The sequence below is a fragment of the Bos mutus genome, chromosome 15 (genome assembly GCF_027580195.1).
Source record: "Bos mutus isolate GX-2022 chromosome 15, NWIPB_WYAK_1.1, whole genome shotgun sequence".
Lineage (NCBI taxonomy): Eukaryota > Metazoa > Chordata > Mammalia > Artiodactyla > Bovidae > Bos > Bos mutus.
The window spans coordinates 50,917,246-50,984,255 of NC_091631.1; the positions used below are offsets into that span (position 1 = coordinate 50,917,246).

The 67,010-nt window shown below is 43.2% G+C and overlaps 2 protein-coding genes across 4 annotated transcripts; both read left to right on the forward strand.

The window, feature by feature from the left end:
• Positions 1 to 248: 248 nt before the first annotated feature.
• Positions 249 to 27,521, forward strand: MPZL3 (myelin protein zero like 3). The gene is made up of 6 exons (XM_005897156.3): positions 249 to 476; positions 13,779 to 13,945; positions 17,430 to 17,640; positions 19,914 to 20,079; positions 21,872 to 21,932; positions 24,692 to 27,521. Exons 1-6 carry the CDS (start codon positions 404 to 406, stop codon positions 24,716 to 24,718), a joined length of 705 nt encoding a protein of 234 aa, XP_005897218.2. The 5' UTR covers positions 249 to 403; the 3' UTR covers positions 24,719 to 27,521.
• A 148-nt stretch (positions 27,522 to 27,669) lies between these two features.
• JAML (junction adhesion molecule like) lies at positions 27,670 to 59,859 on the forward strand. Of its 3 annotated transcripts, XM_070384145.1 has the most exons (11): positions 27,670 to 28,632; positions 30,998 to 31,102; positions 33,149 to 33,211; positions 36,372 to 36,526; positions 38,186 to 38,411; positions 43,828 to 43,940; positions 45,739 to 45,976; positions 49,192 to 49,330; positions 52,270 to 52,330; positions 55,650 to 55,736; positions 59,349 to 59,859. In XM_070384145.1, the coding sequence occupies exons 3-11, from the start codon at positions 33,169 to 33,171 to the stop codon at positions 59,439 to 59,441; spliced, it is 1,155 nt and encodes a 384-aa protein (XP_070240246.1). In that variant the 5' UTR covers positions 27,670 to 28,632; positions 30,998 to 31,102; positions 33,149 to 33,168; the 3' UTR covers positions 59,442 to 59,859. The 3 variants fall into 3 exon arrangements, with proteins under 3 accessions (XP_070240246.1, XP_070240245.1, XP_070240247.1); XM_070384144.1 differs by lacking the exon at positions 30,998 to 31,102; XM_070384146.1 differs by lacking the exons at positions 27,670 to 28,632; positions 30,998 to 31,102 and adding an exon at positions 31,736 to 31,758.
• The last annotated feature ends 7,151 nt before the right edge of the window (positions 59,860 to 67,010 follow it).

A 67,010-nucleotide genomic window follows, 5' to 3' on the forward strand; every position in this document is an offset into this window, starting at 1 on the left:
CTCACTCTCCAGGGTTCCTGTGAACTCTTAAATGCATAGAAATCTATTCCGAAAGCATTCAATAAAATAATCTGTAAGGAGTTAAAGGATTTCTGGCTTAGAGTCAGAGGATCAAGACGATAAAGTCCTGCAGAATTCCATTACAAAAGTCAATTCTCCAAAGCCTGTCCGACTTCATTTCGAGTAAAAGAGAATAATGAACTCCTACTTGAGAGTTAAGCGTCTCTGACTGGAAGTGAGCAAGTCCAGGTGTGGCTCTGGAAAGATGCCACGTTGCTATGGCAACTTAAATCGCCATTTTAGGTCTTCTCGCGGCCTCCCGCCCAAGCGTCACTTCCGGTGTTACCTGTGTGGTTATCGGGAGCCGTAAACAAGGTGTGCAAACTTCTGGAGACCTGTCGGGATGCAGCAGAGCGGGGTTCCTGGAAGCCGTGGCTGCGCTCTGTGCCCACTGCTGGGTGTCTTGTTCTTCCAGGGTGAGTGAGCCGGCGGCGGGCTCGACTTACACTTCCGGCCGGGGGCTCAGGGAAGATGGTCGCTTTTCCGGTTCCGGTGGGGGGTCTGAGGAAAGCCCCCACTGAGCTTCTGGGAAGGAAGGAAGTAAGCGGGAGGCCGTGGCGGGGGATGTTCTCGGAATTACCACCCACTGAGCAGGGGGTCGGTTGCTTGTCAGTGTTTTCCCGAGCCCCTGAGAGCTCGACCACCTTGCGTGACTCTTGTATTGGGGCGAGGGCGCGACTTGATAGAAACACGGAGGGCACTGATTTTGGGGGCACCTGGCATTATCTTGTGATGAGTTATCAACGGTTGACTCGGCTGTGGTTTTGTGGGCCTTATCTTCTGCTTAGGAGAGAACAGTTCTAGTCTTCAGCAGTTTGTCCCAGTAATTTTGGGAAAGTAAATTCATGATTGTTGGCAATTTTATTTTTTGTAAGAGATTGTCAGGGCCAAGGAAGTAAAACATTTGTTAGCCGCAGAAAGGATGTGCTTTGATCTCGTGATAGTGATGCATTTGTTGAGGAAAAGCAACTGCTTTAGTATTTTAATAAGTTTCTTTTTTTTTAATGGAAGGTAGGGAATGTCAATTCTGTTAAAATTTTAATTAAACATCCGTTAATATTCACTCTATGACATAATATTAAAATTTGGATAAGTTTTGCTTTCATTCAGTTTTCAAGTTGCATAAATTTCAGTCAACCTAATTACCTTCATCTAGGGTGCAATTATTTCCTGGATTTTTGTGTATGTATGTGTTTGTCTTCCCCAGGAAATCATATGTTAGTAGAGCTAGCATTAGAGTGAATTGTTAACTTTGTAAAAAATTTCCCTGTGGGAATTTCTGAAGAGGACCTTTGACATAAAGGCTTCAGGTGTTGTAAGTCTCAGCAGGTAGGGCTAGGGAGTTTTTATTTATTTGATGATGACTAGTATTTATGCCGCCAGGACACTCCCTGATCCTTCCCAGCTTTTCAGCTAAATTATTTTGCAATATACTATTTAGGCTGAATTGCTGTCACTCTAAATAATCCTGGTTTCCTGTCTCCCTCTTTCTCTCTCACACAAATGTTCAAATATTACCCTATTGAAAAAAAAATTCTAGAAATAGTGGGTGATCTCACAAACTTGAAGTCATTTCACATTAAAAAACATCCATCAATTCAGCAGGCCAAAAAAATCCAAGTGTTCAAAGTTGAGTTTATGATCTGTATATACTTGTTGATTTATCTTTTGCCTTGAAAAGCAAAAGAAAAACCAAAACAGATATATTGAGATATAGTTCATGTGCCAAATGATTTACCTATTTAAAGTGTACCATTCAGGGAATTTGGGGATGGTCCAGTGGTTAGGATTTCTTGCTTCCACTGCAGGTGGCAGGGGTTTGGTCTCTGGTGGTGGTTCAGTGCTAAAGAATCTACCTGCAGTGCAGGAGACACAAGGCTCAAGTTCTATCCCTGGGTTGGGAAGATCCCTTGGAGGAGGAAATGGCACCCCACTCCAGTATTCTTGTCTGGAAAATCCCATGGACAGAGGAGCCTGGTGGGCTAAAGCCCATAGGATCACAAAGGGTCGAACACGACTGAGCACGAGCACAATAGGGAACTAAGATTCTGCATGCTGTGCAGTGCAGCCAAAAAAGAAAAATAAAGTGTATTGTTTACAGTTGTGCAATTATTACGACAGTTTTATAACATTTGCATCATCTCAAAGAGAAACTGCATAGTCATTAATAGTCATGCCTTATTCTTCCCACTCCTCTGGTCCTGGCAAACACCAATTTATTTTCTACTGCTGTGGTTGCCTATTCTGGATATTTCATAGAATTGGACTTGTACAATATGTGTTCTTTTGTAACTAGGTTTTTTTTTTTTCACTTAGTGTGTTTTCAAGGTTCATCTATTTTTGGGAGGTCTTACTTTTGAGTCTATTAGGTAAGAGACTTTGGTTTCATTCCAAGTTACCTGCCTTGCCTTTTCATATTTTTGTTGTTGATGTTTAGTTGCTTAGTCGTGTTCGACTGTTTGCAACCCCATGGACTGTTAATAGCCTACCAGGCTCCTCTGTCTATGGGATTCTCCAGGCAAGAATACTGGAGTGGGTTGCCATTTCCTTCTCCAGTGCATCTTCCCGACCCAGAGACTGAACAGAAGTCTCCTGCTTGGCAGGCGGATTCTTTACTGTCTGAGCCACCAAGGAAGCCCAAATATGTAGAACCAGTGGATTAAGACTCCTAGAGCTTACACTTTTCTCTTTTCCATCTAAGTGTACAATTTTATGAATCAAAGTTTGACAGATTTGTATTTTGGAAAATTGGGTGTATAAAATTGGGAGTTTTATAATTTCCCCCCATTTCTTCCATGTATAAAATTACGTATGCTTAAATATGATTTTCTTGTTTTCTTCCCAGATTAAAAAAGTTTTTTAATTTATATATTACTTCTGTTGGCTATTTTTACCTGGCAAAATGCTTTTCCCTCTGCATGTGTCCTAAGTCACTTCAGTCATGTCCGACTCTGGAATCCTATGGACTGTAGCATGCCAGGCTCCTCTCCATGGGATTTTCCAGGCAAGAATACTGGAGTGGATTGCCACGCCTTCCTCCTGGGGATCTTCCCGACCCAGAGATTGAATCAGCATCTCATGTCTCCTGCACTGGCAGGCAATTTCTTTACCACTAGTACCACCTGGAAAACCCTTTTCTTTCTGGGGAAAAGATAAATATCCATTAGCACATTAGGCCTAGGGTGAAAGTTCCTGAATGAATGTAACTTTGGATGGATGTTTTTTTCCTCATTTTTTTTTGAGTGGAAGAGATGAATTATTTTATATCCAGTGATTTTAGAATACTTTTAATTTCAGTAAAACATGTAGAGGAAAGTGCCCTTGTCATAAGTGTACAGCTTAGTGAATTTTGAGAAACTGAGCATGCCTGGTTAGCTAACCAGAGCCAAAATCAGGATGCAGGTTGTTACTGACTTTCCAGAAACTTTCCTCATGCCTCCTTTCAGGCTTTCTCCCTTCTCCTCCAGGGGAACCAATGTTAGTGTAGGTTTGTTTAGTTCACCATGGATAAGATGGTTACTTTTCTGTAACTATACATTGAAGACCTGCTTATCTAGTGTTTAAAGTTCAGTAAGGCCTGGCGTGCTGCAGTTCATGGGGTCACAAAGAGTTGGACACGACTGAGTGACTGAACTGAACTGAAAGTGACTTTACATATTGATCGCTTTGTGGCAAAATTATGTTCATGGAAATGGAGTTTCTATAAAGAAGAAAGTTTCTAGTAGGTAGTTTTATTGAAGGTGTGCTTACTATAATTCAGTAATCAAAATTTGCTCAGAACTTGTCATTTTTATGCTTACTTTATAGCAATTTTCATTTTGTAAAGGGAAACTCTTGGTTTTTTCCATTGAATAAATATTACTGAGCATCCATAATATGCTAGGTTCCATTTGGATGAGTTTAGGATCTATTGAATCAGACAGACAAGTCAACAGATTATTTTAGAATCTAATACTAAGCAAAATGCACTAGAAACCATGACATCACAGAGGAGGTGCCCTTAATCTGCTAAGATGATACAGGGAAGACTTACTGGAGGTGTCTCAAAAATTAAATCTTAAAAGACAGATAAGAGTTAGGTCTTGAAGAATAGAAAATGGAGCTTCCCTGGTGGCTCAAATGGTAAAGAATCTGTCTGCAATGCAGGAGACCCAGGTTTGCTCCCTGGGTTGGGAAGATCCCCTGGAGAAGGGACTGGCTACCCCATGGACAGAGGAGCCTGGTGGGCTACAGTCCACGGGATCACAAAGAGTTGGACAGGATTGAGCTACTAACACAACAACAGTAGAGAAAGAGAGTAAGGAAAAATTCCAGACATAGAAACATAAACAAGGGATGGCGGTATTAAGTAATTTTCCAAACAAATTTGATTAGATTAACCTAAATCCCATGTTGACCCCAGGTATATCTCTGTGGTCAGGAGGATGGTGTGCTGGATCTAGTTCCTACTGGCTTTCAAGAGTTGATCATGCATGTGTCTTCCTAACTCGCATTCACAGACTTTGCCATTTGTAGCTTGAAAATGGCCATGGTGGGAGTATCTGTACCACAGAAATTGTGAAACCCTACACACTTGGGTTTTCTATTTTTAGTTTTTCACCAGCACACCTCTGGATGTAATGATTGGTTTAGGCCAGTCTGAGGCACCATCCAGAGCTGGGAGTGAAAGTTAAAGTGAAAAGTGAAAGTTAAGTAGCTCAGTCGTGTCCCACTCTTTGGGACCCTGTGGACTGTAGCCCACCAGGCTCCTCCATCCATGGGATTCTCCAGGCAAGAATACTAGAGTGGGTTGCCATTTCCTTCTCCACGGGATCTTCCCAACCGAGGGATTGAACCCAGGTTTCCCACATTGTAGGCAGACGTTTAACCTCTGAGCCACCAGGGAAGCTGGGAGTAAGTAGGGTCTATTTATTCTTAATTTGCTGTTCTCTCACCAAATCCATTCACTTTTCTTCTCTGTTTTTCCTACTCCCCGGAAAGCTAACCTATAAACTACATCATCCAGGCTCCCGTCCTCTGGCTTCCAATTAGATTTGGTCAATGGGAGGCATTGGCAGGAGATTGGAAGGCAGGAGGAGAAAGACATTTTTCTTCCATACTCCCTCCCTGTCATGGTGCCATGGTTGATAGTGGCTGTGGATACAGCTTCTGTCAAATGGGCCACACATCCACCTCTTACCAGGCTGCAGTAACACCATTTCCTCTCTTTGCCCCTCAGGACTGGAGTGGTAAAGACTTTGTGCCTTCGTTGGGGATCTGACCCTGAGAAAGACGGATAAGAGTTAGACCTGACCCTGACCCTGAGAAAAGTCCCTCTGAAAAGTGGCCCATACACTTTTTAAAGTCTTAGCTGACTCTGCCTTCTGTTTCCTGCCTGGACATTGACAGAGGCCTGCAAGCTTTTGGGCTATGTGGGAAAGGTGGATATCCTGAGAAAATCTGGGTATCGTGAAGAAAGGAGATGAGGAAAGGAATGGGTATTGAGCTGGTAACAAACAAGAGTTCACTACCTTCAGGTTAGAGTCCTGTGGTGGTGATAGTCAAGTGAGTATATCCTGTAATAGTTGGACACTCAGAGGCAGGTCATGGCAGGCGACATACTTTGGGGAATCATTTGTGGTTGTGAAATCTGTAAAACTGGATAAGGTTGTCTAAAGAGAACATGTTGAAAGCAGGACCATGGGCTCAGGGTGAACTCTGAGCAACACCAATGTTTAAGAGATGGGGTAGGAAAAAAGGAGCCTTAGAAAGAAATTTGATAGAAACTCTCAGAGAAGTGGAGTGTGTACGTGTGTATGTATATGTAACACAGTGTGGAGATTTGGTTGGAGGGAGACTAATGAGATTCTGATTTTATAGCTTTAATCCATATTTCTTCTTTGGTATAAACCAGGATTGGCAAACTTTTGTAAAGGGCCAGATAGTATTTTAGGCTTTGTAGGCTATATAATCTCTGTTGCAACTATTCAATTTTGTTGGAGTAGCACAAAGGGATCCCTACACAATACATAAATAAATGGAGCTGGTTGTGTTTGAATAAAAATTTATCTATAAAAAGATGTTATGATACACACTACTATATATAAAATAGATAACTAATAAGGACCTACTGGGTATCACGGGGAAATCTAATAAATATTCTGTAATGACCTATGTGGGAAAAGAATCTAAAAAAATAAATACCTGCAAGGAGATCCAACCAGTCCATTCTAAGGAGATCAGCCCTGGGTGTTCTTTGGAAGGAATGATGCTAAAGCTGAAACTCCAGTACTTTGGCCACCTCATGCGAAGAGTTGACTCATTGGAGAAGACTCTGATGCTGGGAGGGATTGGGGGCAGGAGGAGAAGGGGACGACAGAGGATGAGATGGCTGGATGGCATCACTGACTCGATGGACGTGAGTCTGAGTGAACTCTGGGAGATGGCGATGGACAGGGAGGCCTGGCGTGCTGCGATTCATGGGGTCGCAAAGAGTTGGACACGACTGAGCAACTGATCTGATCTGATCTGATCTGATACGTATAACTGATTTGCTTTGCTGTACAGCAGAAACTAGCACAACATTGTAAATCAACAATAAAAGTTTTTAAAAAAGAATGTAGAGAATAGTATAGAATATAACCATTTTGCAATCCTAATAAATAAAGCAAATTGATGATTAAAAAAAGCTTGATGTGGGCTAGATTTGGCCCATGGTCCATAGTTTGCTGACCCCTGCCCTAAATCAACTGCCTCCCCACCCCCAGCCCCTGATATTATCCCTTGGATATCTCAAAGTCACCTTAAACTTATCCAAAATCAAACTCATTTTCTATCCTGCCGAGCCTGATACTTTTCTAGTCTTCCCTGTGTCAGTGAATGGTATCACCAAGACATAAACTTGGGAGTTACCCTTGACATTTCTCTTCCCCAAACATTTCACATATGACCTGTCACCAGCTCTTGCTGGTTTTACGTTGTAAGTACTGTTGTCTTCTGAGTTCTCTCCACGTCCACTGCCACCAAGTTAGTTCAAGCTTTCCTTATTTCCCCCTTTGACTATTTAAGTAGCTTCTTAGGTTATTTCTTTATATATACTCTTGGCTCACTCTTAAGTGTCTTCCCTAGAGTGATGTTTTAAAAATGCAAACTTCATCATGCCCCTTCTCACTCCGTCCCATACTTAAGTATTTTCCACTTTGAAAGCACGACTTCCCATTACTCGGAGAATAAGGACCCAAATCTCTAACGTCCTGCCTAATCTGGTTTCAGTTTACCTCCTAGTCACGTCTCATTCTTCTCTCTTGTGCTTTTGTGTTGTTCCCATTCTGCTTTTCTTTCTGTTCCCTGACTGACTGTCCTCTTTCTGGCACAGGACCTTTGCATATGCAGAATTCTCTGCCTGGAATGCTCCCAGTCTCCTCACGTTGTTACCCTTCCTTCAGAACTCAACCCAAAATTAATTTTCCTTTTCAGGGAAACTTTCATTAACCACTCCCTACTCCCCTGTCAAACTGATAATAGTTCTCATAGCACTCTCTTTGTCTTTTCCATGTAGTGCTTATCAGAGTTTGTAATTATACATTTGTCTTTATGATTATTTGATTAGTATATTGAACTTCTGCTACATTAAAAAAATATTTGTTTATTTGGCTATACTTGGTCTTAGTTGTGGCATGTGAGATGTTTTGTTGCAGCTCGTGGGATCTAGTTTCCTGCTGCTGCTGCTGCTAAGTCGCTTAAGCATGTCCGACTCTGTGCGACCCCATAGACGGCAGCCCACCAGGCTCCCCCGTCCCTGAGATTCTCCAGGCAAGAACACTGGAGTGGGTTGCCATTTCCTTCTCCAATGCGTGAAAGTGAAAGTGAACTTGCTCAGTCGTGTCTGACTCTTAGCGACCCCATGGACTGCAGCCTACCAGGCTCCTCTGTCCATGGGATTTTCCAGGCAGAAGTACTGGAGTGGGGCAATCAGGGATCAAACCCCAGAGTGTGGAGTTGTAGCCATTGGACCACCAGGGAAGTCCCCTTCTGCTGCATTTTAAACTCCAAAACAGGGAGTATATGTATTTTGCTCACATTTAATCTCAAACTCAGAGGGTGGCACAAAACAGATGCTCAATAAATCTATGTTTGAAGAATGAGTGAATGAATGAGAGTATCATCCTGGAAACTTTGAGACAGAGAAGGTCATGGAGCAAATGGTCACTCTTGCAGAGGGAGCCAGTAAAGTCAGGAGAGAAAAGTCAGTTTTGATCCCTTGGATTTTTCAGGTTTAAGACAATACTACCTTTTATTAAAAGTGGTAGTGGAGTCCAGGTTGTGCTGTAGGGGTCCAGGAGTGGATAGGCAGGAAAGAAAGGGAGATGTTAGATGTAGAGAACTCTTGCACAAACTTGGCTTAGGAAAGAGAGGGCAGTGGTTGGTAATGAATAGTATGACAGGGTTAAGGAAACTGTAATACTGTAACAATAGTTATATATTTGTTTATATAGATGAGAGAGACTCCTATGTTTTTAGAGGCTGAGGGAAGAGACCGCCCTTCTTGAAAGGGGTAAGCTGAAGATACTGAGAGGGTTTTTGTTTTTGTTTGTTTTTTTTTCTGGAGCAGGGCTTGGAAGGGAGGAATTCAGGCAGAGAAGAAGGGCTTGACCTTGCATAGAAAAAGGGACACCACACCCTTTCAGATTGGAGGTAGGCATGGGTACAGACACAGGAAGGTGTGTGACTAAGCAGTTTGTACTGCTTCAAGTTTCTTGAAGAAGAGAGATGTTTTCTTTTGAGAATGAGGTGTTTATAGGTTGTACAGGGGATAAAAGAGAATGGCAAAGTTTGAGGAGTCAGAGGAGCTGACCAAGGCTGGTGAAAGAGTCGTCATAACTTGGGACTTCCCTGGTGGTCCAGTGCTTAAGACTCTGGGCAGGGAGTGTGTGTTTGATCCCTGGTCAGGGAACTAAGATCCCACATGCTGTGCAGTGTGGCAAAAAAAAAAAAAAAAAAAAAAATCTAGATAATTAAAAAAAAAAGTCATCTTGCCTCATTAAAGGCTTAGCTGTGATGGAATTCATGAGTTTCTTATGGTAACTATTTGTGCAACGGTGTGATTTTTCTCCTTCAGTAGATACCAGCTATAGTCTAGACGTGGTCATTTAGGCTGTTTTTCCTGAATCAGTGCAAAGGAAAGATAGGTGTCTAGGAGGCTTAAAAATGTTGAAAATACTATAAAAATGGGAAAGGAGGAGAGTGAGGGACTAATAAGCACACTTTGTTGCTATATGAGAACTTTGGTGACCTGTCCACCTCTTTCTCTCAGTCTCTCTTTGCTTCTCTTCCTCTGAATTTTGCCCTTAAGTTACTTCTATTTAATGGAGGAAATTATCTTTACAAATTGAGTACAGACAGTGGTATGTATGCTTGAGTAGCACTATATGCTAAATATTATGTGAAAATTGAAAAAAAAAATAAACTGCATCAGAGAACTTGGGAGGGCATTGTAAGGGAGCTGATATTTGAGCTGAGTTTTGAAGGGTGTGGGGGATGTGGTGTTGTGGGAACAACCCAGGCAGGTTTGGTAGGGATGGGGAGAGCATTCTAGACAAAGACATAGTCAACGAAAGTCACAGTGGCATGAAGGATATAGTAAATTTGGGAAATGGTAGGACATTTTGGGCATAGTGAAGGGAATGGGATGGGTAGTGGGTACAGTAGCAGAAGGAGGCCAGATTGGCACTATTTAGATTTTATGTTATAGCCCAATAGAAAATTCCTGAAGGTTTTTGAATCTTCGTGGTGTTCATTTTAATGATAATAGCATTTATTGGAAGTTTCAATTTCGGGTTCTATGCTAAACATTTTATGTGTTACCTTCTTTAATCTTATTAGATCCTCCCAGTGACTCAGTGAAGTAGGTCTTTTTTATTATTCCCACTTAGAGTGAGAAAGTTGAGTCTGGAACAGGTTAGGTAACTATAATCAAGATTTCATAGGCAGAAAGTAGCTGGGCTAGAACTCAAGTTCAAGTCTGTCTAATTCTAAATCCCAACTTTAAAATCTCTCTGGTATTCTTATGTTTTAAGATAAAGATAGTGGGCTGGTCAAAAAGTTTGTTTGGGTTTTTCCATAAGTTCTTATGTAAAACCCGAGTGACCTTTTTGGCCAATCCAAATATATAAAGGATATGAGGAGAATGTAGATTATCCGTTTATTATTTATTTCTGCTTTCCAGTTTTTAGAGCTGCATCTTTAGTACAGAGACCCTGTATCTTGGATCAGGAGTGAGGGCTTAGGAGCGACTAGGTTTTGAAGGATCAAGTCTTTCCAGACAAAGTAGCAGCATTTGCAAAGGCATGGGAAGAATGACAAGTTTAGCATGGCAAAGTCAGGATGTTTTAGATGAGCCAAAAATAGTCCTCATTTTGGGGATGGGCTTAGTCTTGGTCTTGTGAGCTTAGTCTTGGTCTCCTCCTTTTAAGAGGAATGTGAACAGACTGGATTGTCCAGAGAGGAGAGAGAAACGTGATTAAAAGCAGCAGAGGTAAAGGCGGTGGAATGGATGACTCATAAGTATGTCTGTGATAAGAAAGGTTGAGAGCCCAAGTTCAGTTCAGTTCAGTTGCTAAGTTGTGTCTGACTCTTTGCAACCCATGGACTGCAGCATGCTAAGCTTCCCTGTCCTTCACCATCTCCTGGAGTTTGCTCAAATTCATGTCCATTGAATTGATGATGCCATCCAACCATCTCATTCTGTCACCCCCTTCTCCTCCTGTCCTCAGTCTTTCCCAGCACCGGGGGCTCATGCAATGAGTCAGCTCCTCATATCAGGTGGCCAAAGTATTGGAGCTTCAGCATCAGTCCATCCAATGAATATTCAGGGTTGATTTCCTTTAGGATTTACTGGTTTGATCTCCTTACTGTCCAAGGGACTCTCAAGGGCCTTCTACAGAACCACAGTTCAAAAGCATCAACTCTTTGGTGCTGAGTCTTTTTTTTTTTCCTCTAGGCCTTCTTTTTGGTCCAACTCTCACATCCCTACGTGACTACTAGGTAAACCATAGCATTGACTATATGGATCTTTGTTGCAAAGGGATGTCTCTGCTTTTTAGTATGGTGTCTAGGTTTATTATAGTTTTTCTTCCAAGGAACAGGTATCTTTTAATTTCATGGCTGAAGTCACTGTCCTTAGTGATTTTGGAAGCCAAGAAAATAAAGTCTGTCACTGTTTCCATTTTTCCCCCATCTGTTTGCCATTAAGTGATGGGACCAGATGCCATGGTCTTAGTTTTTTGAATATTTAGTATTAAGTCATCCTTTTCACTCTTCTCTTTCACCCTCATCAAGAGGCTCTTTAGTTCCTCTTCACTTTCTGGCATTAGGGTGGTATCCTCTGCATTTCTGAGGTGGTTAAGGATAGAACTAAAGAGTTGGCAGTAAGGATGAAGCTAGCTAATGCGCATTGATCACTTACTCTGGGTTAGGTAGGGTTCTTAGTGTGGCACCTGTTTTAATTCAAACATTTCTCACAGTTACCTACTAAGGTAAGTGTTATTATTCTCATTCCTACCAGAACGAGAAGCTGAAGAAATCAAGTATGAAGACCACAGAGTCAGCAATTGATAGGGCTGGGATTTGTATACTGTCTCAACCAGAGGGACTGCTGGTTTTCAGGATGGTGTGTGGGTTTGTTCTCTTTTGAAACCTTGCAGCTCTCTCTGCCTTTGGCCTGCCGTACGAATCATAGCTCATTGTGGTGGAGAAGGAAGCAGGAAAAACGAACTGCTAGTGGCTTACTTTCCTAAAAACTGGCTCCCTAGTGGGAGAGAAATTTCTACTACTGTTCTCTGAAAGTAGAGGGAATTGTCCAAAGAAAGTGCCAACTCTTTTAGGGGAGACAGGGTTTCAGAGTTGGATCTATGGCGGTGGTTTTGGACAGAGGAAGTCTCTAGAGAGTTTTAAAATCATATCTTTTTTTTTTTTTTTAATTTACATTTTAAATTTACATTTACATTTAAATTTACATTTATTTACATTTTAAAATGCATTAAATTGCCTAGAGGCTGCCATGCAGAGTGAGGTAAGTCAGAAAGAGAAAAAAATATCGTATATTAACATATATTTGGAATCTAGAAAAATGGTACTGATGAACAAATTTGCAGGGCAGAAATAGTGACGCAGAGAATGGACTTGCGGACACGGCGGGGGAAGGAGAGGATGGGACAAATTGACATGAGTGACACTGACATATATACGCTACCATGCGTAAAGTAGATAGCTAGTGGGAAGCAGCTGTACAGCAAGGAATACTAAGCTCTGTAATGACCTAGAGAGATGAGATGGGGGATGGGGTGGGAGGAGGCGCAAGGGGGAGGGGATACATGTATACTCACAGCTGAATCACGTTGTTGTGCAGCAGAAATGAACACAACATTGTAAAGCAATTATCCTCCAATAAAAAAAATAAAAAGAACCTTACCAAGCCAAAAAAAAAAATGCATTAAATTGCAAATTTAGTAAACTTTTTCCTGCCCCTGATTTACTTTTAATGGATATGTGATTCATTCAGATTCAGATCAGTCGCTCAGTTGTGTCCAACTCTTTTGACCCCATGAATCACAGCACTCCAGGCCTCCCTGTCCATCACCATCTCCCAGAGTTCACTCAAACTCACGTCCATCGAGTCAGTGATGCCATCCAGCCATCTCATCCTCTGTCGTCCCCTTCTCCTCCTGTCCCCAATCCCTCCCAGCATCAGAGTCTTTTCCAATGAGTCAACTCTTCGTATGAGGTGGCCAAAGAACTGGAGTTTCAGCTTTAGCATCATTCCTTCCAAAGAATACCCAGGGCTGATCTCCTTAGAATGGACTGGTTGGTTCTCCTTGCAGTCCAAGGGACTCTCAAGAGTCTTCTCCAACACCACAGTTCAAAAGCATCAATTCTTCGGCGCTCAGCTTTCTTCACAGTCCAACTCTCACATCCATACATGACCACTGGAAAAACCATAGCCTTGACTAGACGGACCTTTTTTGGCAAAGTAATGTCTCTGCTTTTGAATATGCTATCTAGGTTGGTCATAACTTTTCTTCCAAGGAGTAAGTGTCTTTTAATTTCATGGCTGTAGTCACCATCTGCAGTGATTTTGGAGCCCAGAAAAATAAAGTCTGACACTGTTTCCACTGTTTCCCCATCTATTTCATTAACCGGCTTTAAGAAAGGGAAAAACAAAACAAAACCAGATAGAACCTTGAGGTAGATTTATAAAATTCTTTGAAAAAAATTCCAATTCTTATTTCTGCTGGTGGTTGGGACAGTGATAGCTTTAGGTTAACAGCTGAACTGTATTTGGGGTAAATCCCTCAGATACAATAGTTGTCATACTCCTGCAGTGTAAGTGTGTCAAGGGAGTGGGTGGCATTGCCTTTTAGCCTTCTGTGGGCTGACATGCTTCATTATCATTAATTTAACCACAAGTCTATTGGAAAAATGCTGGTATGACCAGGTTTAAAATTTTTACCCAGACTTTCATTCTATGACTTCATTTCGTAAAATGATGAACCACCACCCCACTGTTAATTAATGTAGATATCTACTCCCTATCCTTTTGGGCCTGCCTGAGAAGATGTTTATTCCCATGGCTTTTTGATGAGAGACCTAAAAATGATACCTACTGCTTCTGTGTTGTTCACTTACATCTATGTATTCCATCCAATGCACACATTTTTAAAGTTTGGGCTTGCTTTGATTAGGTGTTTATGTCATCTTTTCCCTGGAGATTAAAGCGGATGCCCACGTCCGGGGTTATGTTGGAGAAAATATCAAGTTGAGATGCACCTTCAAGTCATCCTCTTCTATCACAGACAAACTCACCATAGACTGGACATACCGGCCTCCGAGCAGCAGTCGCACAGAATCAGTAAGTGTACACTTTAATTTTTACAGCATTCATTTATTTGGCTGTGTTGACTCACATGGGCTCTTTAGTTGTGGCATGTGGTCTTAGTTGCCTCACAGCACGTGGGGTCTTAGTTTCCCAACCAGGGATAGAACCCACGTCCCCTGCGTTGCAAGGTGGATTAACTACTAGACCACCAGGGAAATCCCAGTAAGTGTATACTTTAAGGCTCTTTCCTTGAGCTTTCTGTGGTCAGCAACTCTGGAACCCTTTTATTCTAAGTCACAGGCATACTTTAGGCCTTCTCATCTTCAAATAGAAGATGAGCTTCTATTAAATAGAAGGAGATGAGCTTCTACTCTGTATGACAGCCATTTTTGGTCATGGAGGGCTTTTTCTTCTACATAAGAATCTTGTAAATATGCTATAGGAAAAAACCAGTCAGAAACTCAGAGGAAATGTGGTTTAATTTTGTTTCCCCTTTGTTGTTTCATTTTGCTTGGCTTCATAGCTTGAGTTTCAGATTTGTTGTACAAAAAGGGTACCTCCAGGCTGTTGGATAGAAAAATTCTACAGGTCCCAGTCTTAGACATCCTTTCACTTAATACTGCTCATTTCCTGTCATGTGAGGTCATCTCTGTGGGTGTATCTGTTTGCATATCGGTACTGTGTAGATTTATCTTGGCATCTTCTCCAGTGTATAAACATCTGCATTGATTCACATAGCTCCCTTTGAAGGAAGTGGTGGCACCTTATGTTGATGACAGATGCTGTTGGTGACATTTGGTCTTGAAATATTAGAAGCAATATATTTTAATCACACATATAAAACATGTTTATGGCTCAAATCCATTGTGGATGTCTAATTGAAGATTGCAATGCTATTAAAAAATACTTTCTCCGTATGCTTTCAGCAACATCCTAGGTCAGGATACATTTTATTAAGAATGTGAATGTCATAGCGGTATGTAAGATTGTGTTTTTGAAAGTATCCTTCATTTGTTATCCTATTTCCTTCACTGGAAGTACTTTCTCTTTGATTTTAATGTGTAAGCTTTGGATTTTGTTTTAGGAGCCATTATTGAATGCCATGTAGCATCTCCCAGTAGCTACAGTAGGTGTCCCGGTAGGGTGTTCTAGTGACGGTGGCTCCAGTGAGGGAAGCAAGGCTGTATTTGCAGTCCCTTTTTCTTTAGACTTAAAATAGGTCACTTTATTTTGAGTGGGCAGGAAACTATGGCTGGCTTTATATGACTCTTCTTCCTTGGCCAAAAGTAGGACAGAATAAACAATGGGGATTTTCTAGGGGTAGAAACCTGAAATGCAAACAGCAGTTCTCATATGATGCTGCTTTTTGTGAGGCTAGTCAGGAAATCAGCAAACACACCCAAGCTGGAATTATTGGACCCTTAAAGTTTGCATTATGCTATGTTGCAGTTATGTGCTCAGTCAGGATTCTATCAAACTAATCAGATAACAGGATTTGAATATCACTAGTTTAACTGGAAATTTACAGGTTAGATTAATCTTGAAGATTCACAGTAGGCTTTGTTTTGTCAGTCAGTTCAGTTCAGTCACTCAGTCGTGTCCAACTCTTTGCGACCCCATGGACTGCAGCACACCAGGCCTCCCTGTCCATTACCAACTCCCAGAGTTTACTCAAACTCATGTCCACTGAGTCGGTGATGCCATCCAACCATCTCATCCTCTGTCGTCCCCTTCTCCTCTTGCCTTCAATCTTTCCCAGCATCAGTGTCTTTTCAAATGAGTCAGCTCTTCTCATCAGGTGGCCAAAGTATTGGAGTTTCAGCTTCAGCATCAGTCCTTCCAATGAACACTCAGGACTAATCTCCTTTAGGATGGACTGGTTGGATCTCCTTGCAGTCCAAGGGACTCTCAAGAGTCTTCTCCAACACCACAGTTCAAAAGCATCAATTCTTCAGCACTCAGCTTTCTTTATAGTCCAACTCTCACATCTATACATGACTACTGGAAAAACCATAGCCTTGACTATGACCTTTGTTGGCAAAGTAATGTCTCTGCTTTTTAATATGCTGTCTAAGTTGGTCATAATTTTTCTTCCAAGGAGTAAGTGTCTTTTAATTTCATGGCTGCAATCACCATCTGCAGTGATTTTGGAACCCCCCAAATAGTCTGCCACTGTTTTCACTGTTTCTCCATCTATTTGCCATGAAGTGATGGGACCGGATGCCATGATCTTTGTTTTCTGAACAAAAATTGTTTTGTCAATAAGGAGTTTTAAACCCTTTTATGCTGATGCTGATAATCTGTGATAGGTATTCTTTACCTCCCTCTTTGGAACACTCAAAGAGTGTTCCAGCTGTGTAAATCAATTAGTAAACAGATATTGTTTACTAATATCTGTATTTCCCACTAGCTGGTAAATTCCTGCCCTAATCCCACTATATCATTTTGCTAAACACAGTGACTAAGGGCATGTAGTAGGTGTGCAACAAGTATTCATTGAATGAATGCCTGAACCAGGAAGTGATTTAGTGTCCTCTCTGGGAAATTGCTTTTCAAAATTGGGCAATGCAGTTTGTAAAAGCCTGGGCTCCTAAGTGGGGAGGATACCAAGTAAGAAAAGAACGAGGAAAGGCTAGAGTCTTGCAAAAGAGAGAAAGATGATATTGTATTGTAGCGCCTGCCCAACCTACCATCAGGTGTAATGAGGTGTTTTTTGGCGATTAGGTTTGTGATCACCAATCTGAAGCAGTGTTGTTTTAATTCAGTGTATATTCATTGAGTACAAATCACACATCTGACTTGGGGTTTTATTAATTTCCAAGATAGATGACTTGAGAGAGGCTTATGTTATAGTCTCTTGGTGATTTTGAGGATAAATGAAAAATCTCTCTGTTCCCACTTATTCGTTGTGTGCCTTTGAGTAACTCACTTAATTTTCTGTTTTTGGCCTTGTTTCCCCGTCTGCCCCGTGGATAGTTCAGTGTTGTTGTGAAGGTCAGATGAGTGAATGTGTAGAGATTGATGGCACCCTATGAAGTACCATATGATAGTAGGTGCTGCTTTAGGATAGGATTTATCGACTTTGGCACTATTGGCACTTTGATCCAGATAATTCTTTGTTGTGTGGGGCTAGCCTATTCACTGTAGGATTTTCAGCAATATCCCCTGGCCTTTACCCTCCAGATACCAGTAGTACAACAAACAATATCTCCAGATGGTGCCAAATGTCTTGAGGGTAAAATTGCCCCTAATTGAGACCTACTACTTTAGTACTTTGGGGAGAAGAGATTTGAGAATCAGAATCTTTGGATTCTTTCATTAGGACTATTTTGGGGACAAGTTTCATAAACCTGTCTTTTTAACCTATAGTACAGAAGTGAACAAAGTGTAAGAAAAAATTGTCCAACTGGGAAAACCCATTATACATTTGTATTTTATTTTGGACCTACTTAGATTTACGTTTCATTGCATTGTCCATATTAACTCTTTTTTTTTTCTCATGGTGTTGCTTTCCTAGATTTTTCATTATCAGTCTTTCCAGTACCCAACCACAGCGGGCACTTTTCGGGATCGGATATCCTGGGTTGGAGATGTGTACAAAGGGGATGCATCCATAAGCATAAGCAATCCTACCATGAAGGACAATGGGACATTCAGCTGTGCTGTGAAAAACCCCCCGGACGTGCACCATAATATTCCGGCGACAGAGCTGACAGTCACAGAACGGGGTAAGCTAACTGCTACCAACTTTGTGCTGCAGTGAGTGCTCTGGGACTTCTGTGGTGGTTTGTGGAGAGATCAGTGATAAGCAGAACTTACCTTATCTTTATCAGAACATTCTGCCATCTTGAATTGTCTTTGAAGATGAGTTCTTTATTTTGCAAACTAAAGCTTTTTTTTTCCCCAAATATTGTCAGTTTCACCATGATTCTTCTTTAAATTTTCATTTCAGGTGACCAGAGTCTTGTGGAATGTAATGAAACCCCTGAGTAAATGGAGGGTTGCTATCTGTGTGAAACATGTCATTCTGGTTTCCCTAATATGTTCATACCCTCAGTTATGAGACTGTGTTTTTGCCTGAGTCTTGAAAGGGTACCTCCTTTAAATATGGAGGCTGCACATTTCTTTTCTGTTGCAAAGAGCAGCTGTTTGCATTCGGTGTGAAACATGAGTGGGATAAGGACTGACCTTTTTTCTTCCACCATTCCCTGGTGACTGTTGAGTGGTCATTCTAGTCCTTATTTGGATTTGAACCAAAGATTTAGAGATAGAGACCTGCATTATGGTTCATTATAGCTACTTTGTCATTTCTCAAATCTTTCTGTATGTCTCTGTCTCTTTCCCCCTTCCCTTTCTCTTTATTTTTTTAGGACAACTCATAGATTTAAAAGATATGGGCACATTCATACTGCTGGTGGGAGTAGATACTGGTATAGTTTTTCTGGCAGACTGTTTGATAGTATAAATCAGATACCTTAAAATTATATATCCTTTGATCCAGCAATTCCATTTTAAACTGTTTTAAAAAATAGGGCTAAGTATGAACGTTTATATACAAGGATGATCATTGCTACATAACTGATAGATTCAAAAATTGGAAACAACTTGAATATCCAGCGTTAGCTGATTAATTCAATAAATTATTCAATATGCAGAATACTATGCAGCCCTTTGGAGAAGGCAATGGCACCCCACTCCAGTACTCTTGCCTGGAAAATCCCATGGATGGAGGAGCCTGGTGGGCTGCAGTCCATGGGGTTGCTAGGAGTCGGACATGACTGAGCGACTTCACTTTCACTTTTCACTTTCATGCATTGGAGAAGGAAATGGCAACCCACTCCAGTGTTCTTGCCTGGAGAATCCCAGAGACGGGGGAGCCTGGTGGGCTGCCATCTATGGGGTTGCACAGAGTCGGACACGACTGAAGTGAAGGGCATGCAGCCCTTAAAAAAAAGTCACAGTTGGACTGATGAAGCTATTTGCAGGGCAGGAAAAGAGATGCAGACTTGGAGAATGGACTTTGTGGACACAGTGGGAGCAGGAGAGGGTGGAGTGAACTGGAAGAGTGGCGTTGACACACGCGTACACCATGGGCAAAATAGACAGCTAGTGGGAAAGTGCTGTGGGGCACAGGGAGCCCAGTTCGGCACTGATGGCCTGGAGGAGGGAGGGGGGCTCAGAGGGGAGGGAGATACGGACACACAGCTGATTCACACTGTTGCACAGCAGAAACTAGCACACCATTGTAAAGAAATCATGTGTGTGTTAGTCAGTCATATCTGACTCTTTGTGACCCCATGGACTGTAGCCCGCCAGTCTCCTCTGTCCATGGGATTCTCCAGGCAGGAATACTTGAGAAGGTTGCCATTTCCTTCTCCAGGGGATCTTCCCAACCCAGGGATTGAACCCGAGTCTCCTGGACTGCAGGTGGACTCTTTACTGTCTGAATCACCAAGGAAGCCACCAATTATACTCCAATGAAAAAAATAAATAAAATGGAAAAAAATCACACATGGATGGAATATTTATGGAAAATATTTATATAGTAAATAAAAAAGAGGTTAGAAAAAGTATGTAAAGTATGGTCTACACTTCTGAACATATAGTCTCCTCCCTGTATTCCCACTCATACCCACATACTCCTGGGGATTACCCTGGTGGTCCAGTGGTTAAGACTTCATCTTCCAACACTGGGGGTGTGTTTTCCATCCCTGTCAGGGGAGCTAAGATCCCACCTGCCTCGTGGCCAAAACCCCAAAACATAAAACAGAGACACATACTCCTAGAAAGAAGAGTGAACAGATAGATACTGACATGTTGATCCTAGGTATCCAGATTATAGGTAAATTTTAATCCTTTGTATTTTTGTGTGTTTTCTAGTGTTTCTACCATGAATTCATTCCTTTTGTAATCAGAAGGAAACTGGAGCAAAAGTAAGACTATCTCATGTCATAGGAAGCACTTTGCACATCCTCTTTTACCTTCTCTTTTCCTCCTTCAGGTTTTGGCACGATGCTGTCCTCTGTGGCCCTTCTTTCCATTCTTGTCTTCATTCCCTCAACTGTAGTGGTTATTCTGCTACTGGTGCGAATGGGAAGGAAGTCTGCGGGGCTGAAGAAGAGGAGCAAGTCTGGCTATAAGAAGTCGTCTATTGAGGTTTCAGATGAGTAAGTCCAGTTGCAGTCCTGAGCCGTCAACCCTCTTCAGAGCCATGCTTTCTGGACAGCACCAGACCTCTGCATCCATGCCTTCCTTTCTTCCAGGCTGACCTCAGTTCTGCTGAAAGGGAAATTTGTGGATATTAATTTGGAGAGAAAGAAATAGAGGAGTTAATAGCATGGTCCTAGTCTCTTTTTTTTGGAAATAAGATTGTACAGTGCTGTGGTTCAGAGGGTAAATTCTGAAATGAATCTCTAATTCTTTCCAAATGAACAGGAGATCACCAAGTCAATTATTTTTTCCTTTTCCTTGTTTTGGCACCAAGCTGACAGAAATGCCTGAGCAGTGAGAGAGGCTTTAGAACAGCCATGGAGGGCAACATAATTTAAATAAGCGAGCACTATTCTTGGTCAGCAAATGCTCCAAAGAGGTTAACTGGATTCTGATTATCAAAAGCAGGTGAGCAGGTGTGATCCAGTATTTTCCCTAAGAACAAATCCACTAAAAAAAAAAAAAAAAAAAAAAAAAAGGTAGCAAAAGTCTACATAAAACTCTGTTGATTCTCCATTGTCAATTTCAGGGGCTTGGAACCTTGGGAGAAAAATCTGACTTTGAGAGAGTCTAAAATCTTTCTCTGTGTGTGTGTATGCATGTACACATTTATATAATGGGAGTAAGAGTCCCCTTTAAAGGAATCTGTGGCCTCCCACAAGGCAAAGAACTCTTGGTAAAAAATAACTAAAATGTCTATTTCTAAGTATGGTCTAATAAGACCTCCTTATGGTCTAAGCCTGAACCACATTGTTTCTTGCTATTTCTTCTCATTGGTTCCAGTGAGCTGTTTCCTTCTCCAAACCCAGTATACTCATTTAGATCTTTAAAAATAACTATTTATTTATTTGGTTGCTCTGGGTCTTTGTTGCTGTGCACAGGCTTTCTCTAGTTGCAGCCAGCGGGGGTTACTCTCCAGTGGTGGTGCACGGGCTTCTCACTGTGGTGGCTTCTGCTGTCGCAGAGCATGGGCTCTAGAGCGTAGGCTCAGTAGTTGTAGCACATGGGCCTAGTTGCCTCACAGCATGTGGGATCTTCCCAGACCAGGGACTGAACTGGTGTCCCTGGCATTGCAAGGCAGATTCTTAACCACTAGACCACCAAGGAAGCCCTAGTTAGATATTAAAAAAATTTTTTTTCAATGTGCTTTCCCTCTCACCTGGATTCCCCTCCCTCCTTCCCTTGTTTGCCTGGAAAACTCTTCCTTATCTTCCAAGACCCTGCTGCAGCTTCTCCTTCTCTTGAATTTCCCTGACTCTTTCAGGGTAAACTAATCTCTCTCTCCCCTTTGCTGCTGCAACAGTTTGATTTTAACTCTGTGAAAACATTTATCACATTGTATTGTGACATACTTGTTACGTTCTAATGGGTCTTTCACCCTCAGGAAATCATGAGCTCAAGGAACAGTGCCCAGACATGATTGATGCTGAGTATATTTCTAAATGAACAGTTGCCACTAGCTCTTATTTATTGAGCACTTACTATGTGCCAAGCACTGTGGTCCATGATTTACATGTGCTTATTTTGCATATACTCCTCACCACTATCCTTTAAGTGTAGCTGGTAATACCTGCATTTTGTAGATGAGGAAACAGGCTCCTGGAGCTTAAATAATTTGCCCAGTCACCCTGTTAGTAAGTGGCAGAACTGGAATTTAAAACCACACCCGTCTGACTTCAATACTTGTCCTCTTAACAGTCACTACCAAGGATGGTGACTGTCCATATTTGGTCTGTCCTCTTTCTACAGCACTGACCAGGAGGGGGATGACTGCATGGCGAAGCTCTGTGTTCGTTGTGCCGAGTGTGTGGTAAGCCCATGCCATTTCACTGTTCATGCTTTATTTTCCTGCTTAATTAAGGTAATCCTTTGTCCTCAGAGAAGCAGGGGACATGCAGGTAGGTCTACAGCAAAGTATGAACCAAGGTCTTTGCCCAGAGCATTTTAGTCTCAGGGGACCCTTCCCAGTTCTAACCACTATTTTATTTTCTGTCTTGTGGGCACTGAGTGGTGTCCTTAGGTTAGGGAAGGGGACTGTGTAGGCAGCCTCTGCTGACTAACAAGGAGCATCCTGAAAGAGGAGTGTCCTGTGTTGCTAAGGTCATAGTGGGAGAGCTGGCTGAACTGGCTCAACCTAAAGCCAGTGGAACTGAGCTTTTCTGCTGAGCCTCAGTTTTTCCCAGGAAATTAGAGTGATATCACCGTTTAGATGACTTGATTGTTTTGTCCATAAGAAATACCCATGTTGGAAGGCTTGAGTTTTGATTGAAATTGCAGAAAGCACTTGCTGTGACTGGTAGGCTTGCGTGGCTGCCCCAGGATCCTAGGAGGAGAGGCTTTCTGATGTAGTACTGTTGGAAACAGGTCAAAAGCAACTCATGATCTAATATGAAGTATACCTGTCATTTCAGGGTTTAAGCTGGAGCCTTCTTTGTACTTACTGCTAAGCTCAGCACTTGGCCAGATGACTACAGCCCAATTACTCATCACAGTGTTCTTTGTTTCTCTTTCTCTCATGTACTTGCGTATTATAAGTGGCTTCTCTGATGAGAGAAAGGTGGATAAAATCTAATTAAAACCCTTTGGGATTTGAATATTTTGATGAAACAAAATAAGCTAATGTCCTGAAACTAACACAACATTTTTAATCAACTATATTCCAAGATAGAATAAAAACTTAAAAAACAGAGGAAAAAGAATCATTTTTCTGAAACTAATACAGCATTGTTAATCAACTATATTCCAATATAAGGTAAAAATTAAAAAGAAAAAGAATCACTTTGCTGTACACCTGAAACTACACAACATTGCTAGTTATGTCTCATCCTCCAGGACACAGTTGAAATGTTCAGTTCAGTTCAGTTCAGTTGCTCAGTCGTGTCCGACTCTTTGCGACCCCATGAATCGCAGCATGCCAGGCCCCCCTGTCCATCACCAACTCCCAGAGTTCACTCAGACTCACGTCCATCGAGTCAGTGATGCCATCCAGCCATCTCATCCTCTGTCGTCCCCTTCTCCTCCTGCCCCCAATCCCTCCCAGCATCAGAGTCTTTTCCAATGAGTCAACTCTTCGCATGAGGTGGCCAAAGTACTGGAGTTTCAGCTTTAGCATCATTCCTTCCAAAGAAATCCCAGGGCTGATCTCCTTAGAATGGACTGGTTGGATCTCCTTGCAGTCCAAGGGACTCTCAAGAGTCCTCTCCAACACCACAGTTCAAAAGCATCAATTCTTCAGCGCTCAGCTTTCTTCACAGTCCAACTCTCACATCCATACATGACCACAGGAAAACCATAGCCTTGACTAGACGGACCTTTTTTGGCAAAGTAATGTCTCTGCTTTTGAATATGCTATCTAGGTTGGACATAACTTATCTTCCAAGGAGTAAGCGTCTTTTAGTTTCATGGCTGCAGTCACCATCTGGAGTGATTTTGGAGCCCCCCAAAATAAAGTCTGACACTGTTTCCACTGTTTCCCCATCTATTTCCCATGGTGTCTCAGATAGTGCTTCATGCTATAGAGAAAAAATAAAATAGGAAGAGGAGATGGAATGGCTAGAGAAGGGGGTATGGTACTAAATAGGATGGTTGGGGGAATTCCCTAGTGGTCCTAGTGGTTAGGACTAGACACCTTCACTGTTGTGGACCAGGTTCAATCCCTGGTTGGAGAACTAAGATCCCATAAGCCATATGCTGTGGCCAAAAAAAATAGGATGGTTGGGGGCATCTTTATTGAGACACTATTTAAATAGACATCTAAAACAAGAAGCAAGAGACATGGCTACCATGGAGGAGCATTATTCTAGGCAGAGGAAATGGTTGGCGCAAAGACCCCGGGGAGTGGCCATGATTGGCATGTTCTAGGAACAGCATGGAGACCAGTGTGGCAGGAATGAAGAGAGCAAGGCAAAGAATAGCATTTCTTCAGAGAGATAACGTCATATCTTATACAACATTGCATGACTGTAATGACCTAGACTTTGAATCTTACTGAAACAGAATCCACTGGAGGTTTTTGCAAAGAGAACGCTGAACTGATTTAAGTGCTAAAAATGTCATTCTGGCTTCTGTGTTGAAAACAGGTGGTGAGGGACCATGATAGAAACACAGTCCATTTAGGAGACTTTAGCAGTAATGGAGATGAGGGAAAAGGGTGTTGATCTGGACCAAGACGGTGGTAGTGGGGATGGTGAGAAGTGGTTGTTCTCTGGTTATAGTTTGTAGGTAAAGCCAGAAGAACTTCTTGATGAGTTGCATGTGTCTGTGAACAAAAGTTAAGGATAAATCCAAAGTTCTTGACCTGAGCAAATGGTAGAATAGAGTTGCCATTTTCTAATATGTACAAGCCTGTGGCTGGAACAAGTTTTAGGCAGAAGATCAGGAGCTGAGTTTGGATATATTAAATTTGAAATACTTAGTAAATTTAGGTGGATTGAGTCAGTGCCATTTTACTCTTAATGAAGTCCCTAGCTGAGTTCCATTTGGGGGGCCCTTCCGTATGGTCTTTACCTGAATTCTGACTGTGGCATGTACTTCATATACACACCACAACTACTATTCTTTCCTTTCCAGGATTCAGACTATGAAGAGACATATTGATGGAAGTTTGCATGATTGAAGAAGAGTCACCTAACAACAGAAAATGTTTCATTCCACTGGCAGCTAAATCCTCCTAGAGAAGTGGAGCTGGCTTGGACAATAATGGTGGAGAATCCTGGAAGTCATCAGTAAAGACTTTAGGAGTGACTTATTTATTGAAGAAATATTCTTTTTGTATTTATAAACTGTTCAAAAACTCTCAGAAGAGACTCATAACTACCCCTGTTAATAACTTATACTCTAATTGAATGAAGGAATTCTTTTCCTAAGTAGATAACTTTTTGTTTAGTCTTTGCTCTTGAATGTATTACATGTTTTCTTCCAGTTTTTATGAGGGAGAATCCTAGATGTTGGCCACACTGCTGAAACACACACACACACACACACATATATGTATGTATGTATTTAATGAAATGGATCTTAGAGCTTCCTGATGTGCTCCTGGACAAAATGTTTTTTGGGGATATTCTTTGTTTTTTGCTCCATGAATATTTTCAGCTGTGAGTTAGCCTACAGCATATACTCATTGGTTTAATTATCTCATCATCAGTTGTGTTTGGGAGGCTTGGAGTGTATAACCCCAGTTTTTTAGAGATGGTGGGATCGGGAGTCAGTGGTTTATTTGACTGAGTTTCTAAAGTATTAAAGTGTCAACAATTTACAATTAAGAAATGCTGAGATGGAGGGGTTCCCTTCTTTTTCTCACTAGGTGCAATTTGTTATTTTACTTTCTTACAGCTGAGTGGTTTATGGTTTCCTTCTTGACCTTTCAGATCAGAGGCAAGAAAAACTCTTCATAGGGTTTTTAGTGGGGATAAGTAGAATAACTTTACCAGTTATTTGCAATGAAATCTCTTTTAACCTATGCTGTTCTTAAAAATTTTCTTCTAAAATGCAGAAAATATGAGTGAAAGAAGGTATTTATAAATCCTTTTTTGCATAATATTTGAGATAAGGAAGTGAGGGTGTACACAACTTATAGTTCCTTCTTCTGTTCTCTCGATATCTTCTATCAAGTTCCTCCATTCTACTGCACCACATTATTTCAAATATTAATTTACATGGGATTTTCTATAAGCCATTAAGAAATATGTATGACATATCAGGAAGGGTTGACTGTCTAGTCCTCTGTAATAGAGGGATAGAATTTGCTTCTTAATTATGAGAGACAAAAAATGTGTCTCATAATTTGATTCTTTTAACAGGATAGCCCCTTTCTGTGATTCTTTGCTAGTGACTCAGGAGGTTTCCATATTATAGCACAATGCACTGTATGCTGTACAAAAATCACTTTTATACTTTTTTGCCAAGATCTATTTTTAAAAATTTAGGTTATTCTGTCTCATAGATTTGGCCTGGCCTTTTACGTTAATCTAGTCCATTAATGAGAAAGTCTGATTAGTTAATAGATGTTATGATTTACCTCTGATCATATAAGAAAGAAGAGGCAGAAGCAAGATTGTCGTCTGCATCTACAGTGGTTTAGTCTTACAGTCTTGGGCTACTTGTAAAGTATGCGGTTGTCTGGGGCCAATCTAGTGAGACAGTCTAGTCTGACACCTCAAGGCAGAAAGGAAAACAGTTTGAGCAACAAGAGTAGATAATTTGGGCTCTAGGACATTTAAAAGATAGAGATCTAGTTGTGAGATAGACTTCTTGTGGGTCCTTATTCTTTGAGAAAGAGATGATGTTACAGGAATCCAGGGAAAGTTATATCCCATTCAATAAAGGACCAGTTTTGACTGAGTTTTCTGGCAGTTTCCTTTCGGGCATGTTATAAGGATTCATCCAGCGGGATATGTTTATCAATTTAGGTAAATAGTGCTGTGTGACTGCCTGGCCATGTTATTTTGTAGCCTTGATCATGGTTTGAATCAGTTCCTTCCTTTTTAAGTGACCAAATGATGAAATCCTTCAGGGTAGGAGAGTAAGTTGACCACTAGTCTGTTCCATGGATTTGTGGTCACATCACAGTCTTAAGGTTGCTCTCAGTCTCCTTCTTCAGCCCTTTTATTGGGGTCTGAATTACAGCTCTTTTTTTTCTTCAAAGAAGCACAAAGCAGTGTTTGGATACCTGCCTTTTAAGGATGAAAGGAAGATAAAGTGTTTTTTTTTTAACTTACTGTTTTAATATTTTCTAAGGTGCTACTCTCTCTTTTTATTTTTTTCATTTTGCTTCTCCATGAGTTCTTATCACACTTTATGGAGACCAGCCTTGTCTAGAAACGGAATTGAATTCTGAACCTTCAGAGGGGGTTAAAAGCCTTTCAGAATTTTTCTTTTGGCTGCTGAAGTCTTTACTTGTGGCTACATTGCTTTTATGAGTTTTGTGCATTGAGCTCTTAATTCTGTTACCAAATGTGAACTTATAAAATGTTTTGTGTTTCCCATGTGACCTAGTACCTCAAGCTTCTTGGGGGGCACATTCTCTGCAGCCCTTAAACTGGGCTCTGTGCTTCACGAGGGAATGTTTCATGTCCTTGTTTAGAAAAAATTCTGGTGGCCAAATCCTGAGACTGCATGTTCTTGTGTGTTACTCGGTTATGATTCCAAACAGGAGTTGTAAGAAGACCAATAATGTGTGGCACAAGACTCTCATTTAATTGCACAATTAAAACTTTGCTGCTAGAAGAGGCAACTCCGTCCTTTTGACTCTAGTGTTGGACTGTTACCTGCTGCATTTCACTTTGTTTCTTGTTTGTTAATTTTTGTAGGAGGATATGCACTATTGGGTCATATGCACAGACGTTGTAACTCTTGAGATCTTTACCACATCATAGTTAATAAACTTCTTTGCACTTTCTGGCTACTTTTTGGTGTGTGTGTACATATAAGACTAGAGCCATCATGTGAAAGAGAAGGGAGGTGGTTTATGATTTTCGGCACCCAGTAACCATTCATCTCTGAGCCGTACCCCAGCAAAAATCTACATAGATTCAGAGGTGTGCTGGAGCCAGCTCATGGCTTAAGAGCTGATTGTTAAATTTTTAGGAATTTTTAACAATTGTTAAAATGTTGGTAGTTTAAAATAGACCACATTGTGGGTATTTGCTCAGTTGCTGGCTTACCGGCATACCCATTCTCAAGAACCATGAGACATAGTCCTGGAGAAGAGCAAGCATTCAACAACTTGTCAAACAATACAGAACAAGTTTCAAAAAACAAGTATGCCCATGTGTAAGTCAAACAAATGCAGGCAAGATTGAAGGTGTGTACACTGAAAACACTTATTTTGAAGTGGTGACTTGAAAGCAAAAGATACCTTGATTCAAAGAAGCTTTGAGTTTTTAATCTAGGATGTCCAAGTCACCCGGGGGATTCTCTGAGGAATAAAATGCTTCTTGCATGCTAGAAATGCTGATGTCACATGGTCAGGGGAGACTGACATGCCTCGGTGGTGAGTTGGAGGACGGGACAGGCATACCTTTGGAAGCAGGGATTGGCTATATTGCCCCTCTGTACTGAGAGGAAAAATAAAATTGCAAGATTGCTATATTTTAGATACAGAGCAAAATGTTTTGTGTTAATCTTAAACGTATTTTGTTTGCATGAAGCTGATTTCTCAGCTTGTTTACCTGGGACCATTCAACATCCCACCCTAGGAGGTTGTCACCTAGGAGAGGAGATGACACCTGCAGAGGTCTGAAGCATGAGGCTTGCCTCAGTAAGGTGAATTTATTACCTCATTTTAGAATGAAAGTGTAAATAAAAATTGAGTAATAGGCCAGCTGACTGAAACGAGAACCTTAATTCGGAGGTTCCTGTTTGTGTCGCAGCAGCCACCTCAGGATGCACGCATATGGTTTGATCTGAGCCTGACCTTCTGTGCAGGCAGAAGTGTCTTCAGTCGGACTTGGGAACTGCAGTGGTGGGAGAATTGAGTGAATTGCTTCTCCTGGTGTTCATCATTTTGGGTAAGCGCCTGCTTTGTATTTCTTAAGCAGTGACTTGAACTTTTCTCACTCGGAATAAAGCTGGTTCTGAAGGTTTTCATTTAAAGGCCATCCTTTTGGGCTGTGAGGCAATCCCAGAACTGTGAGCCTCTGCAGGAGGACTGCCATAAGGTAGTCTAGTGGGTCCAGTTTTCCTTTCTGCAGTGTAGAGTAACCTGTATTAAGATCCTCAGAGAAAAAACCAGTAAGGTTTGCTCTTAATAAAAGAATAAATGATGATGATGATGGTGATAAGCTTTAGCTTTTAAGTTGCCTGTGTCTTTAAGATAGAGCTGTGGCTGGCTGTTCCTTGGACTCATGGCAGAACTCTTCCTGAACTGTTTCTTTTCTCCCAATCCTACACAGGCCAATATTTAACCTTAAGAAGTCAGGAACTTAAACCTCCCAAGAGGGCTAGGCTGTTGTTCATGCTTGCCTCACCATCTGCATGGCTGGATCTCAGGGAAGATAAAGTAGGATGGTTTAGATAGAAGCTGGTCTAAAGGAGAGAGCAGGAATAATGACTGCCTGATTGAGGGAAGGTGGTGAGGTTATCGGTGAGCTCAGTGGTCACTTGTCCTTACTAGGGGCAAACACTTGACTGAGAGAGAGTGCCTCTCCGTTATTTTGTCCTGTAATATTGTAATATTGAGGGGGTCATTTCCACATCCTCTGTGGTCATCTCATTGCCGTGAACCTCTTTTCTGAAGATTTTTTTTTTCTAATTGTGCCAAAGACAACAATTCCCTTACACTTTTAATAATAGAAAAGGAGGTCCTGATAGTTACAGTTATCCCCAGGGGTGATAGAAGATACTTGCCAAGAGTTATATTGTGAAAGAACCATAAGCTTAGCTCCAAACATTTGACCAACACATGAGATAACTTACTATGCAGAATTACCTCAAGAACATGCTTGTGAGAAGATAAATCAGCATCTGGGAAGGAAGCTGGCAGAGTCGAAGATTCAGATGGAGTCCATCAAGGTGCTTAAGGTTCATCTGAGTGCTTCTGTTAGATTTTTTAGAGACTGAGATTCATATATGTATTCTGAATTATTCATCTGAATAATAAAATTCTGAACTATATGTGTGTGTGTGTGTATATATATATATATATATATATAAGATTACCCATCTACTATTATTTATCTATCTGTATTACATGGTAGGAATTTCTGAATATCTACCAACTAACTAGGAAACTTGAAACTTGACTCAAGTCATGTTCTTGGCCCATTTAAGTGTTTATTAATTCATCTGATCAGTGGTCCCTGGACTTTCACTCTGGGTCTTACTCTGTGATGGTGCTGGAGATGCACTGGCCAATAGGCATGGCTCTTGGCCTCATGAAGTTTATAGTCTTGGGGGTTGAGGGGTGGAGTACAAGCCTTTAATCAAACAAGCACTTAAGCGAATATGTAATTAGAAATTGTGACAAGTGCCCTAAAAGAAAGAGAAATAACAGTACTATTAAAACATGTGGCTAGGATGTGTCCTGGATAGGGTGGTTTGGGAGAGGTTTCTTTGAGGAAATTACATTTAATTTGAGATCTGAAAGATGAACAGGAGTTAACTAGGGGCAGGAGGTGAGAAGGTCAGTCAGTCAGGGGGATCAGATTAATCTTGTTTTGTTAAATGAAGTTCAGGAAAGCTTTGCTCTAAAACACTGATTACTTTCACATGCATGGAGGAGACGTCCATAGTAGTTAAGAACATGGTCTCTGATCCAGAAGACCCCGGTTTGAATCCTGGCTCTGCTACTTGCTCTGTGTTGTTAGGCAGGTTATTTCACCAATTTGTGCCTCAGTTTCCTCATGTGTAAAACCTCATAGAGGGTTGTGAGAATTAAATTGGTTAATGTGCAGAGCACTCAGACAGTGCCTGTCACATACTGTTCTCTAGTTTAATGAGTGTCAGTTACTGACTTCTAGTGTGGTGCTATAACTAGAGGGGAAAAGTCTGATCCTTTAATGTTAAGAATAAGGCCTGGGGAGATGGAGTGGTTTCCCAAATATCAAAGAATTAGTTAATGGAATGTCTGATCTGGGAAGGGAATTTTTAAAAAACTTAATGCTTTTACTGTTAAGTCATTGCTTCTCTGTTCATTCACACAGAGTTCTAATGGTGCCTTTGAGTACTTAGGACTGAAAATGGGTATCTTCTATTTGTCAGATTGTTGGCACATTTCTTAGAATTTGTTTGAAAAAGGTTTGGGTGTGGCTCTGTGTGTCTTGAGTTTGGTGACTAGATTCAGAATCTTTTTGGAGTCGCTGGTTTCCTCTTAAAATAGAACAGTGCGTTTGCAGGATGTCGAAGCTGATTTCAATTTGATGGTTATATTGGCAGCTATCAGCACGTATCCAGTATATGCCAGACACTTCACCACTGCTGTAGCACAGGCATGGACAGTCATAAATGAGATGCATTTTGGTCCTGCCCTTGAGGGTGTAGGTAAGTCTACTCTGTAATCAATGATTACTCCTCGGTGCAAATAGTGCACTGCTTTGGGGAATATAGAAAAACTATTTGCTGGGGAATGAAGGGAGCACAACCAACTTCCTGGAGAAAAAATTCATCCAGAATACAACAGGGATCTTAGTTGTCCCAGATATGATGAATTAAAGTTATACTATAAAGGAAGCCCCTTATGCTCAGCGATGGATGTGTGGGATAAGGTGGGTGTATCTTTTACATAGAGCTGGAATAAAGCACGCTGTGGCTATCTTGAGAGAGATCTGTATTTTCATTAGAAATACTTATATTTGGGAAAACTTAATGTGACTTTTGGTACATCTGAGTCAGTGTAATTGTTACCTTCATTGTTGTAATGGATTCAAGAACCGAAACTTAAGAAGTTTCCAGTTCATTCTGACTCATCATTTGCCATTCTTGTAAAGGTAGATTCTCAGAGTCCAAAATCTCCTCTAAATTTCCTATATGACTTTTAGGCTATAAAAAATAGGATCTTATATAGTAATGCTTTCTATTTTTTAAAGCACTGATATCTACATTCTTACATCTGATTCTTGCATCGTTATCCCCATGTTATAAGTGAGGAAATTGAGGTTCATCAAGGTCAACTGACTTTCGGCACAAGCAAGACCTAGGTAGGGCTGCCTTGAACAGCTTGACCCTGATTTTCCAGATGGGGAATTTTTTTAAATGATTTTATTCATTTGTGGCTGTGTTGCGTGTTCGTTGCTGTGTGCGGGCTTTCTCTGTGGTGTGCTGACTTCTCACTGTGGTGGCTTCTCCTGTTGTGGAACGCGGGCTCTGGGCGTGCATGCTTCATTAGCTGTGGTTCCCAGGCTCCAGAGCACAGAGTTGTGGTGCCCAGACTTAGTTGCTCTGCGGCACGTGGGATCTTCCCAGATCAGGGATTGCACCCATGTCTCCTGCACTGGCAGGCAGATTCTTTACCACTGAGCCACCAGGGAAGACCCAGTTGGAGAATTTTGTTGATTAAAATTCAGATAAGAAACTCTTAGGTAATCATTTTTTTATAAGTTGAAATGGCCACCACACACATGCTGGACTTCCAGCAGAGCTGGCTAGGGTAATATGATGTTAATACACCAAGAAGACCTTTCCTTTCAGCAAATTCTGAGGTGGAATTACTCCAGGCTGTCAAGGGTTCAGAGATCATGGCTGAGGCCCGCCGCAGGAGTAGGTTGGAGCCTAAGGCTGGTTGAATTGTGACTCTTTGGAGTTAAGGTATTTATTTCTGTTTTGTTAAGAAAACTGTGGGGCTTTGTGTAGAACAGCAAATCTATTCCCAGGAAATGGTGGATGCAGTGAAATTTATACCACAGAGATAATAGAGATGCTTTTAAAGTACTTTTGCCTGTGTACAGCCCGATTCTCCTTCTACTCCTGCTATCCTGCCTGAAAAAGTGAAAAAATAAAATCTCGCCATGGACCTTTCAGGTGGCTTCTTTGTGTCATAGAACTTGGTGAATGCCTTAACTGAGCTTAGAAATTTCCCCCTTATTTGTGTATCTCCCTTCTTACATGTTCAGAATGTTCTTTATATATTTAAGGCAGTTGTTTTAATTTAGTTGGAGATATAGATCAACATTTCAGGCTGAGTATCTTGTAATCTTTCATTTTTATGAAACTGTCAGACTGTAGATTGTTTAGGGTTGTCATCTCAAGGTTATCCTGGAATTATTTGCTTTTATTCTCTCGAAAAGCAACTTTCACATGATCTTCCCTTACAGCCAATCTGAGGCAGCCCCCAAGTGACTCTTCAAACACCACTCTGTTTTATCATAGCAGTTACCAGCATCCGCTGTTTCTTATTCATTCATTTGCTGCTTTTTTCTCTCCATTTCCCTGCCAATGCAAGCTGCATGTGACTAGGCCCTTGTCTTCCTTGTTCCATGCTGCATCCTAGTACTTCAGAGAAAGACTGGCTCACAGAGGTACTCACTAGTGATTGGTTGAATGAATGAACTCCTCCTAACACTATTTTCTGACTTTTTTTTTTCTTTTAAGATTGAAAAATTGACAACAGCATGTTTTACCCACTGAAAGTCATCCTGATACCAGTGTTACTGGGTAAGTGGAAGCCAAGGGACCAAGGAGGGTATTTGATTTAAGTCTCATGTGTGTTCAGAAGCCAATGTTATGTATTTTCATTTCCCCTTGCTTTGCTGAAAACGGAAACCCCAGCCTGGAACTTTATAGTTTTGTTGAAACAGTTGTTTTAGAAGCCAGGTAGCAGACTCTTTCTTGGAAAGCTGAATATTCCTCTGTTTCTATTAGAAACAGAATGCCTTTTGGTCCTGACTGGGTGTTCTATGACCTTCTTACAGAATATGAAGAAAGTTTCTCACTTCCATTCCTGCACTTTCAACTGTTATCTTTATCAGGAAATGAAATCATCAAAGAGAGTCCCTAAGTCTCTGTAATTGTTTTCCTGCTTTAGTCATGCCAGCCTTCTTGCAGTTCCTCAAATGCACCAAGCTCTTGCCCAGTTTTTGATAGTTTCTTTTGCCTAGTACCGTCTCTCCCCACTTCACCCTAGCAAGCCTGCCTAAGCCTTCAGCCTTCTCCTTAAGCTCTACTTCCTTTTAAAAAGCCTGCTGTGGTTGCCTCCCTGAACCGGGTTGGAGTCTCCTGTTCCTACAGTGCTCAAGGCTGCTGCTTCTTGCTCATCTGTTGTCTTTTCATCCTTTGGCCCCCTTTCATCCGTTAGCACCTTGTCTCTCTCTTTATCCCATGGATAAATTAATTAGGTGCTTTACTCTCATGACTTTTAAATTTGTTTTCTTAAAAAATTTTTTTTTTGAATTTCATTTAAAAATTTATTCTGTTTATTTATTTGGCTGTGTTGGGCCTGAGTTGCAGCACTCGGGAGCTTTAGTTGTGGCATATGGGATCCAGTTCCCTGTTGAGGGATTGAACCTGAGGTCCCTGCATTGGGAGCTCAGAGTCTCAGCCACTGGACCACCAGGGAAGTCCAAAATTTTTTATTTTATTGAAGTATAGTTGATTTATAATGTGTTAATTTCTGCTGTGTAGCAAAGCAATTCAGTTATACATATATACATACCGTTTCATATTCTTTTCTATTGTGTTTATCACAGGATATTGACTGTTGTTCCCTGTGATACACAGTAAGACCTTGTTGTTTATCCATTCCATTTTTCTCTTCTTTATTAGCTTTTTGGACTTTGCATGGTGACCTAAAGAATGACTCAGCAAAGTGCACAAAAGAATGGTCTTTGCTTTAATTCCAGGCAACATAGCATTTGCACACACATGCAGTTAGACACGTGCGCGCACAAGAAAATAGTCCATATTAGAGAAGTTTTTTTCACCATGGAATCAGTGTTATAATAATCTCAGGGGCTTCCCTGATAGCTCAGTTGGTAAAGAATCTGCCTGCAATGCAGGAGACCTGGGTGTGATCCCTGGGTTGGGAAGATCCCCTGGAGAAGGGAACAGCTAGCCACTCCAGTATTCTGGCCTGGAGAATTGCATGGACTGTTTAGTCCATGGGGTTGTGAGAGACTTTCACTTTCACTTTCTTTTCTTTCCAGAGATGGGTGAAGCAGCCTGCAGCATTTTGCCCTTCCATCAGAGACTTAGCAATCTAACCCCCTGTGGAGTTGCCTGGTGACACTGAGCGACCAGGATTGTACTTCTTGATGGAGAGGTTTTCCTCTGTAGAAAGTCTTGATTTCTTCAGTTATTTCTGTACAAAGGCTGCCGGTCAAGTCTAAGTTTCTGTCCGCTTTGCTTGCTGCTATTACCTTCTAGCAAGCTCATTTAATTCTACAGTCAGCACTCTTCATATCACATTATATAGCTTCTTATCCCTTTAACCACACTTGAAGCTGCTCAGTTCTTCCCTACAGGAAAATTCCAAATCATTTTTGGAGGTACTTTTGATTTCTTTCAAAATAATTTCCTCCAGAGGGTGGTGAGTTCATGTGTTCTTTCCCATCTTCCCCACTGTGTGTGCCTGCTGTTGGGCAGGAAGTTAACACTCTTCTCTTGGAACAACAACTTGGATGGAGAGGCCGGTGCATTTTGTTTATACCCAAATCCATTCACTTGGCTCTTCTTTGATGGGAACTGGCCAGCATCTGATTGTGTCTTGCTGTGGTTGTCTCTTTGCATAGAGCATGTCTTATAAAAACAGAAAAATCCATGTGATGGTTTTCTCTTTAGAAATGGTTTTCTCTTTAAGTGAAAAGAGAAATTACTTGAACAATGGACAGATATTGGAGGGGTATGATGAAGATTAACCCCTAGAGGCTGGAAAGCCAGGCTGAGGGCAGACCTGGAAGGGGCAGGTGGGGAGAAAGCAAACAAAGGAAATTCAAGGGAGGGGCCGTGCTCTGTGTTGACCTAATTACAAGGATCTGCACTACGGCCAGAATCAGCGGGCACACTCAGAGATAAGCTTTTGTAGAGGGACGAAAAAAGGAGAAAAACTGAGGGAAGCAAAGTTACCTGTGAACTGGCCTTTCAGTTAGGGGACTGGTGGGAAACTAGGAGCCAGAGACATCATCACCTGCTTAGAGGCATCTAAATTCACGACCTCAGGGGAGAGACTTCAGGGTTTCTCTTCTTATTTTTGTTTTGTTTTTTGGCCCTGCTATGTGCCTTGTAGGATCTTAGTTCCCCAACCAGAGATTGAACCTGTGCCCTCAGCAGTGAAAGCACGGAGTCCTATCTACTGAATTGCCAAGGAATTCCCTCTCTTCTTTCTTTAGAAAGGAGATTTCAGGGATGAAGACTAGAAAAGAGAGAGGGTCTAGCTAGGAGCTATTGGACAGTATAAAGATTGTAGAAGTCCTTTGACTTGAGCCACGTGGGGGTAACCACAGGGTATTTTTCTTACCCTTGGGAATGCCACGCTGGGTTGAATTAAAGTCCTCTGAATACTTTGTTCACGTTGGGTTATCTGGGGAGGGAAGATGTTAGTTGCTTAGTCATATCGGACTCTTTGTGACCCCATTGACTATAGCCCACCAGGCTCCTCTGTCCCTGGAATTCTCCAGGCAAGAATACTGGAGTGGGTAACCATTCCCTTCTCCAGGGGATTTTCTTGACCCAGGGATTGAACCCAGGTATCCTGCATTGCAGGCAGATTCTTTACCATCTGAGCCACCAGGAAAGTCTGCATCTACTTGGAGATTAATACTAGTTTTTGTGTTGAGTGTGTTTGTCTGATGATGTCTCTCTTGCCTGTTGCCTTCTCTAGGTTATTCCTTGGGCCTGGATGACTTGAGTATTTCTGCCGTGGAGCTAACAGTCCACGTGGGTGATTCAGCCCTTCTGGGATGTGTTTCCCAGAGCACAGGAGAGAAACATGTGACCAAGGTAGACTGGATGTTCTCATCAGGAAAGCACATCGAGGTAACAAGGAGGAAACCCTGCTGTGTATTAGAAGCCCCAGCCAATGGTGTCAGAATATGGGGAGAGGGAGAATCAAGTCATCCCATGCCATGAGGTGGGGGGGGGTTTCAGGAGTTCGGTTCTGGAGCTCACCAGAACTGAGCCTCCTCCTAGTTTGAGCTCTTGGTGGTACACAGCTGATTACAATCAGCTGGGAAAGTTACTCAACCTCTCAGAGCTTCACTTCCCCATCTGTGAATAATGGTAATACTTTTCAGGTCATTGAGAAGCTAATGGGAGACATACACATAAAGTTCTTTTAGTTTCTTTTCTTTCCTGTTTCTCCCATTTGTGGAGTAGCATAGGTGGGTGGGAGGGGTGAGAAGAATGAAAACACATTGGTCTAGACAAAAAGAGTTATGGCCCAGGCACAGGGATGATGTCACTGTAATCTTTCAGGAGGGTGGAGAGTCTTTCGGCATTCTGCCGATCCGTTTAAGTGCTGAATCATCTCTTTCTCCTTCATGGCTGCTTAAACTGTTAGGATTGGCGGGTTCAGCATGGCTGAGTGAGGGAGCTCTTTGGATTGGCAAAAGTGTATGAAGCCTCATCTGGGATTCTGTGGAGATAGATACTTGTGTATTGGTCTCATTTGTGAAATATACTCCAAGTAATGTATGACTAGCAATAAAGTCCTAAGGTTTTCAAATGAAATATTATTTCAGTAGCTCAGAGCATGTTATTTCCATAATGTTACTATCACTCAAATGTTTGTTACTATTTATTTTTTTCAAAGATTTTTTTTTGCTGCAGACCATTTTTAAAGTCTTTATTGAATTTGTTACAATATTGCTTCTGTTTTATGTTTTAGTTTTTTGGCCCCAAGACATGTGGGATCTCAGTTTCCTGACCAGAGATTGAACCCTCCTCACCCTCTGCATTGGAAGGCAAAGTCTTAACCTCCTGACTGTTTATTGTTATAGGAGGGGTATACCCATGGTCTAAGTGAAACCACGAATTCCCTATGGCTTTTCCCCCAAGTCTGTAAACCATTTCCTTTGATGACTCCTTCTCATGCCTTACGATGTGCTGCCTGGAGGAGGGTGGAAAGGAGAGGGCTGACAGCTAACACGGCAGGAATTCTTACAACAGCCAGTCTGTGGGGTTGCATTTAGATGCCATTGAATCCAGGGGCCATGGCAGAACACAGGGAGGTACTTTTCAAAAGTTGTGAGTTTGTGGAATTCCCTGGAGGTCCTGTGGTGAGAACTCTGTACTCTCACTGCCTAGAGTCCAGGTGCAATCCTTGGTTGGAAAACTAAGATCCCACATGCCATGCAGCGTGGACAAACAAACACCAAAAGTTGTGAGTCTGAATCACCAAAGTGATTTTCAGGGTAGGTGTTACATTTTACCTTAAACTATAAGAAATGAAAATGTGTTCATCCTGTTTCTCCAATTGTCATTGTCTAATAGAAGCCACAGAGTCTTGTGTCAGTTAAAGTATTGTCTGGCACATTCTTCTTATTCTTCTTCTTATTAATTGGGTACCAAGTACTTCTTTGATGCTGGTGGTGACAATGACTATGCTGCCTCCATGGAACAGGGGCTTTTGAACTCAGACTTCTGGGTCTGGTGCCATGGGCTTGAAATTTCCTCTGATGTTGTGTTGCCCTCCAGGATGAGTACGTGCTCTTCTATTACTCTAACATCAGCGTGCCTGTGGGGCACTTCCAGAATCGTGTGCGTTTGGTGGGGGACATCTTACACCATGACGGTTCCCTCCTGCTCCAAAACGTGGAAGAGACCGACCAAGGAAACTTTACCTGTGAAATCCGCTTCCAAATGGAGAGCCTCGTGTTCAAAAAAGTGGTGGTCCTGCATGTACTGCCAGAGGAACCCAAAGGTAACATGAATGCTTACTCAGAGAAGGGCAAAGGGCAAGAGATTTGGTGGGCAAAGAGGGATGTGAACTGATTTTGTTGACTAAATCCTAGTCAGTGGGCTAGGTACTTACTGCGAAGTGAGTCCTCAATAAATGGTGCTCTCTATTTATTATTAGTTTTTTAAAGTAACCCATAGAGGATTAAAAAACATATGATCTGTTTAATATTTTTGGCTGCTCTGGGTCCTTGTTGCTGCTCGCGGCAGGGGCTACTCTGTACCTGTGGTGCGTAGGCTTCTCGCTGAGGTGGCCTCTCTTGTTGCGGGTCATGAGCTCTAGGGCGTGGGCTCAGTAGTTGTGGTGCGTGGGTTTAGTTGCCCCACGGCACGCGGGATCTTAGTTCCCAGACCAGGGGTTGAACCTGTGCCCCCTGTGTTGGCAGGCAGATTCTTAACCACTGGACCTCCAGGGAAGTTCCAGTGGTGCTCTTTAAATAAAAATAATGATGATTATTATTTTATCATTCCTTTAAACATATTTCATCCTTATGAAAATTCTGTGAAGGAAGTACCGTGTTCTCCTTTTCATTTTATAGACATGTTAACTGAGGCTTAGAGAGTTTAAGTGACTTGCCTGAGGACATATATTTATTAAATGGCATATCCAATACTTGGACCCTTGTACCTCTGTCCACATAGTTCATGTTCTTTCCACTATACCCTGATGCTCCCCATGAGTTTTGCAGATTGATGTTGTCTCCATACTTTGTAGGTAACTATGTTTTCTGGGGGATATAAAAGAAATGAGCAGGTTTCCCTCATGTTCCTATTTATAAATAGCTTCAGTAGTTTGTTAGTTTTAAAAACATACTCTGTGGAACACTCAGGGTCCAAGGGACCTGGTGGGCCACACAGAGGGTGAGAACAAGGCAGCGGGGACAGAGGACCTAGTCACGCCAGGACCTCAGGTTTCCACCTCCACTACAACCGAGTCCTTTTCCTTTTTTCTGTTGTATTCTTGGGCTTCCAGGTAAGATTTTGTTTGAAGAAAGAATTCTGCTGCTTTAAAAAGTTTGAAAATCACAGAATGAAGTATCTTTAAATGTGTGAAATGGAGACTTCGCTGGTGGTACAGTGGATAAGAATCCACTTGCCAGTGCAGGGGACACGGGCTTGATCCCTGATCCAGGAAGATTTTACACGCTGTGGAGCAACTAAGTCTGTGCGCCACAACTACTGAAGCCTGTGCACCCTGGAGCCCGTGCTCCGCAGCAGGAGAAGCCACGACGGTGGGAAGGCCGCACAGTGCAACTAGAGAGTGCACTTATTCTCCACAGCTAGAATAAGCCTGCACACAGCAACGAAGACCCAGTGCAACCAAACATAAACAACTGAAAAAAAGAAAACAACAAAAAAGTGTGAAGCGGAAGAACCGGCTCTGTCCTCAGGAGAGCTTGCTGTCTAGGGCAGGAGCTAGGATCTAGACCGCTCCCCCTGCCAGCCTGCTTAGGTCTGTCCTTTCAGTGAGCTCCTTTGGAGCACCCAGCTCTCCTCTCTGGTGACACACTCATCACACCTGTTCAGTTGTGTCTCCCTGTCCACCTGCATCCGTGTTCTTGGTTCCATGACCAGCCCCAGGCTCAGCACCTGGCACAGAGTACGCAGTCAATAAACATTGGTCAAATGAATGAAATCCTTAGGTGAGCATCTCTCACTTGAATCTGCTTTCTAAAAACATGAAGTGGTAGAAGGAATTGTGGAAGGTGGCCTCTGACCTCACTCCTAACTTCATACTAATACTTTTTATCAATTGCATTTTTTCTTTTGATTTCAAAGCTAGGGCTCTCCAGGAAGAAGAAATGAACCAGCTACCTGTGTCTCCCAAGGATTATCTTTGAGTTACCCCTTTCTTCTTTGTTCTCTGATGCTGGCCTTGAGAACATGCAAGCATGTCCTACAAAATGGTGCCTTTTCCTGCTTAGAAGAGGCACAGAGGGAACAAATCCAAAGGAGGCAATTTTAAGAGTTGAGTCCATGGGAGTAGGCTAGAGCAATTTTATGGGAGGCAGATATTTTCCAGTAGCCAGTGGAGCAACTTGTATTTACTTTTTCCTTCCAGCCAGAGTGGGGATAGCTCTGAGTGCTCACCATTTGCCTGGTGGCCATCTCCTCCCATGTGGAAACTCATGTACGGCTTCCTCCACGAAGTTTACTCTTCAGTTTGTAATTCTTCAGTCTTTCTACTGCTCCAACTCTTTTAATTCTTATTTTAAAAGCTAGAGACAGTTTTATTTTTCTTTTCTTTTCTCTCTCTCTCTCTTTTAAGAATTTGCTTCTTTGTATTCTGTGAAAGGATTTTAAGGCATCTGAATGTGTGTGTTCACAGATTATATAATTACACTGTATAGATATATAATAGTTAATGAGATGTATAAAGAGAACAAAAAGTAATTGTTGCTCAAGCATGTGCATATTATTTCAATTGTGTGATCTGTATTTTTAAGATTCAAAATGAAATTAAAGTTTTCATAGCAGATGAATTGCCTGAACAATGTTTTGAGTTGTTCAGGGAGAGAAAATACTCTTATTGAAGAGACTCATGCACGTGATAGGTGGAATAGTAGGTGAGCTTTAGGTGACTTCTGGATCCTAACTTCATTCAGTTCAGTTCAGTCGTTAAGTCGTGTCCGATTCTTTGTGACCCCATGGACTGAAGCACGCCAGGCCTCCCTGTCCATCACCAACTCCCGGAGTTCACTCAAACTCATGTCTATTGAGTCGGTGATGCTATCCAGCCATCTCATCCTCTGTTGTCCCCTTCTCCTCCCACCTTCAATCTTTCCCAGCATCAGGGCCTTTTCAAATGACTCAGCTCTTCGCATTAGGTGGCCAAAGTATTGGAGTTTCAGCTTCAACATCATTACTTCATTACTCTAGCTATTTTTATTCTATTGTAATCTCTTCTCAATTTATGAAGGTCTGTGATACTAGAAAGAAAGAAAGTGAAGGTGAAAGTGAAAGTCACTCAGTCATGTCTGACTCTTTGAGACCCCATGGACTATACAGTCCTTGGAATTGTCCAGGCCAGAATACGGGAGTGGGTAGCTTTTCCCTTCTCCAGGGGATCTTCCCAACCCAGGGATGAAACCCAGGTCTCCCACAAATCCGGTCAGGCGGTTCTTTACCACCTGAGCCACAAGGGAAGCCCAAGAATACTGGAGTAGGTAGCCTATCCCTTCTCTAGCAGATCCTCCCAACCCAGGAATTAAACTGGGGTCTCCGGCATTGCAGACAGATTCTTTATCAACTGATCTATCAGGGAAGCCCCATGATACTAGAAAAAGCCCACAAAAGTCCACCTAGTCAAAGCTATGGTTTTTCCAGTAGTCATGTATGGATGTGAGAGTTGGACCATAAAGAAAGCTGAGCACTGAAGAATTGATGCTTTTGAACTGTGGTGTAAAGACTCTTGAGAGTCCCTTGGACTGAAAGGAGGTCAAATCTGTCAATCCTAAAGGAAATTAGTCCTGAATATTCATTGGAAGCGCTGATGCTGAAGCTGAAACTCCAATACTTTGGCCACCGAATGTGAAGAACTGACTCATTGGAAAAGACCCTGATGCTGGAAAAATTGAAGGCAGGAGGAGAAGGGGATGATAGAGGATGAGATGGTTGGATGGCATCACTGACTTGATGGACTTGAGTTTGAGCAAGTTCTGGGAGTTGGTGATGGACAGGGAAGCCTGGCATGCTGCAGTCCATGGGGTTGCAAAGAGTCAGACAAAACTGAGCGACTAAACTGAACTGATGATACTAGAAAGGAGGGAAGAGAATGAAATAATTAAAAGTCCATGTTTTAGAATCACATGTGACAGGCTTTAAATTTTAATTTAGAGAAAGTTCCTAATATTTGAAAGACAAATTTCAGTTGTATAGGCAGTTTTCTTACAAATAAAAATAATGTTAACTTCCTGTACTTTTGCTCTAGAATCAGCCATCTTTCCACTTATGTGAGGTGGTAACAGTAAAGGGAGTGAGAACACATGGGCTTTGTTTTCACTCAGACCTGGGTGTGAGTTCTACTCTGCCTTTTACTGGCCGTGAAGCGTTGCACTCATTCAGTTTCTTTCTCTGTGAAACGGGAGAATAATAGTGCATATCTCAAAATATTGTAATGACTAGGTGATAACCTAGGTGTTTAGCACATGTCTGGTGTGTTGAAAGAATTCATAATATTTAGTTCTTATTACTGCATTTAAAATATAGGGTTCAATTTTTGATATACACATAGATTTAGAGGGCATTTCGTTTGCTATTGATATTCTTTGGAGTGAATTTTTATCACTTCCAAATTAATTCCCTCCATAGAGTTCCAAGTTCATGATATTTTCTTTTGCTTTCCTCCCATTGTACATCTTTCCTGCTGAGCGGGAAGTTAGTGTTCTGCCAGGGACACAATTTGGATGAAAAAGTTAGCTGATGTACTGTGTTGCTTTGTGAGCTTTGCTCAATGCTCTTTTGAAGGAACTCTGTCCAAATAAGACCTAGACTTGTGTCTCCCTTAAATACCATCCTGCCTTTAATATCTTGACTGAGTTAGTGGTTGATTTATATAGAGCACTGTTGAAAAATCAGAAGCATCTTTCTAATTATTTTCTTTTTCAGGGACTTCTTAAAATGATATAAATAGTATGGGATCAGCTGTTTACACAAATAAGCAGGAGGAAGAGACTATGAGTTGGAAAGCCAAGAATGAGGGGAAGGGGGAGCAGGTGCAGAAGGGGGAACAGGTGGGGAAGTGGGGGCAGAGATTAAAATGAGAGAAAAGTCAAAAGGAAAACTGTCTGTTATTTGACCTAATTAGCAAGCAGTCCTGTGACCTGTAGTCTAGCCAGAATTGTCCTAAGCAAGTCCTAAGACAACTTGTAAAAGAATTAAGTAGAAGAGTCACCCATGATTCAGTTTTTCACCTGGGAGAGCCAGTGGGTTATTTATAAGAATGAGAGTTATTTCTACTTCCTGTTTATGTTAAGCAGATGTGGGTACTCAAGTGGGCGAACAGAAAGTGGAGGGCTTCATGGTTTTCCGTTCTTTATTACAGGCTTGAAGTGAAGTTGGGGCTTGTGGGAGAAGTTCTAGAAAAGGAGAAGGAGAAAGAAATTAAAGAGAAGCCAGAAAGTGTTTATTGACGTCAGTGGGACCCTCAGACTTGATGTGTGTTGGCAGCTAGAGGGTGCTGTCTTACCCTTGGGGCATCGTGTTGGTTTGATGAGAGGCCTCTGAATATTCTGGCCGCACAGAGGGAAAGTGTGCAGTGTGTGGTGGTGACATTGGTTTTACTGCAGAGGATCTTTGGCTAAACATGATCTCTTCCAGAAGTTCTTTGGCTTCTAGAGATTATACTTTGAGTTTGACTTGACTTATCGTTTTATCCCCAGAGCTGATGGTTCATGTGGGTGATTCGACTCAGATGAGATGTGTTTTCCACAGCACAGAAGAGAAGCACATGAGCAGGGCAGACTGGATGTTCTCATCAGGAGAGCCTGCCAAGGTAAGGAGGAGAAGCCCTCGTTGTGTAGAAGAAGCCCCTGGCCAGTGGTGTCAGGACAGAGTGGGGACAACAAGAACCTAGGCATCAGGTGCCACATGGTGGTCTCATGAGGGCTTGGACTTTGGAGTTTGTTAAAAACAACAACAACAACAACAACTGGGCCTCTTAGCTTGGCTGGGCAATTTCAGCTTCCGGTTGGGAAAAATGACAATGAAGATGATGAAGAAGTAGATGTTGCTACCGCTCGACTTTTTGGGTTGTCAGGATGCATCTAGGACATGGTAATGTAGAGCATTGGTTCATGACTTGGCTACTGCGTCTTGGCTTTATCCTTTCTCTCTCTTTTCCTTTTTATAGAATTCATGGAATAACAAGGGGGAATGCTTTTGGTGATCTAGCCAAGAAAGCAGTGGGTTAGGCATAAGAATGATTGTCTTATTTGGGTTATTTTTGTGAGTTTTCTTCTGTGCCCCTTCACCCCATTTATGTGATGGGATTTTCTTTGTCTTCATGGATGTGTTGAATGTTGGGATTAGTAGTGCTGGAGGCCAAGATGAGGAGCGTACTTCACAGGGACTCTGAAGCAGTAAACAGCAGGTTAGTTCATTAGACCAGTAGATGTCAACTATGGCATGGTGATGTCCTGATGAGTCAAGCTGTGTCTTGAGAGGTATCTCACATGACTTATGATTAATAAAAGTTAAGGTACCAAGCTTAGAAAAGATTTAGCTTTTACAAATGAAGACATATTCCAGGTCATCCATACAAAATGTCATTTACACTCAGTTGATTCCTATATGCTGTCCGAGTGGATCAGAAAGGATGGCTTCATGGTGGGGTCTGGGGAATTACATGTAGTTTCGGGTTCACCTCTGGGAACTCACTGTGTATTTAATTGTCATCCACCAAAGTGAGTCCCTGCAGAACACAGGATGGTAGTTGACTTTTGTGAGTTATGAATTGGAATCACAAGAGACAACAGGTTTGGTGCCAGGTCTTTTCATTCATATTTGTGTCTGTATCCTCATTTCCTGTTCTTAAAAACTTCTAAAAAATAATGGTATTTATATACCTTTTTGAAAAATTCGGACACTTTTTTATTTAACAAGTATTTTTAAAGTGTCTGTTATGTGGTGAATACTCAAAGCTCCTGCCCTGGTGGGAGACTTACAATCAAGATGGAGGGAGATACATAGAAGAATAGTGAAGAAGTAGGAATTTCCGTGGTGGTCCGGTGGTTAAGAATTCGTCTTGAGGGGGGGCTTCCAGCTGGGGATAAAAAAAAAAAAAAAAAAAGAATTCGTCTTGCAATGCAGGGACACTGGTTTGATCCCTGGTCAGGGAACTAAGATCCCACATGCTGTGGGGCAACTAACACCCAATGCGGCCAAATAATAGTAATAATGAAGAAATATATACACAGTATGTCAGGTAATAGTAAGCGCTATGGAGAACAAGAAAGCAGGCTTTTGTGATTGTTATTTTATGTAGGTGGCCAGGGAGGCCTCACCAAAAAGGTAACATCTGAGTAGAGGTCTCGGGAAGTGAAGGAGGCAACCATGCATCTGTCTAGGTGGGAAGACTGTTCCAGGCATAGGGAGCAGCAAGTGCAAAGGCCCTGAGGCCAGCACTCAAGGAACAGCAAGGAGGTTGGTGTGGACACGTGTGTCCGTGGCTTTGTGTTTTCTGATACTTTCTGATGATACCTTTACTGCTTCTACACACAGGGCCTGTGAATCCCGAGAGCTCCCTCCCACCCCAGTCCTTCAGTCTCTTACATTTTACCTTTCCCTTCTAGGAGGAGATTGTGTTGCGTTATCAGCGCAAACTCAGGACACCCATGGGGTACTCCCAGAACTGGGGCCGCTTCCTGAACCGTGTAAACTTGGTGGGAGACACTTCCCGCAATGATGTCTCTATAATGCTCCACGGAGTGAAGGAGTCTGATGGGGGAAACTATACCTGCCATATCTACCTGGGGAACCTGACATTCAGGAAAACCACTGTGCTGCAAGTGATCCTGAAAGAGTCCCGAAGTATGTAGCAACTGGCCGGGCAGGGAGGAGGGGCTGCATAGCCGGTAGGCAGGGGCAGTACCGGGGGGAAGCTGGAGAGGCTTCTAGGATGCACAATTTAAGGAGGCATCACTCTCAGGTCCTGTACTTGCCTGACCCTGATAAGCCTCGGACTTATCAAGCACTCCTACCCTGTGCTTGCATGACCTTGAGAGTAATCCCTCCTTAAATTTGGTGCCCTAGGCACCTTGCCTGCCTCACCCTAGTGCTTCCCTGATGGTAGGTCAAGGGAAAAAAAGATAATAATACTGAGTGAATGCCAACCCCTCTGCCAAGCCTCACTCATGGTTTCTGTAATATACCAATTTAAAGATACAGGAGCTCAGAGATGGGTTGGGGTCATTTTGACTTGGCTTCAAGGAAGATGCTCTATGCTCTGTAGTAGAAGGGAAGATGCTCCTGAGCTGGTGAGAGACAGCAAAGAACAGAGGAAACAGGAAGGGGAAGGAACCAAAAATAGAGGGAGTTTCTGATCCAAGGTTCTTTATTCTGGCAGTGTGTATTAAGGGCATTGGTGAGGAGGAGAGTAAAGACTCAATTGTGTTGACTGAGAGGGGTTGATAAGTGAGGGGTTAAAGTTAAACCAGAACCCAGTTAGCAGTCAGGATGTGGCCTGTGGACTTTGCCTTTTGCAAGGGCCCCAGGGGTTGGCTGTGGTTGGTTGGGGGCAGGGATAGGGGTGAGGAAGCACCTCTACCCTCAATACCTCTGGCCAGAGACTTAAGCCCATGGAGGCACCTTCTTGTCAATAACGGAGGATCCCAGCTAGAGAGGGAAGCAGGGCAGATGGCTTTCTTCACTCTCAGAAGTCTTAACCTGTGCTTCACAGGAAAGAGAAGCCATTAGCGGAAACTCATGCAACTTCTGAGCCCTCCACACCCACAAACAGACCTCCATCTACTCCATCCTCATCTTTGGCCTGCCATCCTGAGTGGCCTTCCCTTTGGGGGCTTATCTGAGCCCCTGTGCTCAGGTGGTACCCTCTTCTCCTTTTTAGGACCCTCACAACATGCCTCTTTAAGCTCATACTCCCCATGGGCTTCTGCCATTAAGCCCATGCATACACTCAACTCTTCCTCTTACCTGTGTCCTTGTCTACTTTAGCTCTCACCCTATGTCATACCTTTTCTTTTTTCTCTTCTTTCACTTAAACTTTATTTATTTATTTATTTTAATTGAATTACTTTACAGTATTGTGGTGGTTTTTGCCACACATCAACATGAATCTGCCATAGGCATACATGTATCCTCTCCCTCTTGAACTCCTCCCCACATCCCTCCTCACACCACCCCTCCAGGAGACACAGACATAAAGAACAGACTTTTGGACTCAGTGGGAGGAGTTGAGAGGGTGGGATGCTTGGAGAGAATAGCATTGAAAGATATACATTACCATATGTAAAATAAATAGCCAGTGTCTTACTTTTTCTTGAAACAGCTTTATCGAGATACAACTCACACGCCACACAGTTCACTCATTTAAAACGTACAACTCAGTGTTTTTAGTATATTCTGAGTTGTGCGACTTTCATCATAATACATTTCTTTCTAGACACCATCAGATAGTTTGCAGAGGACTGAACTCAGTGCTTCCTGTCTCATCTTGCATTAACTCCCAGCGCCCTGCAGCCAGCCTTCTACTTGTACCTCTCCTCCAGTGTAGGCCACAGAGGCACTCTAACTGTTCATCCTTGACTTTCCTACCCCAGCAGTATTGAACACCATGTTCTGTATATATTTAATATACTCTGTTAGGCACAACCTATCTGTCCATCCATCCATCCATCCATCCATCCATCTATCTCTGTATATGAACTCCACCCAGATATTCCACAAATACTCAAACACGAATAATCCAAATCTACCACTCACACCTCTTCCCTGCCCACCTCTGCAACCTCAGTCGATGCCACCGCTATCTACACAATTATCCAACTGCATGCCTGGGAGTTGTACTTGATTTTTACCTTTCCCAGGACCCCCAATCTAACAAGTCAACAGGTCCTGTCATTTAGACTGCTGACTTTGGATCTGTCTTCTTTCTCATCTGGCACCATCCCCTCATTCTGCCTGTCGACCTGTCTCAGGCTGTAGGCCTCTCACCAGTCTCTGCTTTCGCTTAGTCACTACCCCTCATCCTCGGTGCCATCTTTCTCAATCACAATCTGAACTTCCTACAACCTTTCAATGTCTTCTCCATTGCCTACAGAAAAAACAAAAAACAGAGCAAAACGAAAATTGAAACAAACTCCTCATTGAGATAATCAAGGTCCTTCATGACTTAGATCCTATTATCTACCCAGCCTCATTCCCCATCACGCCCTCACACGCAACCTTTGACCCAGAGCCATGGACCTCTTGCTAGTTTCTCTAAGCACCATCCTGAACCTAAAGGCTCCAGACCTTGGGTATAATGTCCCTACCTCCCTCACCCCTATCCTTCTCCCATTGTTGCTAAAATCTTTGATCGTTCCTTTCAGACTCAAACTTTAAAACTTTTGCTGACAAAGTCTCAGGTTCTGCTCCCCGTAGAACTGGGTGCCCTTTTCTCAGCACTGCTTTGTCCCCCATGCAGACTGCTCTCATAGCTCCTATAGCAGTCCGGTGTTCCGTGCACACTGTCCCCCCTCCTTGAGGGCACGGACCATGCATCATTGGTCTTCGTATCTTCTGCGCCTAGTACTATCTGGCACCCAGGAGGTGTTTGATGTATGTGTTCTGAGTGAATTGAGGAAATGGGTGAAGGGTGCTATATAGACGGATGGAAGTGTCGTGCTTGGTATCACGACTGTGGGGCTGTGTTGTAGCCTAGATACCTTTGAGACCAATCACTTCACCATAGAAAGGACAGCAGCCTCCTCATGTCTGTTATTTGTGTCATTCGGTGAACCGCATTTTAAGATAGAATTGTTAATGTAACAGAAACTCTATGGTACGTCAGGTGATATTCTGTTTACCCACCCACCTTCATCTATATTTTAAGTGAAAAAGGGGTGGGCAAAGGCTGGTTCTCAGTCTAAAGGGGTGAGCTGGAGTCCCAGTGCTTCCGTGTGGGGTGAAGGCTGGCCTTCTCCTCCTCCTTCCTGACGTGGCAGTTGCTGCTTGGCATAGAACTGGTGAGGCTCCCAGCTCTTCTCTGGAATGTTGAGGCTCTGTCATTGCTCTCCTTTCCCAAGCGTTGGTGACCCCGGTAGCCCTCAGACCAGAGATCCTGGGTGGTAACCAGCTGGTGATCATCGTGGGGATTGTCTGCGCCACCATCCTGCTGCTTCCGGTTCTGATACTGATTGTGAAGATGGCCTATGGAAATAAGAGGTATGGGGCTGCTCCCATCTCTTGGACCGGGAGGCTCAGGTGCCTCTAGGCTGAAGTGGAGGAGAGTGGTAGGACCCTATGTGTACCATTTCCCCAGAAGGGTGTATTTTATTTATTTTTAGAAAGATTTATTCATTTACTGTGGTGGGTCTTCTCTAGTTGCGACGAGTGAGCTTCTTGTTACAGTGGCTTCTCTTGTTGCTGAGCACAGGCTCTAGGTGCTCAGGCTTCAGTCATGCGGTGAGTGGGCTCAGTAGCTGTGGTGCACAGGCTTAGTTGCTCCATGGCATGTGGGATCTTCCTGGACCAGGGAATCGAACCTGTGTCCCCTGCATTGGCTTGAGGAGTTTTAACCAATGAACCACCAGGGAAGCCCGGAAGGGAGTATTTTAAACTGGCCATCATCTGGGGTAATCACGTTAGATGTCATCATATAGTGACCCCACCCGCCTTGCTCACTGTTCAGTCTCTAAGTTGTCTCTGACTCTTTTGCGAGCCTATGGACTGTAGCCTGCCAGGCTCCTCTGTCCATGGGATTTCCCAGACAAGAATAGTGGAATAGGTTGCCATTTCTTTCTCCAAGGGATCTTCCTGACCCGGGGATCAAACCCATATCTTCTGCATTGGCAGGTGGATTCTTTACCACTGAGCCACCAGGGAAGCCTCTTCTGTTCTTGGTTGTCCTGAAAGGCCTTGCAACATTCCCACATGATCCTCATTTTATAAGATTACAAAGACTTACAAATGTTTGTCCAAGTAGAGCATAATTAAGAGTATAAATCCTATGCAAGAACCATAATGGTGCTATTCAATGCCTGAAAGAAATGATTTTTGAATTACCCATAGTACATATACACTTTTTAGAGAAGCTCAGATTTTGAAGGTTGTCAGTGACTTTATTTGAAGGACCACATTTTAATTATGAGAAGCTACTTTTGAATGGACAGCCTCAGGTCCTAAATTATTTTTAGTGAATGTATTTTTAAAGGCTTGAAGTTCTTTGTACATGCATGCTCAGAGCTGTGTCTGACTCTTTGCGACACCATGGACTATAGCCCTCCAGGCCCCTCTGTACATGGGATTTTCTAGGCAAGAATACTGGAATGGGTTGCCATTTTCTCCACCAGGGGATCTTCCCGACCCAGGGATTGAACCTGTATCTGTTTGTTTCCTGCATTGAACAGGCAGATTCTTTACCAGCTCCATCACCTGCAGTTCTCCTAGCATATCAGGAATTTGTAGATGCTCTGGTGTGAGCACTAGCATTTCACTGATTTTGGCTGGGCCATACCCTTCTGTTTACCCAGCTATTGATGAACTATGTTGCTAGGGCAAATTGACTCTCCTTTTGAAATAGTGTCAAGGGGCAAGAACCCCCATTTAGACTGAGTAGAGCTGACTTTTAGGTCTCCTTTCTCCATGGGACATGGATCATACAGAAACTGCTGGTGTCCGCTAGGTTTGCATTTGACTCCCCAGGGGCTTTCTGACTTGGTTTTGAAATTGAAAGTCTTTGCTCTGGGCAGGTGGGCAACACGGAACGAAGAGTTAGACAGTGTGGCTTCCCAATCAGCTCACTTCCCTGATCTGGACCTCAGTTTCTCTCAAAATGAAGAACAGAACTCCCATGTCTGTGTATCTGTTTATTCTAAGGAATAATCAGATGGATGTGTTGAGATTTGTGCATAAACATGGTTGCTGTAACAAAGGTTATAATTAAAAACTGAAATCATTGTCAGTGCCTGTCAGAAAGGTAATGATCCAATGAATTTCAGCAGTCAGTGAAATACTGCTCAGCCCTGTATGTAATGATGGGGAAAGATGTCCAAGAAGTAATATATAATGTATAGTAGGGTCTTATTTTAATAAAAAAGTAAATTATGTAATTCTCACTTCAGCAGCACACATACTAAATATATTCTGTGTGAGCATACTTATGCATTGAGAGAAGTTTGGAAGGATAATTTTAAAATACTAATAGTGCTATTTGGGAGATAAGAAAAGGTGGGTCCTATGAGGGTAGGAGGTTTACTGGAACTTGAACTTCAGACTGTCTACATTTCTGTAATATTTGAATTATTTTACAATCAGAGCATACAACTTTATAATCAGGAAATATGATTAAAATATTTACACTTTGAGACAAAAAAACAAATTCCCCTTCTAGCTTTAACCCTGGTTGTTATTTTTAGCTGTACTTCAGGCCAAAGTAGAAAAACGGAAGGCCATTCAGTAGCAAAAGCAGAAGGCAAATGGTCAAGAGATCAAAGGCCAAGGGGCCAGGAAGGGGCCAGAGCTCCCAGCCCTGGGTGTTTGCGGGGTTGATTCTGCTTGTCCTTCCCCCAGGGAGAGTCCCAGAGCCTTTAAACTGGTGTCTTGCTGAGTTTCTGCTGCCCCCTGCTGGTCCAGCTTCTTCTCCCTGGTCCTCGGAAATGATGAAATCTAATCCCATGGAGTCCCTCTATTAATTCACTTACAGGAAGTTATTAGGGTGACAGTAGAGAGGCTGAGGGCTTCCCTTGTGGCTCAGCTGGTAAAGAATCTGCCTGCAGTACAGGAGACATGGGTTCGATCTCTGGGTTGGGCAGATCCCCTGGAGAAGGGAAAGGCTACCCACTCCAGTATTCTGGCCTAGAGAATTCTATGGATTGTATAGTCCACGGGGTTGCAAAGAGTCAGACACCACTGAGCAACTTTCACTCACTAGAGAGGCTGAAGCTGTCTTCAGCCCAGGCTTTCTCTAGATACTTCTCTGCTCTCCATTAAAGAGATGCATGCCTCAGATTCTAAGCTGAGCTGTGTAGTGTGGGCTGAAGGTGTCTAGAATTGGGTCCTCCTCTGGGGTCTCTTTTTGTAAAAACTCTGTGTGGTCTTGTGTTATCACCCTTAACTCTACAATGCCGGGTGGTTAATCGCATGTGCTTTTCATGTCTTTGCAGTTCAGTCACTTCCACCACCCTGGTCAAAAACCTGGAGAACACAGAGAAGGCTTGTGCAGAGGTAAGAGAAGAATTCTGCCATTCTGGGACCTCCCTGGCGGTCCAGTTGTTAAGACTCTGTGCCTCCAACGCACGGGACATGGGTTTGATTCCTGGTTAGGGAACTAAGAGCCCACAAGCCTGTAGGGCCAAATAAATAAATAAAATAATAAAAAAGGACAAACCAAAAAACAGAATTATCCTGTTTTGCAGCTGTGCCCCATGAGGACAAGGTGGAGACTGCTCCAGCACCCAGGTGGTGCCTTTATCATTCTCCTGAGAACTGTGTCTCATTCATTGTTATGTCTCAGCACCTCCAGTGCCTGGCCCAGAGCAGTGCCTAGGAGATCTCCATCACTCAGTAACAGCCCAGGAGTAGTGAGGAGCATAGTGAGTAGGGGTGGGCGGGGCCAGCCCAGCAGCCCCGCCCAGTCTTGGAGGGTCCTGGGAAAGAGCACTGGACTCGGAATCGGAAAGTCCCGGTTCAAGCCCAGCTCTGCCACTTCTTGAGCCTCTGTTTTCTCATCCCCCAAATGAGGATAAGGACAAACACATTTGCCCAGTTGTGAGGTTCAAATAACATGACGCTATGTGCAAGTGCTCTATAATTTCTGAGGCACTGTATCAATATGAGGGGTGATTATGATCCATTCTGAGGTAAGTGACAGAAATGGTATGGACCTAACAGAAGCAGAAGATATTAAGAAGAGATGGCAAGAATACACAGAAGAACTGTACAAAAAAGATCTTCATGACCTAGATAATCACGATGGTGTGATCACTGACCTAGAGCCAGACATCCTGGAATGTGAAGTCAAGTGGGCCTTAGAAAGCAGCACTACGAACAAAGCTAGTGGAGGTGATGGAATTCCAGTTGAGCTATTCCAAATCCTGAAAGGTGATGCTGTGAAAATGCTGCACTCAGTATGCCAGCAAATTTTGAAAACTCAGCAGTGGCCACAGGACTGGAAAAGGTCAGTTTTCATTCCAATCCCAAAGAAAGGCAATGCCAAAGAATGCTCAAACTACCGCACAATTGCACTCATCTCACACACTAGTAAAGTAATGCTCAAAATTCTCCAAGCCAGGCTTCAGCAATTTGTGAACGGTAAACTTCCCTATGTTCAGGCTGGTTTTAGAAAAGGCAGAGGAACCAGAGATCAAATTGCCAACATCCGCTGGATCATCAAAAAAGCAAGAGAGTTCCAGAAAAACATCTATTTCTGCTTTATTAACTATGCCAAAGCCTTTGACTGTGTGGATCACAATAAACTGTGGAAAATTCTGAAAGGGATGGGAATACCAGACCACCTGATCTGCCTCTTGAGAAATTTGTATGCAGGTCAGGAAGCAACAGTTCGAACTGGACATGGAACAACAGACTGGTTCCAAATAGGAAAAGGAGTTCGTCAAGGCTGTATATTGTCACCCTGTTTATTTAACTTATATGCAGAGTACATCATGAGAAACGCTGGACTGGAAGAAACACAAGTTGGAATCAAGATTGCCGGGAGAAACATCAATAACCTCAGATATGCAGATGACACCACCCTTATGGCAGAAAGTGAAGAGGAACTCAAAAGCCTCTTGATGAAAGTGAAAGTGGAGAGTGAAAAAGTTGGCTTAAAGCTCAACATTCAGAAAACGAAGATCATGGCATCTGGTCCCATCACTTCATGGGAAATAGATGGGGAAACAGTGGAAACAGTGTCAGACTTTATTTTTCTGGGCTCCAAAATCACTACAGATGGTGACTGCAGCCATGAAATTAAAAGACACTTACTCCTTGGAAGGAAAGTTATGACCAACCTAGATAGCATGTTCAAAAGCAGAGACATTACTTTGCCAACAAAGGTCCGTTTAGTCAAGACTATGGTTTTTCCTGTGGTCATGTATGGATGTGAGAGTTGGACTGTGAAGAAGGCTGAGCGCCGAAGAATTGATGCTTTTGAACTGTGGTGTTGGAGAAGACTCTTGAGAGTCCCTTGGACTGCAAGGAGATCCAACCAGTCCATTCTGAAGATCAGCCCTGGGATTTCTTTGGAAGGAATGATGCTAAAGCTGAAACTCCAGTACTTTGGCCACCTCATGCGAAGAGTTGACTCATTGGAAAAGACTCTGATGCTGGGAGGGATTGGGGGCAGGAGGAGAAGAGGACGACAGAGGATGAGATGACTGGATGGTTTTACTGATTTGATGGATGTGAGTCTCAGTGAACTCCGGGAGTTGGTGTTGGAGAGGGAGGCCTGGTGTGCTGTGATTCATGGGATCGCAAAGAGTTGGACACGACTGAGCGACTGATCTGATCTGATCTGATCTGAGGTTGTGAAGGAGTTAATAGTTCACATTAAATATTTAGAAACCTTTAGAAAGAGAGAAGCAAGAACTTTTTCTTGATCATATTGGTTTGTGATAGTTTATATAAAAAATAAATAATTTCTAGTAGGAACTGAGAAATGGATTAATTTCCTTGAACTCCCCCCACTTTTGTTCTTTCTTTTCTTCCCTCCTCTCTTCCCCCTCCCTCCCTCTTTCTTTCTTCCTTCCTGTTTTCCTTCTTCCCGCCTTCCTTTCTTTCCTTTGAAAAACTCTTCTTACATACTTATCCTATCCATCTTTTGGGCTGTTTGTGACCCAAGAGTAGGATTTTCTCACATCATAGTACAGGGGACTCCAGAAGTCTAAGAATTTGTCACTGGATGATATCATTTCCCCAGATAGTGACAGGGACGGGAGTCACAAAGTACCCCAACCTCACAGACATGAAGTTCAGTGAGGGCTGTTCCTGCCACTGAAGCCCTATCAGAGGGATGATGACAATTACATGCTGATGAATGCTGTCCTGCCAAGACTCTAATTAGGAAGAAATAACCACAAAATTCAAATCATTAGGCAAAATAAGAATTCTCTGCTGCTACCTCAATGCCCATCCAAACAAAGATGTTGGACTTTTTTTTTTTTTTTTTCCTGGTCACACTGTGGGACAAGTGGAATCTTAGTTCCCAGACAAGGGATTGAACCCGTGCCCCCTGCATTGGGAGTGTGGAGTCTTAACCACTGGACCACCAGCGAAGTCCCAAAGGTTTGACTTTTGAACCAAAGAATTTGGTTCTTAATCTAGTGTTCTTTGCCAATGAGTTAATTTTCAGGAAGTCTGAGGACTGGATTATTGTGACCTGTGATCATTCTGTAGCTCTCAATAACCCTCAGAACCCACTGATTTTGGGGGTTGATGCCCTGTGAACATAGGGGATCATAAGAACATAGAAAAGAAAGCCTTTTCTCTGGCATGTAAGATTTGTTGAGTTTTAAGAATGTTTATATGATTTTCTCCCCTCCAGAAACATATTTATTCCTCAATAACCACACAAGAGGTGAATGATGAGGAGGAATCAAGTGGAAAATCAGAGGCCACCTACATGACCATGGTGAGGAATTGTTCTGGGTCCCGCTGAGCCTGGTGTCTGGAGGCAGGAAAAGAACTTGGGAAGGATATGGCAGACTCACGGGGGATGGACATTGCTAGGTTTCCTGGTGGGAGCAGAGGTTGGGGTGAGGTGGGGTGGTGGTGGGGTAGGGGGACACTCTGCTGAAGGCAGAGCTTTTTCTAGGTAGTTGGAAATTGTAAGAAGTTGAAGCTCTGCTGGATAGAAGAGTAGTAGCAAACTTGTCCTTATACCCAATTTCGAGTCTTCTGAGCATCTCTAGGGCTAGAGAGGGTTGATCTTAGAGGTAAAAGGAAGTGCCATCATGAGGTTAGACAAAGATCTCTTCCTCATCAGCACAATACTGGTTTCACAATGTAGTGAAGAGGGACTGGAAGATCCTTGTACAAAAATCATGTCATGAGGAACTGTTTTCCTCCCTTTCAAAAGGTCCCTTCCAACTCTTAGATTTTTTTGTTTTTGCAGCATAAGATCATTATTTGCACTTCATTAACTGAACACAACACAAATTTACCATGCACATTAGATGCTCATATACACATGCCTGCAAGCCCAGCACCAATTACTTCCTAGTGCGTGTTGTGCTAAGGAACTGCTATATACGATTTAAGCCCTAGGTCCCTTAATGAATTCCATGTCTTTCCCAAGTCCTCTTTATGCTAGTAACATTCTTTATTTGATGCACCACTAACTATGAGAACTCTACTGTTTATGCTGTTTTACCCAATGCTCCTTTATTCACAGCCCTTACAGTTTTCCTATGGTGTCTGGATATTTTATTGTTGTTGTTTAGTCACTAAGTCATACCTGACTCTTTCGTGACCTCAAGGACTTTAGCCTACCAGGCTCCTCTGTCCATGGGATCTCCAGGCAAGAATACTGGAGTAGGTTGCCATTTCCTCCTCCAGGGTGTCTTCTTGACTCAGGGATCCAACCTGTGTCCCCTGCATTGGCAGTTGGGTTCCTTGCCACTGAGTCATATCCATTGGGATATTTTAAATACTTGCTAATTGCTTTATCTTGTTATTAAATTTTATTTTTTTACATTTCTGAGTATGACCTCTTCTCTGCACATATCTTTTAGAATTCCTTAGATTACTAATGGTTTTATCTTTACACTGATTTCTGCTGCTCCTGCTGCTGCTACTAAGTTGCTTCAGTCATGTCCAACTCTGTGCGACCCCATAGATGGCAGCCCACCAGGCTCCCCCGTCCCTGGGATTCTCCAGGCAAGAACACCGGATTGGGTTGCCATCTCCTCCAATGCACAAAAGTGAAAAGTGAAAGTGAAGTCACTCAGTCGTATCCGACTCTTAGCGACCCCATGGACTGCAGCCCACTAGGCTCCTCTGTCCATGGGATTTTCCAGGCAAGAGTACTGGAGTGGGGTGCCATCGCCTTCTCCACACTGATTTCTAGTTGGCTCCAATTCTGGATGGCCAACGTATATCCAAATATATACGTTCTAGTATGTCCTGGAGTGTTACGCGTCTTCAGTGTTAGCTTGTGAGCTTCTCCTTCACTGGTATTTTCCTGTAATTTACAATGTTTACTAAACTTACCTGTGTGTGCTCAGTCACATCCGACTCTTTGTGGTCCCATGGACTGTAGCCCGCCAGACTCCTCTGTCCATGGGATTCTCCAGGCAAGAATACTGGAGTGAGTTGCCATTTCCTGCTCTAGGGGATCTTCCTGACCCAGGGATTGAATGCACATCTCCTGCATTGGCAGGCAGATTCTTCGCACTAGCTCCACATGTGTTGTTGTTTAATTGCTCAGTTATGCCCCACGGGGGCTCTTTGCCGACCCCTTGGCCTGCAGCGCTCCAGGTTTCCCTGTCCTTCACTATCTCATGGCGTTTGCTCAAACTCGTGACCATTGAGTCGAAGCTCCACCTGGGAAGCCCTAAACTAAATTTACCCACCAGTTGTATTTAAAGTCAATATCTTTCAACTCTTAGATTTTTAAATTCTGTGACTTTTTGTACCTTGACATAATCCAACTGCTGGAAGGCTGCATGCTGGATTTCATGTAAAAATACAGAGTCTGATTCCTATGTTCTCTTTGTTCAACTCTCCAGGGAAGTCTAGCACCTAGAAAAGACACTGGCTGTATAGTGAGAAGGGCTAAGGACAAAAGGAATGAGCTGGCGAGGGACATGATGCTATTTGTAGATAAATAATAGCTGGTCAAGAATCCCCCTGCAGGGCGGGAGACCTGGGTTCGATCCCTGAGTTGGGAAGATCCCCTGGAGAAGGGAGCAGCTATCCAGTCCAGTATTCTGGCCTGGAGAATTCCATGGACTGTGTAGTCCATGGGGTCGCAGAGAGTCGGACACGACTGAGGGACTTTCACAATAGGCACCCCAGCCATGGAGGGAACAGTGTTCTGCTGTGTTCAGGAAGGCTGGCCTCCTCTGTTTACAGGATGATGGCTTGTGTTTTTTTCCTGTTACACCAGCTCCAAGGACACATGACTCCCAGATGATTGCAGCAGAGAAAGGTTCTGCCAGGGCAGAGTGAGATCAGAATCTGGCCTTGCTCCACCAAGTGAAACGCGAGCTCCCCTCTGAAGTTGAACACAGTCACTCCCCTTCCCCCCATGCTTCTCCCATCATTGCCATGTGATGCTGCAGCAGCTGCCAGGACCTTGCCTTAGAGACCTGCTGACAACGGTGCCTGCTGCTCAGTGTGGCCGTCACCTGGGCGGTGCCGTTCGCAGACGCTCTGTGGGGCAGAGGTGACGGAGCAGTGAGCCACCTTCAGTGCCAGCGTCTCATGCTTGGCGCCAGGTGTTTGCGATTTAAACTCTGCAGAAAACAGCACCCATGGCCCCTTGAAACGGATCCAATAAAGCAAGTGTGATGGGGGACCAGGGCCACAGACTCAAAGGCCTTCAGGGGCTCGTCAAGCTACTGCAAAACACTGTGTCAAGTTACACACGGCTGTGGGTGAATTCTGGCCTGTGTACCACTTGTTTGAGACTTCAGGTAGGGGACTGTTATCTGATAGAGAGCAGGGGTAACAAAGAAATTTTGCTTAAAAAAAATTTTTTTTTTGGATTTTTTGTTCATCATGGATTTTTTTTTACATTGATGTTTATTTTTGACTACACCTGCAGTGTGCAGGATCTTAAATCCCCAGCCAGGGATTGAGCCCTTTCCCCCCTACCCGTGCCTCCCTGGTGTCCTGACCACTGGGCTGCCAGGGAAGTCCCAGAACCTTTGCTTTTCTATTAAATTTACTTAAATGGAGGGGCGCCATACCACGTCCTCTTTCTGAGGCCATGTGGCACAATGGTTACAATCCCTAGCTTTGGAGTTGGACAGACCAGCATCCGCATCTTTACCCTGACTTAGAAGCTGGATCGTCTTGGGCAGTGGGCAGGTAACTTGGTTTCTTGAGCTTCAGTTTCCCCATCCTTAATGGGAATAATATTAATAAAACCTACCTCTTGGGTGGTGAGGAACAAATGAGGTAGTGCAGCGTGTGAAATTCAGAACTGGCCCAGAGAGATGGAAGGAGCTCAGTAAATGGTAACTATTATGATTGAAATGCTTCTTACAAATATGCTTTGTTTCTCTCCCCCCCACAGAACCCAGTTTGGCCTTCTCTGAGGTCAGCACCAATTAGCCCTCCAGACCAAAGGTCAACTTGGGGAATGGCAAAAACAGAGCAAGCCTTCTGAGAAGAAGGGGTAGTCCTTTTACCCTTGGCTGCGGCAGAGACTCTCTTTGTTGTGTGTCCTGAGTCCATCCATGTAGCGGTTGTTTCAGACCCTCTGCCCTCCCAGTCCTCTTCCTGCCTCCCTGTTTGGGCAGAGGGCTGATGATGGAGGGCTCGAAGGCCAGCAAAGAGACTGGACAGCCCTGGAGGAAGACAGGCTGATAAGAGGGAGCATGGACTTGGTCCCCCTGGAGTGAGACTCTGGTCCTGGGGACCCTGGTCAGCTGCCGCAGTGGCCTCGAGCATCCCTTCAGGTCAGACCCTCTGCTTGGACAGTGCTCTCTGTGGAAGGTTCCAGAGAAGAATCAGAGATAAAAACCACCCCAAATGATTATTCCTTTGGCCAACGATCCCTAAATAAATGCAGTCTGTGGCAATCATCCTGTGTTTCTACCCTGGCTGAAAGGCATGTGGTGTGCTGGTGAAGAATCTGTAGTTGGGAACTCCTGAAACAGCTGAAGTGACTGGAAGAAAGCCCTGCTGTGACTCACACGTTGGGGGCCAGTTTGAGGCCTGAGGAAGTTTGGGGGGCATGAATGGGGTGGAAGTGGGATACAAATACATCTCTTTGATGTAACTCAGTGCTTCTTGATGCCGGCTGGGTATCAGAGTGGCTGGTGGCTCTTGGTTGGGCCCCACCAGAGGTCTGGATAGAATATATGGGTGGATCTGGAGCACTTGTCTTTTTCAGAAGCGACACTCCTGGGTCACCAAAGCGGACAGCCACTGATTTAACTCTTGGTCTGAAATGTGAGATTCCTTTCCTTTCGGTTCCTTTACTGTTGTAAGATTTAATAAGGCTAGTTGTTTTTTGTTTTTTTTTTAAATCCTCTGGTTCTGAACTCCTGTTTCTAGTCTGGGCTCAGCTCAGATCTCTTTGTCTTTACTCCCATACGGCCTGCCTCAGGTACTGTGTCCCATTTTCCCCTCTTAGCCATTTAGGGCCTGGATAAAGAGCAGATCCTTTGTAGGTCTCTGATTTCTGATCCAATCTCAAGTTGAGGTAATTTTTAATATTTTTTAGCTGCACCCCACAGCACGTGGGATCTTAGTTCCTGATCAGTGATCGAACCCATGCACCTTTCATTGGAAGTGTGGAGTCTTAACCACTGGACCACCAGGGAAGTCCCAGAGCTACATTTTTGAGTGATTTCCCTAACTCTCCAGATTTCAAGGACCCTCCACTAGACACTCATCATTAACTTTCTCTTTTACCAGCTGTCCTCTGGTCTCTACTTGGAGGCTTGAAGCCTCTTTTTGTTCAGCCATGGCTAAGAGTCGTGAAATGTTTCCTCCTCATTGTTAGCTCTCAATAAGGAGCATGTCAGTAATTTACAATATGTGGATTAAGGCAATATCCTGTCCAAGACATATCAGAGAGGGGAGACATGTTGACATGATGGGGTGGGGACCCTCTTTCATATACTAAGAGTTCATGGGGAGGAAGTGGTTTCATTTCTGACTTATTAGGCAACATGCTTTCCTGGGCTAAGGGGCCCTTTTCCACTTCCTCAAATATTGTTTTCATGTGATGACAACCTTCAGGATACTGAGTGGAGTGGATGGATGGTGATTGTACATCTGTTGTCCTGGGTAGAAAGGAATACTTGGGATAAGGGCTGAGTGGGGCAGGCGGCTTCTCCATGTGTCCTCCCTGCAGAGGGTGCTCTGCCCCGCAAGTGTGCACATAGCCCTGCAGGGTTTGACTAGCGCACATCAAATTTGAATTCCATTCATTCAAGGTTAAGCTTTCATTCTGAGGAGGAAGAAGAGGAAGTCTACCTCTCTCCCTCAACTCTGCCTCTCCACAAATCTTCCTCTTACACACAGGCATGGAGTTAAGGTTGAGAGCGCAAGTTCACAGCTGTCAAATACAATTTTGCCCCAAACCAAAATAGCCCTGCAGGGGCCCATGGGAAAGACCTGCCTGCCCCCTATGCCCTTCGCTTAGGGGTGGTTGTCTACTAAATCCAGGACCATGAAGGCATATGGCGTAGGGAATGGCTTCTAGGTGAAACAAACCTGGTTTAAATTGTGGTTCTGCCTCTTACTCTCTGTTCAATATGACAAAGTTGATGTCAATTCTTTGAGGCTATTTGCCAGATAGAAAATAATCATGGGAACTAAATGAGGTCGGTTAGGGGCTAGAGCCTGGTCTGGGTCCTCCATCCCCTTCCAACATGTTTTCCCCAGTGGATTTGTCATCTGATGATTCAGTCCCCATCTTATTACTTTTTATGTCTATGGGCAGGAAGCCCTGCAACCCTAAATATAATAACTAAGTCCTTCTTCTCATCCAAAGAAAGAGTTAGGAAGCCAAACTTGGGGAAGGATTTTGCATAGCTTTGAGGGGTGACGTTCTGAAGGGCAAGACAGCTGCTAGAGATGGAGCAAGTTGGATCTCCTTGTAGATCCAAGCAGTTATGTTACTTGAATTTGCAGTATTTTAAGTCTCTAGGTGACCAGATGCTCCCATATTCAAAGGCTTCCAGAAGTGACCAAATTTTTGCCAACAGAAAGCAGCCTAAGGGTGGAGGGGGTGGGGCCATCCAGGAATAATGGAGAATCTGGCACCATCAGAGTTTGGCTACTGGAATTGAAACAGTTCAGCCTGTCCCCTGGGGACTACAGAAGACATGCCTCCTTTAGAAGACTTCTGCCTTCTTGCCAGCCCTTCAGTCTTTTTCTCTTTGCCACCTCACTCTTTCTCCTTTTAGCTAGTCTATGTTCTTACATGTCTATACTGGGAATTTTCTTAAAAACACCAGCTCTTTGTACATGTATGTGTGTGTGTGTGTTTGGAAGCGGTCATGCTGCCATTGATTTGGCTCAGTTACTTAGACCTAGAGAACCTTAGGTTGCAAGTTTTGTCCCAACCCAGACCAGTTATCTTCTTACTGAGAGTAAACCAAAGTTTCTCAGAACTCCTGACCTTCTGTCCTGGCCAGTTGGTTTGCAAATGTGGTTCGTTCTTCCTCAAGGGAGATCAGATGGCCCATTACCACTTCTATAAAAACCAACTCTTGAAACATCCCTTCTTCATCAAAAAATAAGGGAACTTGGAGTTTTAACAGAAAGCTAAACCCTTTCATATTTCCTAGATGGTGAGAGCAATAGTGACTTACTTTGTCCCAGAACTCCCCAAACTCTTGTCTGAATTACCCATTGTATGCTCATGGCCTCTGACACTGGGTACATCTTGTCTACCCATCCACACCTCCCATTTTTTTCCCCCATGCTCCAAATACCTTTGTCTTTTGGGCTTCTGAGCCTTTGCTCTTGGTGTTCCCCTGTCTAGAATTCTCTTTTTCTTCTTACCTGCCCAAATAAACATTTCTTCAAGGACCTGCTTGAGTCTTGCTTGGGTGATGGTCCATTTCTACATGTCTCTATACTTACTGGATTTTATTATCTGATGTTTTCTAATTGTTTCATGGGTGTGGGTTTTATTTTCTCTGAGAGATCTTAAACTCTTTAGAGATCCTGCTTTAGGTCTTTTCTGTGAGTGTTGCAGTATCTGACTCCATGTGGGGAAATCCTTCATTGAATGGAATTCCTAGGGAATAGGGTGGCTGAACCTGGCTCCCAGTCCTGGTTCCACCACTCTTTGGCTGTGGAAGGTCAGGTTGATGGAGTTTCTGCTCTTTCCCAAGACATGAAATAGATATTCATTCATACATTCATTCTCATCTCCTCAGGGACTAATAGTGGCCTAGCACAAACTAAGAGGAATAAGACAGAACCCCTGTCTTTAAGGAGCTACAGTCTAGTTGGGGAGGTAAGATATAAAAACAAAAAACGACAATACTCCCTGGCTTAAGCAATCCCAGGGGTACCGTAGATGAGAGTTGAGACATTTATCTGTCTAGAAGGTAAACTTTCACAGACTGAGTTGGTTCTCATTCTTGTTTATGTCTCTAGTTTCTAGCCTTGTGTTTGGCACACAGGGGACATTAGATATTTGAGTTTGTTGTATGAAGGAACTGATGAGTGAGCGGACCCAGGGTCAAGCAGCACAGAGAGAAGTATGTAGGTACAACAAGGAAGGGGTTACTTTGTAGCAGATTAAAAAAAAAAACTATTTATGTTTTATTTGTTTATGGCTGCACTGAATCTTCATTGCTGCGAGCTGGGTCAACCCTCTAGTTGTAGCGCATGGGCTGCTCATTGTGCTGGCTTCTCTTGTTGCGGAGCACAGACTCTAGGGCGCGGGCTTCAGTAGGTGTGGCATTCAAGCTCTAGAGCATGTGTGATTCTGTGGTTGTGGGGCACGGGCTTAGTTGCCCCACTGTATGTGGGGTCTTCCCGGACCAGGGATCAAACCTGTGTCCCTTACATTTTTGGCAGGCAGATTCTTAATCACTGGACCACCAGGGAAGTCATTTAGTAGATTTTTGAAGAAGGACTAGGAGCTAGCTGAGCAGACAAGGGAGAAAGGGCATTCCTGGAAGAGGAAACTTCAAAGGTAGAGACACCATGATGTGAAGCTCTTGCATGGGGTAAGAGAAACCTCGAAACTTGCCTGGTGCAGAACGGCTTGGGAAGGGTCGGGGCAGAGAAGAAAGGTGAGTGCAATTGTTATTCCTGAGCAGGCCACTTGGTGCTGTACACATTTAATCCCAAGCTTGTTCCTGCTCTCCAGCCCCTTCTTCCCAGCCTCCCATACCTGGCCTCTGCACTGCTTCTTGCTCCTGGGATGCAAACCTTTTAATATTCATTGAAGGCATTACTTCTTAAACTTTCATGTGCTCAAGAAACATCTAAAGATCTTGTTTAACATGCAGATTCCGATTCTTTGGGTCTGAGGTGGGACCCATGACTCTGCATTTCTATGGAGCTCCCAGGTGAGGCTGAGGATGTTGGTCCAGTAAGGCAGTGGTACCCAGGGGGGTCTCTGTAGCCTCAACTAAGAATTCCAAAGGCAAAAGGAAACCACCTTCCTTTGGATTATTTGTAACATTCTTCTGCCAGCAGGATAGAAAATTGAGTGTAGTCTAATCCAGTCTTCAGGGATAAATGGCACTGGGTAGAAATGCTGAAAAGAGGACCCCATTCCCCAGATAGCCCGTCTTCAATAGTGGTGTCTTCGTTTTGCAGATTATTGATTACCTCTTTGAGTTTCTGCTTCCCAGGCTTTTATTGGCTCCTAGGGCAAGGCATACCTTTTTGAAGCAGATGGGCATCTGGAAGCCCGATTGAGCTGTGGGGAGGCTCGAGGTCTGCTCTCTTCCCAATTCACCCTGCCAGGGTGCCTCTCCCCTGATCCAATGCCTTCTGACTCTTGGTCCTGGAGAGCTGAATTGGACAAAGGCTATACTAAGTCACAGGCTTGGCTTCTCTTAGCCAAATTCTGGATAGAGGCAAAGGAACTTCTGGGTCTGTTTCTTAGACGTCCCCCAAATAGAAGCTTTTGGACCCAGTGTGAGACCAAGTGAGCTGGGTAAGCAAGCAGCTTCCCTGGGCCTCACAGGCATGCTCAACAGCGTTAAGAAAAATGAGGAGGCCGGCTACATCAAACCAAAACTCTCCGCCAGACATGTGCCTGCGGCAGCATGGTGCTGCAGACTGGGACCGGGCTGAGGGGCTGGGAGGGAGCTGGGGGGACCCTGGACCGATGCCGTTGTATCCCTGTGAGCGCACCTGAGAGCCAGGCCAGTGCTGATGGCAGAGGAGGCCTGGGATCTGAGGGTTGTGGCCACCAGGAGACCCTTTTCTCCTAGGCTACCCCATCTCTCCTTCTCTGATTTCTCTTCCTTTGGGCTGTGAGCTCTGTGAATGAGCCAGCTAGAGCCAGACTCTGGTGAAGTGAGAGAGGCACTTTGGCAACAGAGTCTCTGTAAGATCAGGTGCGGATAAGCGCCTCTGGTGTGGAGAAGCTCAGAGGTCTTCTCCCCACACCTCTGCCTTCAGCAACTGCCACCCACATTTGACCCACTTCACTCCTCCTCAACCTAGGATGGCTTCAGTGGCCTGGGCTAGATTTCACTGCCTTCTCGATAATGTGGATGATGTCCCATCCCTCTCCAAATTCACTCATTCATTCATCCAGGGTACCACTGGGCAGCTAGGCAGCACCGGTGTCTGCTCTGAACTCAGCACTGTGCTGGCCTCCCATTTGATTCCTTTGTGCCCTGACTCTTTCTGCATTCTGTTACACACACACACACAGACACACACACACACAGGCATCTTGCTTCATCTATTCTGGTTTTCTCTTCTCTGTGTCTCTAAACAACCCAAGGGAAGTTCTCATGTCTCCTTCCCTTGGTAACAGGTGATATGGATTGCTGGATATATGCAGTGTTTCACACAGACCTCAGCTTGAGTCCTGACTCCAGCCCTGCCCTTAACTATTAATATCATAGGTAACTTAAGTGGGCTCAAGTTAAAGATGGGCTCAATAAAAGACAGAAATGGTATGGACCTAACAGAAGCAGAAGATGTTAAGAAGAGGTGGCAAGAATACACAGAAGAACTGTACAAAAAAGATCTTCACGACCCAGATAATCACGATGGTGTGATCACTGACCTAGAGCCAGACATCCTGGAATGTGAAGTCAAGTGGGCCTTAGGAAGCATCACTATGAACAAAGCTAGTAGAGGTTGATGGAATTCCAGTTGAGCTATTTCAAATCCTGAAAGATGATCCTGTGAAAGTGCTGCACTCAATATGCCGACAAATTTGGAAAACTCAGCAGTGGCCACAGGACTGGAAAAGGTCAGTTTTCATTCCAATCCCAAAGAAAGGCAATGCCAAAGAATGCTCAAACTACCACACAATTGCACTCATCTCACACGCTAGTAAAGTAATGCTCAAAATTCTCCAAGCCAGGCTTCAGCAATATGTGAACCGTGAACTTCCAGATGTTCAAGCTGGTTTTAGAAAAGGCAGAGGACCTGGAGATCAAATTGCCAACATCCGCTGGATCATCAAAAAAGCAAGAGAGTTCCAGAAAAACATCTATTTCTGCTTTATCAACTATGCCAAAGCCTTTGACTGTGTGTATCACAAGAAACTGTGGAAAATTCTGAAAGAGATGGGAATACCAGACCACCTGACCTGCCTCTTGAGAAACCTGTATGCAGGTCAGGAAGCGACAGTTAGAACTGGACATGGAACAACAGACTGGTTCCAAATAGGAAAAGGAGTATGTCAAGGCTATATATTGTCACCCTGCTTATTTAACTTATATGCAGAGTACATCATATGAGAAACGCTGGGCTGGAAGAAGCACAATCTGGAATCAAGATTGCTGGGAGAAATACCAATAACCTCAGATATGCAGATGACACCACCCTTAGGGCAGAAAGTGAAGAAGAACTGAAGAGCCTCTTGATAAAAGTGAAAGTGGAGAGTGAAAAAGTTGGCTTAAAGCTCAATATTGAGAAAACGAAGATCATGGCATCCGGTCCCATCACTTCATGGCAAATAGATGGAGAAACAGTGGAAACAGTGGCTGACTTTATTTTTCTGGGCTCCAAAATCACTACAGATGGTGATGGCAGCCATGAAATTAAAAGATGCTTACTC

Coding starts and splice junctions, on each gene's coding strand:
- MPZL3 (XM_005897156.3), top strand. CDS start 404: ATGCAGCAGAGCGGGGTTCCTGGAAGCCGTGGCTGCGCTCTGTGCCCA. Junction 477..13,778: donor GGGTGTCTTGTTCTTCCAGG/GTGAGTGAGCCG, acceptor TGCTTTGATTAG/GTGTTTATGTCATCTTTTCC. Junction 17,641..19,913: donor GCTGACAGTCACAGAACGGG/GTAAGCTAACTG, acceptor TTCCTCCTTCAG/GTTTTGGCACGATGCTGTCC.
- JAML (XM_070384145.1), top strand. CDS start 33,169: ATGTTTTACCCACTGAAAGTCATCCTGATACCAGTGTTACTGG. Junction 33,212..36,371: donor CCTGATACCAGTGTTACTGG/GTAAGTGGAAGC, acceptor TGCCTTCTCTAG/GTTATTCCTTGGGCCTGGAT. Junction 38,412..43,827: donor ACTGCCAGAGGAACCCAAAG/GTAACATGAATG, acceptor TTTTATCCCCAG/AGCTGATGGTTCATGTGGGT.